This window comes from Salmo trutta, chromosome 9, assembly GCF_901001165.1.
Source record: "Salmo trutta chromosome 9, fSalTru1.1, whole genome shotgun sequence".
Lineage (NCBI taxonomy): Eukaryota > Metazoa > Chordata > Actinopteri > Salmoniformes > Salmonidae > Salmo > Salmo trutta.
Genome location: NC_042965.1, coordinates 13,767,435 through 13,837,501, shown reverse-complemented (window position 1 = coordinate 13,837,501; position 70,067 = coordinate 13,767,435). Strand labels below are relative to the sequence as shown.

The 70,067-nt window shown below is 42.6% G+C and overlaps 3 protein-coding genes across 12 annotated transcripts in view; 2 read left to right on the top strand and 1 right to left on the bottom strand.

Moving 5' to 3' along the window:
- The first annotated feature begins 25,564 nt into the window (after nucleotides 1-25,564).
- LOC115199944 (phosphatidylinositol 4-phosphate 5-kinase-like protein 1) lies at nucleotides 25,565-46,196 on the top strand. 5 transcript variants are annotated; one of them, XM_029762509.1, is made up of 10 exons: nucleotides 25,565-25,618; nucleotides 43,077-43,304; nucleotides 43,518-43,568; nucleotides 43,697-43,851; nucleotides 43,963-44,087; nucleotides 44,618-44,652; nucleotides 44,732-44,787; nucleotides 44,890-45,002; nucleotides 45,131-45,293; nucleotides 45,492-46,196. In XM_029762509.1, the coding sequence occupies exons 2-10, from the start codon at nucleotides 43,077-43,079 to the stop codon at nucleotides 45,913-45,915; spliced, it is 1,350 nt and encodes a 449-aa protein (XP_029618369.1). In that variant the 5' UTR covers nucleotides 25,565-25,618; the 3' UTR covers nucleotides 45,916-46,196. The 5 variants fall into 5 exon arrangements, with proteins under 5 accessions (XP_029618369.1, XP_029618372.1, XP_029618370.1 ...); XM_029762510.1 differs by lacking the exon at nucleotides 25,565-25,618 and adding an exon at nucleotides 41,826-42,490 and having other exon boundaries at nucleotides 44,735-44,787; XM_029762508.1 differs by lacking the exon at nucleotides 25,565-25,618 and adding an exon at nucleotides 41,829-42,490.
- A 25-nt stretch (nucleotides 46,197-46,221) lies between these two features.
- Nucleotides 46,222-62,007, top strand: sh3glb2a (SH3-domain GRB2-like endophilin B2a). Of its 6 annotated transcripts, XM_029762513.1 has the most exons (13): nucleotides 46,291-46,422; nucleotides 47,376-47,517; nucleotides 47,725-47,736; nucleotides 48,297-48,425; nucleotides 51,818-51,951; nucleotides 52,171-52,263; nucleotides 52,400-52,411; nucleotides 55,245-55,307; nucleotides 56,949-56,972; nucleotides 60,801-60,890; nucleotides 61,070-61,170; nucleotides 61,498-61,720; nucleotides 61,880-62,007. In XM_029762513.1, exons 1-13 carry the CDS (start codon nucleotides 46,360-46,362, stop codon nucleotides 61,985-61,987), a joined length of 1,194 nt encoding a protein of 397 aa, XP_029618373.1. In that variant the 5' UTR covers nucleotides 46,291-46,359; the 3' UTR covers nucleotides 61,988-62,007. The 6 variants fall into 6 exon arrangements, with proteins under 6 accessions (XP_029618374.1, XP_029618376.1, XP_029618377.1 ...); XM_029762514.1 differs by lacking the exon at nucleotides 47,725-47,736 and having other exon boundaries at nucleotides 46,222-46,422; XM_029762516.1 differs by lacking the exon at nucleotides 52,400-52,411 and having other exon boundaries at nucleotides 46,222-46,422.
- Nucleotides 62,008-66,383: 4,376 nt separating this feature from the next.
- prrt1b (proline rich transmembrane protein 1B) overlaps nucleotides 66,384-70,067 on the bottom strand; it is a 4,006-nt gene continuing 322 nt past the window's right edge. The window contains exons 2-4 of the mRNA XM_029762507.1: nucleotides 67,454-67,974; nucleotides 66,948-67,076; nucleotides 66,384-66,629 (exon numbers count right to left, since the gene is read on the bottom strand). Of these exons, the coding sequence (XP_029618367.1) occupies nucleotides 66,483-66,629; nucleotides 66,948-67,076; nucleotides 67,454-67,974 (797 nt within the window). The 3' untranslated portion in view covers nucleotides 66,384-66,482. The remainder of the gene's footprint in view (nucleotides 66,630-66,947; nucleotides 67,077-67,453; nucleotides 67,975-70,067) is intronic.

Genomic DNA, 70,067 nt, shown 5'->3' with positions numbered 1-70,067 from the left:
TAGGCTCGCGTCACTGGGCAGCTCGCGTCTGGGTTTCCCTATGTAGTCCGTAATAGTTTTCAAGCCCTGCCACATCCGACTAGCGTCAGAGCCGGTGTAGTAGGATTCAATCTTAATCCTGTATTGACGCAATACTTGTTTGATGGTTCGTCTGAGGGCATAACGGGATATTTTATAAGCGTCCGGATTAGTCTCCTGCTCCTTGAAAGCGGCAGCTCTAGCCTTTAGCTCAATGCGATTGTTGCCTGTAATCCATGGCTTCTGGTTGGGATATGTACGTACAGTCACTGTGGGGATGACGTCATTGATGCACTTTGTCATCGGCTTCATCAATGAGGTGGTGTATTCCTCAATGCCATTGGATGAATCCCGGAACATATTCCAGTCTGTGCTAGTATAACAGTCCTGTAGCGTAGCATCCGTGTCATCTGACCACTTCCGTATTGAGCGAGTCACTGGTACTTCCTGCTTTTAGTTTTTGCTTGTAAGCAGGAATCAGGAGGATGGAATTGTCAGATTTGCCATATGGAGGGAGGGGGAGAGCTTTATATGCATCTCTGTGTGTGGAGTAAAGGTGGTCTAGGATTCCCCCCCCCCCCCCCTGGATGCACATGTGACATGCTGGTAAAAATGTTGTAAAACTGATTGAAGTTTGACTGCATTAAACTTATCATAAGGTACTCTACCTAAGGCGAGCAATACCTCGGGACTTATTTTAATATTAGACATCGTGCACCAGCTGTTATTCACAAAAAGACACACACCCCCACCCCTCGTCTTACCAGACGTACAGTTGAAGTCGGAAGTTTACATACACTTAGGTTGGAGTCATTAAAACTCGTTTTTCAACCACTTCACAAATTTCTTGTAACCAAACTATAGTTTTGGCAAGTCTGTTTAGGATATCTACTTTGCGCATGACACAAGTAATTTTTCCAACAATTGTTGACAGACAGATAATTCACTGTATCACAATTCCAGTGGGTCAGAAGTTTTCATACATTAAGTTGACTGTGCCTTTTAAACAGCTTGGAATATTCCAGAAAATGATGTCATTTAGAAGCTTCTGATAGGTGAATTGACATCATTTGAGTCAATTGGAGGTGTACCTGTGGAAGCATTTCAAGGCCTACCTTCAAACTCAGTGCAAGGAGGCCTACAAGCCTGAGTCAGTTACACCAGCTCTGTCAGGAGGAAAGGGCCAAAATTCACCCAACTTATTGTGGGAAGTTTGTGGAAGCCTACCCGAAACGTTTGACCCAAGTTAAACAATTTAAAGGCAATGCTACCAAATACTAATTAACTTCTGTCCCACTGGGAATGTGATGTAAGAAATAAAAGCTGAAAAATGATTCTCTCTATTCTGACATTTCACATTCTTAAAATAAAGCGGTGATCCTAATTGACCTAAAACTGAATTTTTACTGGGATTAAATGTCAGGAATTGTGAAAAACTGAGTTTAAATGTATTTGGCTAAGGTGTATGTAAACTTCCGACTTCAACTCTGTTTTGCCAGTGCATGGAAAATCCCACCAGCTCTATATTGTCCATTTCTTCGTTCAGCCACGTCTCGGTGAAACATAACATGTTAGTTTTTAATGTCCCGTTGGTAGGATAATATTAATAATAGGTCATACATTTTATTTTCTAAAGATTGCGCTTTAGCAAGTAGAATGGAAGGCATTGGAAGTTTAGTCACTCGTCTCTGGCTTCTCAGAAGGATCCCCGATCTGCGTTCCCTTTTCCGGCGTCTTTTCTTCACGCAAAAGGCGTGGATCTGGGCCTGTTCCAGTGAAGCAGGATATCCTTCTCGTCGGATTTGTTAAAGGAAAAAGTTTCTTCCAGTCTGATATCCAGAAGTTATTTTCGAAAATAAAGACGGTAGCAGCAACATTATGTACACAAGTTACACAAAATGCAAAGAAATTTACAAAATTGCACAATTGGGAGAATGAAAAACATCAGCCATGTTCTTCAGCGCCATCTCTTCCTCCGACACATTGGTGCTTCTGGGTTAAACGAGCAGTGTGTCAAGAAGCAGTGCGGCTTGGCATGGTCGCGTTTCGTAGGACGCATGGCTCTCGACCGTCGCCTCTCCAGAGTCCGTACGGGAGTTGCAGCAATGGGACAAGACTGTAACTACCAATTGGACGTCACGAAATTGGGGAGAAAGTACAAAATATATATACACACACACACACACTACCAGTCAAAAGTATGGACACACCTACTCATTCAAGGGTTTTTCTTTATTTTCACTATTTTCTACATATTACAATAATAGTGAAGAAATCAACACTATGAAATAACACATATGGAATCATGTAGTAACCAAAAAAATAGTTAAACAAATCAAAATATATTTTATATTTGAGATTCTTCAAAGTAGTCACCCTTTGCCTTGACAGCTTTGCACACTCTTGGCATTCTCTCAACCAGCTTCATGAGGTAGTCACCTGGAATGCATTTCAATTAACAGGTGTGCCTTGTCAGAAGTTAATTTGTGGAAATAATTTCCTTCTTAATGCGTTTGACCCAATCAGTTGTTGTGACAAGGTAGGGTTGGTATACAGAAGAGAGCCCTATTTGGTATAAGACCAAGTCCATATTATGGCAAGAACAGCTCAAATAAGCAAAGAGAAATGACAGTCCATCATTACTTTAAGACATGAAGGACAGTCAATGCGGAACATTTCAAGAACTTTGAAAGTTTCTTCAAGTGCAGTCACAAAAACCATCAAGTGCTATGATGAAACTGGGTCTCATTGGAAAGGAAGACCCAGAGTTACCTCTGCTGCAGAGAATAAGTTAGAGTTACCAGCCTCAGAAATTGCAGTCCAAATAAATGCTTCACAGAGTTCAAGTAACAGACACATCTCAACTGTTCAGAGGAGACTGCGTGAATCAGGCCTTCATGGTCGAATTGCTGCAAAGAAAAACACAAGCAATGGACATTAGACCAGAGGAAATCTGTCCTTTTTTTGTCTGATGAGTCCAAATTTGAAATGTATGGTTCCAACCGCTGTGTCTTTGTAAGACGCAGAGTAGGTGAACGGATGATCCCCGCTTGTGTGATTCCCACCATGGAGGAGGAGGTGTGGGGGTGCTTTGCTGGTGACACTGTCAGTGATTTATTTAGAATTCAAGGCACACTTAACCAGCATGGCTACCACAGCATTCTGCAGCAATACGCCATACCATCTGGTTTGCGCTTAGTGAGACTAATATGTTTTTCATCACGACAATGACCCAACACACCTTCAGGCTGTCTAAGGGCTATTTTACCAAGAAGGAGAGTGATAGAGTGCTGCATCAGATGACCAGGACTCAACAATTGAGATGGTTTGGCATTAGTTGGACCGCAGAGTGAAGGAAAAGCAGCCAACAAGTGCTCAGCATATGTGGGAACTCCTTCAAGACTGTTGGAAAAGCATTACAGGTGAAGCTGGTTGAGAGAATGTCAAGTGTGCAAAGCTGTCATCAAGGCAAAGGGTGGTTACTTTTAAGAATCTAAAATATATTTGGATTTGTTTAACTTTTTTGGTTACTACATTTTGGTTACGACAACACTTTTTCCCCTGTAAAATGTTGTCATTGATCCCCAGATCCTCAAAACGTTCTCCAGCTGCACCATCGAGAGCATCCTGACCGGTTGCATCACCACCTGGTATGGGAACTGCTTGGCATCCGACCGTTATGGCGCTACAGAGGATAGTGCGTACAGCCCAGTACATCACTTGGGCCAAGCTTCGCCGTGTGACAAATTAAATTTGATTTGATTTGAACCACTGATCATGACAATGGGGTGAAACTCCTGGACAACATTTGTAATTGTCCATTTTACTTTGACCTGTCCTCTTTTTAGGATATGTTGTTTGTTAACATGACAGCTCATTTTTTAATTTGATTGAGCACCATCCAGGTTAGGCTATTTGATGGGAGAAACCTGCATGATGTAAAAAGTGTCTCATTACATTGTTATACATTTTATCTCCTGCTTGTAAGCTACAGAAAGGCCACCTACTCTTTCTACCATATCCTATATCTGCTACATGATTTATGTTACATTATTTGTTTGACAGAACATTGTTGGAACGCTACAGAGATGAGTCTCCAACAGCATGCTGGAGAGGCGTGCTGGGAATGGACAAGCTAAATATTTTGCACCCCTGCCTTTGACAAAGTGGGCACTGCTTATCAAAGGGCGGCATCCTCCCCTAAAAAGCCCATATGCCCCTGGATGAGAGAAATTTTCATAATTTTTTGGCAGAATTAGGTGAGGTTTTATGTGTTGTTGGATGTGTGTCTTGGGCAGTTTAGCTCAGAAAATGCCTCCCTCGTCAATCTGCTGCCATGGGTGGCCACCTAACCCAGCCTAATGAGTGGGCCACCATGATGGAATTAAGTAAAACTAGAAGTCCAAACCCCTATCTCCATCTATAGATAATTTATGAAAGGGCCAACTTTAGCTAGCTAGCTAGCTAGCCACCTGAGGACAACAACACAACGAGATGCATCAACTAAAAAAAAAATGACTGTCAAAAGCGTCTGGCTCGATGTGATGTGATTGGAGTGAAGCCAAATACAAACTGGCTTCCCTTGACACTTTTTTTTGGTGAGCCAGGACCATTCACAGTTGAGCTCACTCAGTTTAGCTGAAGGCGGATTGGATTTTATTGTAGTTTTTTTTATCAAGGGAGGCCAAATGCTTGCTGACTTCCCTTGCATTCAATAGTACGGGCGGCAACAATATTATACTCTTTTTTACCAGACAGCATCAGAAATCATCCATGTTTTGTGCTGCTACCATGTTGTGTTGCTACCATGTTGTTGTCATGCTATGTTGCTACAGTACCATGCTGCATTTTCATGTGTTGCTGCCATGCTATGTTGTCGTCTTAGGTCTCTCTTTATGTAGTGTTGTGGTGTCTCTCTTGTCCTGATATGTATTTTGTCCTATTTTTATTTTATTTTGTATTTTTAATCCCAGCCCCCATCCCTGCAGGAGGCCTTTTGCCTTCTGGTAGGCATCATTGGCAGTAAGAATTTGTTCTTAACTGACTTGCCTAGTTAAATAAAGGTAAGAAAAAGAAAGAAAGATGGGTTACATGTACAGAGACAGAGGGGTGCTGTTTCGCTCACTCGGATGCTTTCTCTGGTGAGATACATTCAGCCTCTTGTGAATTGAAAGAAAATTATGAAACACAGAGAGAGGAAAGCAACATGATTTAGTTTTTTGTGCTGCTACATGCTGTTCAGACATCTTTTCAGGTCCAGGATGTGGTTCCGGAGGATCTGCTTCTCCCATGAAACCGTTAGGGTTGGGTGCACCTCTAGGGGCGTCAGTTGGGTATGGCAGTCACCATACACTAGCTCAAGACCAAAACATTTAACTCGGCAACAAAAACGTACACTAAAATCATTCCAATCCCGATTTAAAATGCAACGGTTGTTTAGCGTATCAGCTGGCAGGCTTTAGGACCCTGCGCAGAACAGAATTGCTCGGAGAGCAGGTGCCCACTGGGCACAGATGTCAGTTCAACATCTATTTTTGATTTACATTTGCTTGAGTTGTCAATTAACCTCTTACATCTACACGTTCCGCTAGCGGAACGTCTGCTCCAATATCCAATGATGGGCGGGGCGCGAAATTCAAACTCCTCTAAATCCGAAAACTTACACTTTTCAAACATATGACTATGTTACAGCTATTTAAAGACAAGACTCTCCTTTATCTAACCAAACTGTCCGATTTCAAAAAGGCTTTACAGCGAAAGCAAAACATTAGATTATGTCAGCAGAGTACCCAGCCAGGAATAATCACACAGCCATTTTTCAAGCTAGCATATCATGTCACATAAACCCAAACCATATCTAAATGCAGCACTAACCTTTGATGATCTTCATCAGATGACACACCTAGGACATTGTGTTATACAATACATGCATGTCTGTTCAATCAAGTTCATATTTATATCAAAAACCAGCTTTTTACATTAGCATGTGACGTTCAGAACTAGCATTCCCACCGAACACTTCCGGTGATTTTACTAAATTACTCACGATAAACGTTCACAAAAAGCATAACAATTATTTTAAGAATTATAGATACAGAACTCCTCTATGCACTCGATATGTCCGATTTTAAAATAGCTTTTCGGATGAAGCACATTTTGCAATAATGTAAGTACATAGCCCGGCGTTACAGGGCTAGCTATTTAGACACCCACCCAGTGTAGCCTTCACCAAAATCACATTTCCTATAAGAAAAATGTTCTTACCTTGCTTGTTCTTCATCAGAATACACTGCCAGGACTTCTACTTCAATAACAAATGTAGGTTTGGTCCCAAATAATCCATCGTTATATCCAAACAGCGACGTTTTGTTCGTGCGTTCTAGACACTATCCCAACGCTAAATCTCGGCCACGAGCATGACGCAAAATATGACAAAAAATTTCGAAATATTCCATTACCGTACTTCGAAGCATGTCAACCGCTGTTTAAAACCAATATTTATGCAATTTATCTCGTAGAGAAGCGATAATATTCCGACCGGGAATCTGCCTGTCTGTAAACTGAGGAAAAAACCGAAAGCCGGGGGCGGGGCGTGTCACGCGCCTAAGGCTTAGTCCATTGACTGACCACTCAGCTTTTGCTCTCGTGTGCTTCAGCCAGGGCTTTGAATGACATCATTCCTGTTTTTCCCGGGCTGTGAGACTCCATTGTTGACGTGAGAAGTGTCACGTAAGAGCAGAGATCCTTTGTAAACGATAGAGAGAATCAAGAAGGGCAAGAAATGTTCAGACAGGGTACTTCCTGAACAGAAGCATCTCAGGTTTTTGCCTGCCATAGGAGTTCTGTTATACTCACAGACACCATTCAAACAGTTTCAGAAACTTTGGAGTGTTTTCTCTCCAAAGCTAATAATTATATGCATATTCCAGTTTCTGGGCAGGACTAATAATCAGATTAAATCGGGTACGTTTTTTATCCAGCCGTGAAATTACTGCCCCCTAGATGTCGGGAATTCAAAGTGAAATCAACTAAAAATGTCACAATGACATTGGATTTAGGTTGAAAGATAGGTGAAAAAAGATGTAATTCCATTGCGTTGATGACTTTTTGCAAATCCTGTAAGTTTTCCTTGTTGATTCAATGTCATTAAAATATTTTTTGTTGAAATTATGTGGAAACAATGTTGATTCAACCAGTTTCTGCCTAGTGGGTGGCTATCAGCTTTTATGTCAGTTACAACAGTTAGCCATGTCTGAGTGTAATGAATATAATTGCTGGCCCATGTTGACTGCAATGCTTCCCACAGCTGTGTCAAGTTGGCTGGATGTCCTTTGGGTGGTGAACCATTCTTGATACACACAAGAAACTGTTGATCGTGAAAAACTCAGCAAACCGCTGCGTCTGGCACCTACTTCCGTACCCCGTTCAAAGGCACTTAAATATTTTGTCTTGCCCATTCACCCTCTGAACGGCACACATACACAATCCATGTGTCAATTGTCTCCACTTAAAAATCCTTCTCCCCCCTCTCCTCCCCATTATCTACACTGATTTGAAGTGGATTTAACAAGTGACATCAATAAGGGATCATAGCTTTCACCTGGTCAGTCTGTCATGGAAAGAGCAGGTGTTCATAATGTTTTGTACACTGAGTGTAGATCCACCTGTGTTTGCTGTGTCTTGGTTTGTGTGTTTCCTTTGTGGTGACTGTGAGGTGAGTTTGTGTGTGCGTCAGATGGAGAAGAGGAGGGGCCTGCCTCACTCTGGGACAGCCAGGTGGAGGCATTGGTGGGGTCTGAGGAGGTACAGGAGGATGCTAGGACTGTTTGAGATCAACCAGGAACATGACTTCTACAGCCTCCCCTGTCTGATGAAAGAGGGCCTCCATGCTGCCCAACAGACCAGCAGCAACACACCAGCATCTGTAAGGAAAACTATAGACTACACAACATTATACACACTTTAAACTGCCACTCAGAATACATTTAATTGCCATTGGAACTTACGGCATTGACCCACCTCTGAGAAAAGTACACCTTACAGTACTTGCACTGTACATACCAGGAGTTTTTCCTTATTTGGTATGCCCTATATCTGCCAGCACCTGAGGGAATGGATACATTCATATTTATTTGTATTGTGTTGTTTCCTTGTCTATTAGGACTTTGTTGTGACAGAATTGGGGTGAGCTGTTGTAACTTCTCAAGGGTTATGCTCTGTTCTGTGTTGGCCTGTGATGTTATGTTCATAGACTCCTGTTATGCCTGCACCCTAACACAAGGCCATTGTGTTCTGGAACTGTTACTATAAAATAACTGTTGTGTAACAGTGATTGTTTTATCACCTCCCACTATATGAAACCATTTACTCTTCCAGCTCCTTCCCTGACTTAGATCAGAGAGGAATCTACCTATCAGCTGCTTGTAGTAAAGATTCACCATTATATAATTAAATTAGTCTCTGCCTAATCTTTGAATGGAATTTTCCACTACATTTGGTGCCATAACCCGGATGAGAGCGACCTGATTTTTTTGATCAATTTCTCTTGGCTTGGAACCAGACAACCCTCTGGCCACAAAAAAAGGTAAGAGACCTTATTAAAAAATCTCTGTGAACGACTGTTTTCTAGCCAAGCCTTAATGTTAAAAGATCTCTTCCATGAAATCCATGACATTTTGGGGTTCAATTTGGCAGAACTATTTCCCTATAAATAATGAATCTGGCCAGTGAACAGTATAACCTAAGGAAATTGGTTAAGAGGATCCAAGGAAATGTATTCAGAGTAGAACCTAAGGAAATGGATCCAGAGTTAACACTGATCAATGGGAGCACTGTAAAACTGATTTAGAGAACCTAAGGTAATAGGTTCAGAGGATCTAAGAAAATTGTTTCAGAGAGTAAATCTAACGAAACTGATATACATTAAGTGTCTCCAATAGTCAAATCAAATCAAAGTTTTATTTGTCACGTGCGCCAAATACAACAGGTGAAGACCTTACAGTGATATGCAGGCTCTAACCAATAGTGCAAAAAAAGGTATTAGGTGAACTAAAGTAAGTAAAGAAATAAAAACAACCGTAAAAAGGCAGTGAAAAACAGTAGCGAGGCTATATACAGTAGCGAGGCTACATACAGACACCGGTTAGTCAGGCTGATTGAGGTAGTATGTACATGTAGATATGGTTAAAGTGACTATGCATATATGATGAACAGAGAGTAGCAGTAGCGTAAAGAGGGGTTGGCGGGTGGTGGGTGGCGGGACACAATGCAGATAGCTCGGTTAGCCAATGTGCGGGAGCACTGGTTGGTCGGGCCAATTGAGGTAGTATGCACATATGTACAGTTAAAGTGACTGTGCATATATGATAAACAGAGAGTAGCAGCAGTGTAAAAGAGGGGTTGGATGGGGGGGGGGGCACACAATCCAAATAGTCCGGGTAGCCATTTGATTACCTGTTCAGGAGTCTTATGGCTTGGGGGTAAAACTGTTGAAGCCTTTTTGTCCTAGACTTGGCACTCCGGTACTGCTTGCCATGCGGTAGTAGAAAGAACAGTCTGACTAGGGTGGCTGGGGTCTTTGAACATTTTTAGGGCCTTCCTCTGACACCGCCTGGTGTAGAGGTCCTGGATGGCAGGCAGCTTAGCCCCAGTGATGTACTGGGCCGTATGCACTACCCTCTGAAGTGCCTTGCGGTCGGAGGCCGAGAAATTGCCGTACCAGGCAGTGATGCAACCAATCAGGATGCTCTCAATGTTGCAGCTGTAGAACCTTTTGAGGATCTCAGGACACATGACAAATCTTTTTAGTTTCCTGAGGGGGAATGGGCGTTGTCGTGCCCTCTTCACAACTGTCGTGGTGTGTTTGGACCATTCTAGTTTGTTAGTGATGTGGACACCAAGGAACCTGAAGCTCTCAACCTGCTCCACTACAGCCCCGTCGATGAGAATGGGGGTGTACTCTGTCCTCCTTTTCCTGTAGTCCACAATCATCTCCTTAGTCTTGGTTACGTTGAGGGATAGGTTGTTATTCTGGCACCACCTGGCCAGGTCTCTGACCTCCTCCCTATAGGCTGTCTCGTCGTTGTCGGTAATCAGGCCTACCACTGTTGTGTCGTCTGCAAACTTAATGATGGTGTTGGAGTCGTGCCTGGCCATGCAGTCGTGTGTGATTAGGGAGTACAGGAGGGGACTGAGCACGCACCCATGCGGTGCTCCAGTGTTCAGGATCAGCGTGGCAGATGTGTTGTTGCCTACCCTTACCACCTGGGGGTGACCCGTCAGGAAGTCCAGGATCCAGTTGCAGAGGGAGGTGTTTAGTCCCAGGATCCTTAGCTTAGTGATGAGCTTTGAGGGCACTATGGTGTTGAACGCTGAGCTGTAGTCAATGTATAGCATTCTTACATAAGAGTTCCTTTAGTCCAGGTGGGAAAGGGCAGTGTGGAGTGCAATAGAGTTTGCATCATCTGTGGATCTGTTTGGGCGGTATGCAAATTGGAGTGGGTCTAGGGTTTCTGGGATAATGGTGTTGATGTGAGCCATTACCAGCCTTTCAAAGCACTTCATGGCTACGGACATGAGTGCTACGGTTCTGTAGTCATTTAGGCAGGTTGCCTTTGTGTTCTTGGGCACAGGGACTATGGTGTTCTGCCTGAAACATGTTAGTATTACAGACTCAATCAAGGACATGTTGAAAATGTCAGTGAAGACACCTGCCAGTTGGTCAGCACATGCCCGGAGCACACATCCTGGTAATCTGTCTGGCCCCACAGCCTTGTGTATGTTGACCTGTTTAAAGGTCTTACTCACGTCGGCTACAGAGAGCGTGATCACACAGTCGTCCAGAACAGCTGATGCTCTCATGCATGCCTCAGTGTTGCTTGCCTCAAAGCGAGCATAGAAGTGATTTAGCTCATCTGGTAGGCTCACGTCACTGGGCAGCTCGCGGCTGTCCTTCTCTTTGTAGTCTGTAATAGTTTGCAAGCCCTGCCACATAAGACGAGCGTCGGAGCTGGTGTAGTATGATTCAATCTTAGCCCTGTATTGACGCTTTGCCTGTTTGATGGTTCGTCGCAGGGCATAGCAGGATTTCTTGTAAGCTTCCGGGATAGTCCCGCACCTTGAAAGCGGCAGCTCTGCCCTTTAGCTCAGTGAGAATGTTGCCTGTAATCCATGGCTTCTGGTTGAGATATGTACGTACAGTCACTGTGGGGACGACGTCCTCGATGCACTTATTGATAAAGCCAGTGACTGATGTGGTGTACTCCTCAATGCCATCGGAAGAATCCCGGAACATGTTCCAGTCTGTGATAGCAAAACAGTCCTGTAGTTTAGCATCTGCTTCATCTGACCACTTTTTTATAGACAGAGTGCTTCCTGCTTTAATTTTTGCTTGTAAGCAGGAATCGGGAGGATAGAGTTGTGGTCGGATTCCCCAAATGGAGGGTGAGGGCTTTGTACGCGTCTCTGTGTGTGGAGAAGAGGTGATCTAGAATTTGTTTCCCTCTGGTTGCACATTTAACATGTTGATAGAAATTTGCTAGAACTGATGGGTAGGGATGGGTTTACCTACAATGACTTGAAAAATACTATTGGAACAGTATATTATCAGGCCTGCAAGTAGGAATTGGATTCCCTACAATTAAATACAAATATAATCAATACAGTGTATTCAGACCCATTGACTTTTTGAACATTTTGTTACGTTATAGCCTTACTATAAAATGGATTAAATAAAACAAATCTTCAGCAATCTACACACAATACCCATAGTGACAAAGAGAAAACCGGTTTTTATAATTTTTTGCTAATTTATACAAATTTTTTAAAAACATACCTTATTTACATAAGTATTCAGACCGTTTGCTATGAGACACACAATTGAGCTCAGGTGTATCCTGTTGCCATTGATCATCCTTGAGATGTTTCTACAACTTGATTGGAGTCCACCTGTGGTAAATTCAATTGATTGGACATGATTTGGAAAGGTACACACTTGTCCACAGTTGAAGTCGGAAGTTTACATACACCTTAGCCAAATACATTTAAACTCAGTTTTTCACAATTCCTGACATTTAATCCAAGTAAAAATTCCCTGTCTTAGGTCAGTTAGGATGACCACTTTATTTTAAGAATGTGAAAGGTCAGAATAATAGTAGAGAGAATTATTTATTTCAGCTTTTATTTCTTTCATCACATTCCCAGTGGATCAGAAGTTTACATACACTTAATTAGTATTTGGTAGCATTGCCTTTAAATTGTTTAATTTGGGTCAAACGTTTCAGGTAGCCTTCCACAAGCTTCCCACAATAAGTTGGGTGAATTTTGGCCCATTCCTCCTGACAGAGCTGGTGTAAATGAGTCAGGTTTGTAGGCCTCCTTGCTCGCACACGCTTTTTCGGTTCTGCCCACAAATTTGCTATGGGATTGAGGTCAAGGCTTTGTGATGGCCACTCCAATACCATGAATTTGTTGTCCTTAAGCCATTTTGCCACAACTTTGGAAGTATGCTTGGGGTCATTGTCCATTTGGAAGACCCATTTGCGACCAAGCTTTAACTTCCTGACTGATGTCTTGAGATGTCGCTTCAATATAGCCACATCATTTTCCTCCCTCATGATGCCATCTATTTTGTGAAGTGCACCAGTCCCTCCTGCAGCAAAGCACCCCACAACATGATGCTGCTACCCCCGTGCTTCACGGTTGGGATGGTGTTCTTCGGCTTGCAAGCCTCCCCCTTTTCCCTCCAAACATAACGATGGTCATTATGGCCAAACAGTTCTATTTTTGTTTCATCAGACCAGATTGCATTTCTCCATAAAGTACGATCTTTGTCCCCATGTGCAGTTGCAAACCATAGTCTGACTTTTGTATGGCAGTTTTGGAGCAGTGGCTTCTTCCTTGCTGAGCGGCCTTCCAGGTTATGTCGATATAGGACTCGTTTTACTGTGGATATAGATACTTTTGTACCTGTTTCCTCCAGCATCTTCACAAGGTCCTTTGCTGTTGTTCTGGGATTGATTTGCATCCCTGACTCTTCCATCCTTGCCTCTGGTCCTGAGAGCTACCTTGAAAAACAAGCTCCCTCCAAAGTTTATCTATTCCCTTCTGAATTGGCTGATGAATTTTATAATTTGGGCACATTGAATATTACTCTCAAAATAAAGTGAATATCTAACGGAAATTGATAATAAATATAATATTGTTAGGGTAGACTAATATACAAACAATGCCTTCCAATAAGGAGAATGTTAAAGGGGAAAGTGGCATCCCGGTGAACAGAAGAAATCATATCTGTTTTGCAGAACATTGTTTGAGAGTGATCCGTATGTATTAGTAGTAGTGATTGAGAGGATTTTCCTATTGGAAAGAGTAGAAGGGTCCTAGTTGAAGGAAACAGACATGGAGACTAGTGAGGGTAAAGACAATGATAATGGAAAGATTCATGGTCTATCAAATGTAATGAGTGTTGACAGTATGGTGAATGGTAATATGTTATTAGTTGCTTTCAGATAGCACTCTATTAATGCAATATTTTAGTAATTTGAAGAGCTACGGTTTCACTACAAGGTCACATGAAAAATATGAGTGTGAACAGCATTTGGTTGACATTGCGAACAGAGGGATTGAGCCTTGGGACTGATATTGAATTAGAGGCTGCCATCTGGTGTTTGGGTTAAACATAAGCTTCCTGTGGCCGGATAGATAAGCAGCCAGTAACAGTGAGTGAACTCAAACAGGCTGTAAGGGACACAGTGGAAAAAATTTGGAACAGAGGTATAAATAATAGAAAGGATACGTTTTTGACAATTCCAATTATTTCTCAATTCGATAGTTTGAATAACACCAGTGATTTAAGTAAGAAGGTAACGTCATCTAAAAACAATCTGTATTACGTGGAACACCAAAATTGAAGTGAGTAGATACAAATCCATTTTTTAGTATGAAAGAGCTGATAAACCAGCACCAACTTTTTGAAGGCCCTAGCAGATTGGTTAAACAACAGGTTTCATATTTTGACTAGTTGATGTCCCAGGGACAGAAAGTACAGAACACAAGCCATACGTCAATTCAACAGGTCTAGATGATAAGATTACAAGAAAGGGGCTCTGGGATTGTTTACTTAGAAGGTGCCTATTTCACTTATTGGGACCCTGTATCATCTGGGTCTCCAGTATGATTATATGTACGCATGTTTTTATCGAGGCTTCCTCCCCAAAATGCAGTGAGCTCGATTGAAAATGAGAGGGAGGTAGATAGGCATAGTAGTACCAAAAATTGCATTTTTAGGATTGATTAAGATGTAGAATAGTGAAAATTAAGTACATGTTTATTTTCTCTTTCTAGACTGATGGAATGTCGACTACCAAGTTTTCTGCTGAGTTTAAAAATGATTCTGTATTTCTTCCTTTGAAGTGTTTCCTGAAGCAGGTGCCTTGGGAGAGCAGTTAGTGAAATTCTGCAGTACTATAAAGTATAAAGGTACCTGGATCCGGCTGTTAAGGGAGCTCGCAAATTAAGTAAGGCCTGGCCATTTGTTTGTTTTTGCCCTACGTTTTACCGCACACACACACCTGCATACACACAACCCAACCGTCTATACTTAGGAATATTTGTTAGTGCTGTTAATACTGTGTCTGATTTATTGTGTGGGGTTTTCTATTTGGTTTTAGTAGGATGCACCTTTCTAACCCGATATGTAAAACATGTACTTAATACAGAATGACTATGTTTCATGTTCTGTGTGGACCCCAGGAAGAGATGCTGATGCTTTTTCAACAGCTAATGGGGATCCTAATAAAATACCAAAATACCTTAAAGGGCACACAAATGACATTTTCTGAAGTATCTATTGTCTGAATTTTGGTTGCACACATTTAAGTTCTCCTGATGAGAAATGTGCTGATACACCCAATGTAAACCTGGTATAGATAATGTTTAACATGTTTTAAAACAATACGTCTGAAGTACAGGGAAAGAACAGACTCACTTAAAGGTTTTGAATGACCTCTGTTCTGACGAGGTCTTATCACCCTCACTAGAAAGATCAGTGACATTATATTTAACTATAAACCAATATGTAAACGCTGATAAGTATTTATTTTTGACCATAAGTATTTATTTATTTAACCAGGTAGGCTAGTTGAGAACAAGTTCTCATTTGCAACTGCGACCTGGCCAACATAAAGCATAGCAATTCGACGCATACAACAACACAGAGTTACACATGGAATAAACAAACCATACAGTCAATAATACAGTAGAACAAAAGAAAACAAAAAGTCTATATACAGTGAGTGCAAATGAGGTAAGTTAAGGCAATAAATAGGCCATGGTGGCGAAAGTAATTACAATATAGCAATTAAACACAGGAATGGTAGATGTGCAGAAGATGAATGTGCAAGTAGATACTGAGGTGCAAAGGAGCAAGATAAATAAATAAATACAGTTTGGGGATGAGGTAGGTAGATGGGCTGTTTACAGATGGGCTATGTACAGGTGCAGTGATCTGTGAGCTGCTCTGACAGCTGGTGCTTAAAGCTAGTGAGGGAGATATGAGTCTCCAGCTTCAGAGATTTTTGCAGTTCGTTCCAGTCATTGGCAGCAGAGAACTGGAAGGAAAGGCAGCCAAAGGAGGAATTGGCTTTGGGGGTGACCAGTGAGATATACCTGCTGGAGCGTGTGCTACGAGTGGGTGCTGCTATGGTGACCAGTGAGCTGAGATAAGGCGGGGCTTTACCTAGCAGAGACTTGTAGATAACCTGTAGCCAGTGGGTTTGGCGATGAGTATGAAGCGAGGGCCAACCAACGAGAGCGTACAGGTCGCAATGGTGGGTAGTGTATGGGGCTTTGGTGACAAAATGGATGGCACTGTGATAGACTGCATCCAGTTTGTTGAGTAGAGAGTTGGAGGCTATTTTATAGATGACATCACCAAAGTCGAGGATCGGTAGGATGGTCAGTTTTACGAGGGTATGTTTGGCAGCATGAGTGAAGGATGCTTTTTGCGATATAGGAAGCCGATTCTTCTAGATTTAATTTTGGATTGGATATGCTTAATGTGAGTCTGGAAGGAGAGTTTACAGTCTAACCAGACACCTAGGTATTTGTAGTTGTCCACATATTCTAAGTCAGAGTCGTCCAGAGTAGAGATGCTGGACGGGCGAGCAGGTGCGGGCAGTGATCGATTGAATAGCATACATTTAGTTTTACTTGCGTTTAAGAGCAGTTGGAGGCCACGGAAGGAGAGTTGTATGGCATTGAAGCTCGTCTGGAGGTTAGTTAACACAGTGTCCAAAGAGGGGCCAGAAGTATACAGAATCGTGTCGTCTGCGTAGAGGTGGATCAGAGAATCACCAGCAGCAAGAGCAACATCATTGATGTATACAGAGAAGAGAGTCGCAGACGTTGTGGCTGTGGGCATCCTCTGGGTGGTAGCAGATTTCGAGCCAGAGGTGGGTTAACTTCCTTTATCCTCTCCTGACCTCTCCGCTCCAAAGAGGCCCGGCTTCCACAGGGTTAAACCCAGAAGTAGATGACCCCGCTGACTTGGACCTGGACTCTGATGACCCTGCAGACCTGAAGAGAAGAAGAGGACATGAACGTTATGGGGTTTCCCCCGGGTCAAACACTTTCTTACAATTAGCTAGTAATGTCTCTGTACTACAGAATGTATCAGATTGTTGGGGTTGTGGATGGTTACCAGACAGTGCTGAGACTATGCCATTACTAGCTATACCCCTCGGTGTTTATGAAATATTAATGTGGACCAAAGCAGTTACCTTACATACCGAGAGCTTAATTGGGTGAAGGATAAGGTGTTTTATATGAGAAGGTTTTAATAATCCCACCTCTGCCCAAGCAACCCATCACCCTGGCCTACTCTTCCCCAGGTTATTTGTGTTATATAGCAAATGGAACCGGTCTCCAGTTAGGGGAATGTCATTGTAAGTATAACCTTTGTCTACAATAACATAATACTGCCCTTACTGTTGAGAAATGGATCGGAACCCTAACGTCATTGGGAATGCTTAACCTACTTCCTCAGTAAGTACAACTACTGTATGTATGTATGTGTGTGGGGGGAAAGCCTACTATTATCTGCCTACAAAATGGTCAGGATCCTGCTATGCTGCTTATGTTGTTCCTGTTGTGTGTGCTATCCCAGTATCCCCAAATCACCCTTTTCTCCCGGCCCTGCAAAACTGTTTTTCTCTGCATTAATTCCCAATTATGGCATGACAACTGTGCTTGATTCCTTTAGAGAACTAGCAAATGTAGAAAGAATGGGTAATGCTGCTGCTATTGAATAATTAACTGCTGAACTTGTATAAGGGAGGGGTTTGTGCATTGGTGGGTCAAGAATGCTGAGTCAGTTGCCACTATCAAACAGGTGGTTTCTATTGCAAACAAGCAAGATAAGTTGGGTTGGGATGTGTTTGCACGGGTGAAAACTAGCCTGTGGAACTTTTGCTGCAATGTCTCCTGGTACTAGTTGGAGTCCTTTTGCTATCTTTTCTCAAGCCGGGCGACCTTGGTGAGGAGATTGTGTGAAACAGCAGTATCTCCTCCCCACCAGATCGTCATGACCACAGAAGTTAACTTAAATGACCTGACAGACCTCGTCACCGTTTCAACCTTCATTGGGTGTCCAGATGGCCCTATTGGGGACGATAAAGCCTACTGTCATCGAAATGACCCCGAACCCTATGAACCTCCCTTTCCCCCAGATTATTATTATTTAGTTACCTTTCAGGAGTTCCATTCAGACCACCCCTTTCTGTGTAAAATACCAATTTCCCAGAAACCAGAAGGTTTTAAATAATGTCTGACAACAGCTCGGGTATATAATGTAGGGTGATGCTAATGTTTCCCGTAGCATCAAAGGGGGAATTGTGGTGTTCAGAATTGGGGTGAGCTCTGTTCTGTGTTGGACTTTGACGCTATGCATTTCATAGACTCCTGTTATGCCTGCACCCTAACACAAGGCCATTGTGTTCTGGAACTGTTGTTTCTATAAAATAACTGTTGTGTAACAGTGATTGTTTTATTACCTCCCACTATATGAAACCATTTACTCTTCCAGCTCCTTCCCTGACTGAGATCAGAGAGGAATCTACCTATCAGCTGCTTGTATTAAAGATTCACCATTATATCATTAAATTAGTCTCTGCCTAATCTTTGGATCGAATTAACCACAACAATTTGAACAGAAAGTGAAATTAAGTGGCATTCACGTATTAACAGATCAGCAGCAGTCCTGGCTTGTAGCTTACATTGAACTAGACTGTGCCTCCCTCCGCAGTCTCAATGTGCTTGACTATAGTATCCTGCAGGCCCATCAACCCTTGCACCAAGACAAGCTGGACAGGAAGCACTCAGACTGTCAAATGAATAATCAAACGGCATTTTGTTCTGTTTGTGTCAGTGAACATGCTGTCTGTATAACTACTTTATAACACGTCTACATTCTCTGTAAAACAAGATTGATTAAGAACAGTAGGTGGCATCACATATAGCTTCTGCTGCAGTGGTAGCCTATAGATATTTACTGTACATACACTTTTTGTCATTTAACTAATGTTATTCCATTTGTTCACAATATGGTATTTTGTGTGTTTTATGATTTAATAAATATTCTCAGGAATTTGACTGAAGAGACATTTCACCTGGCATAGTTCTCATAAAAGAAATCATGCATGAATGCTTTTTGGGGGGGAATAAGTTGTTAATAGAGAATCAATAATCAAACAAATCACAGAGCGAGTGTAATGGGTATTGAAAACACAGCTGGGACAGGGACTGGGTAGAGTAAAACTATTCAACACACTTAAAATAGATTCTGAAAATAATAGTACAGAAGACAGACTTCTATGTTCAGCTTTAGTTGTGTAGCTTAGGTTCATAAATCCTGTAAGAGATCAATGGCAAACAGTATAATTTTAGTCTGTATACAGAGGTTATTGTCACGCTCGTAGAAAAGGTCGGACCAAGGCGCAGCGTGATTTGAGTTCCACATCTTTTATTATTGTGAAACTTAAACAAAACTATAAACTACTACAAACGTGAAAGCCTTAGTGCACAAAACACTAACACAAACAATATCCCACAAATGCAGGTGGGAGAAAGGGCTTCCTAAATATGATCCCCAATTAGAGGCAACGATTACCAGACGCCTTTAATTGGGAACCATACAAACCACCAACATAGAAAAAGAATGACTAGAACAACCCCCTAGTCACGCTCTGACCTAAACACCATAGAGAACCAAGGGCTCTCTATGGTCAGGGCTTGACAGTTATGCACGGATCAAATCAATTTGTCAGTGTCAAAGGAGGAACCTTCTATTGATGTTTATATTGCCAGAAAGATTCAATTCTCAGCTTTCAGCTACAAATATGTATTTATGTCTGTGTATGTATAAACTTTTCAGTGTATTCTGACACACACATACAAAAAAACAACCCTGATTGGCAGGGATGTTAACATATCTGCATAGGGAGTGTTAGCTAGCTGAGAGTCTGACGGAGTTTGGAGCCGCTCTGATTGTTCCCTCAGTAATCTATGGAAGAGTATTAGGGCCAAGTGAAGAGAAAAAACAGCAACAGGTGGTGGTACTTTGACCGTTGAGCATTTTTGCGATGCTCTGGATCAACATGTACAACAGCATGTTCCAGTTTCTGCCAATATCCAGCAACTTCGCACCGCCATTGATGAGGAGTGGGACAACATTCCACAGGCCACAATCAACAACCTGATCAACTGAAAAGGAGAAGTCAAGTTGCATGAGGCAAATAGAGGTCACACCAGATACTGACTGGTTTTCTGATCCAAGGCCCTACCTTATTTTTTTTTAAGGTATCTGTGACCAACAGTCATGTGAAATTGGTTCCCCTTTGCTGTTATAACAGCCTCCACTCTTCTGGGAAGGCTTTCCACTAGATGTTGGAACATTGCTGCGGGGACTTGCTTCAATTCAGCCACAAAAGCATTAGTGAGGTCGGGCACTGATGTTGGGCGATTAGGCCTGGCTCGCAGTCGGCATTCCAATTCATCCCAAAGGTGATCGATGGGGTTAAAATCAAGGCTCTGTGCAGGCCAGTCAAGTTCCTCCACACCGATCTTGACAAACTATTTCTGTATGGACCTCACTTTGTGCACAGGGGCATTGTCATGCTGAAACAAAAAAGGGCCTTCCCCAAACTGTTGCCAGAAAGTTGGAAGCACAGACTCATCTAGAATGTCATTGTATGCTGTAGCGTTAAGATTTCCCTTCACTGGAACTAAGGGACCTAGCCCGAACCATGAAAAACAGCCCCACACCATTATTCCTCCTCCACCAAACTTTACAGTTGGCACTATGCATTCAGGCAGGTAGCATTCTCCTGGCATCCGCCAAACCCAGATTAGTCCGTCGGACTGCCAGGTGGTGAAGCGTGATTCATCACTCTAGAGAACACGTTTCCACTGCTCCAGAGTCCAATGGCGGCGTCTTTACACCTCTCCAGCCGACGCTTGGCATTGCTCATGGTGATCTTAGGCTTGTGGGCGGCTGCTCAGCCATGGAAACCCATTTCATGAAACTCCAGACTAACAGTTAGTGTGCTGACATTGTTTCCAGAGGCAGTTTGGAACTTGGTACTCAGTGTTGCCACCGATGCTTCAGCCCTTGGCGGTCCCGTTCTGTGAGCTTCTGTGGTCTACCACTTCGCGGCTGAGCTATTGTTGCTCCTAGAGGTTTCCACTTTACAATAACAGCACTTACAGTTGACCAGGGTAGCTCCCACAGGGCAGAAATTTGACTTGTTGGAAAAGTAGCAACTTATGAAGGTGCCACGTTGAAAGTCACTGAGCTCTTCTACTGCCAATGTTTGTCTATGGAGATTGTATGGCTGTGTGCTCGATTTTATACACCTATCAGCAACGGGGGTGGCTGAAATAGCTGAATCCACTCATTTTAAGGGGTGTTGACATACGTTTGTATATATAGTGTATATTGACTATTGGTTGAGACGCAGGGCCCGTTCTAGCTTTGTTGGGTGGGAAATTGGAAATGTGAACTGGGCCAAGTTGGAGGTTATAGTTTATTGAGATGCATGAATATACCACACTAAAATCTTGATTTTATGGCTATTTTAAAACAAATTCCCTGCAATTCTACATAGTAATGATTTATGTTCACTACTTGGTCAATTGATTTGATGATTAAATCTATGCAAATAAATGTGGCTATATAAATTGATAGTTCACCCCTCTGTTTTATTTTATTCTATTGGGTATATTGTAACCATGTGTTCAAGCCAATCAAATCAAAGTTTATTCAGGGCTGTCCTTTTAGAACCACGAAAGGTGCTCAAATTGTTTAAAAGAACACATCAAGATCTGTTGCCTATGCCCAGTGGCAACCTGTCATTCAGGGCAGTTCAGAGCCCCACCTGTTTAGCAAAAAAAAAAGAAAAACATTCGGTTTTTTGTTGCCTGTTTTGCATGTTATTTTGCCATTAATACGTGTCACAAATCAGTTTGCAAACAATGTAAAAAAACATGTTTTATTGAGTTAATAAAGCTGCATACAAACATGGTCTGTTTTTTGCTTTCTTGAGTAAGGCAGCTCCAAAATGCTGGTGTTTCAGCCTTTCTGTTGGTGGGGCAGCCAATGGAAAATACGGAGCACAGGGGTTGGTGTTCTGTCAGTCATGGGGACACTACTACACCACAAAATATACAGGGAGAGCTCAAAAATTCAAGCCCCTTGGGTGCTGCCATAGAGTTACATTAGAAGTGCCAGTCCAAGAAGGTTCAAGGTCATTGGCCACAGATAAAATTACATCAAATCACATTATGTCTACCGGAGCTTTGATTGGACTGAGCATATCAACATCATACTTTCAAAATCTTAGCTAGCAAGCTAGCAGTCATCATCATGAATCATGTCGACAATCTAACTTCAAATCATTTTCCATCCTTGTGATATGAAGAGAAATGACAGATAAAACGCATCGGTGCTCATCGGCCATTGGACATAAACATTACACAACAAGTTGGAAGTCGCAAATTGACCAATGAGGGGTTTGGAAGGAATCAGTGGCTAACTGCAAGCGTTGCAAAGCAATCACTAGCCTGCTATTCAGTGGATGTGGGTGTGTGGTCCAAGTCTGGGTTTAAGGGTCTCTTTTCACAGCTTAAAAGGATAAACATTCAACACCATGGGCCAGAAAAGGTTGAATACATTGGCCATGCTGTCAATCCAGCATAACTTCTGCTGCGTTCAAAACAACTGGAAATCTCAGACTTCAGTCAGTTCAAGACAACTGGGAACTCTGAAGAAAACGAGCTCCGACTGGAAAAATACATTTTGACTGGTCATCCAACTCGGAATTCCAACTCGGGAACTCAGGCCTCTTTTTAGAGCTCCGACCTGAAGATCACTGATGTCATGATTCAACCTTGTTTTTCCAAGTTCCCAGTTGTCTTGAAAGCACCATAAATCCATAGAATGCCAGACTTTGATGACAAAGTTTGATGAAATAATTTGTCCACAAAGACCGCCACGCTACCTTCCTGTTCAAGTGAGCACAGCACAACAAAATGTCTTGTATACTGCTGCATAAATGATGTAGTATGCCAGGGAGATATGTATACTGTAGTTAAAAAAGTAATACTAAGTGTATGTTGTGTAGTAAGCTGTTAGTAGCCCATGTGCCTCACCCTAATAATTTGGTAACTTTCCCACTCATAACTTAGCCTACTGTTCGGATTTAGTGGTGCACACGTAGCCTATTGCCTGTTTCAGAGAAATGTAATCATCAAATATTGTAAGAGCTTTTATTGTCTGTATACCACATCAGTCACCGGCTTCATCATCAAGTGCATCAATGATGTCATCCCCACAATGACCGTACGTACATACCCCAACCAGAAGCCATGGATTACAGGCAACATCCGCACTTAGCTAAAGGATAGAGCTGCCGCTTTCAAAGAGCAGGACTCTAACCTGTACGCTTATAAAAAATCCCGCTATGCCTTCCGACGAACCATCAAACAGGCAAAGCGTCAATACAGGACTAAGACTGAATCCTACTATACCGGCTATGACGTTCATCGGATGTGGCAGGGCTTGCAAACTATTACGGACTACAAAAAGGAAGCCCAGCCGTGAGCTGCCCAGTGACACGAGGATATCAGACGAGCTAAATTACTTATATGCGTGCCTAAGAGGCAAGCAACACTGAAGCATGCATGAGAGCACCAGCAGTTCCAGACGACTGTGTGATCACGCTCGCCATAGCCAATGTGAGTAAGACCTTTAAACAGGTCAATATTCACAAGACCGCAGGACGTATTCTCTAAGAATGCACTTACCAACTAGCAAGTGTCTTCAATGACATTTTCAACCTGTCCCTGGCCGAGTCTGTAATACCTGCATGTTTCAAGCAGACCACCATAGTCCCTGTGCCCAAGAACATCAAAATAATCTGCCTAAATGACTACCGACTGTAGTATTCACGTCTGTAGCCATGAAATGCTTGAAAGGCTGGTAATGGCTCACATCAACACCATCATCCCAGAAACCCTAGACCCACTCCAATATGCATACTGCCCCAACAGATCCACATACGGCGCAATCTCTATTGCACTCAACATTTGCCCTTTCACACCTGGACAAAAGGAACACCTACGTGAGAATGCTGTTCATTGACTACAGCTCAGCGTTCAACACCATAGTGCCCTCAAAGCCCATCACTAAGCTAAGGACCCTGGGACTAAACACCTCCCTCTGCAACTGGATGCAGGACTTCCTGATGGGCCGCCCCCAGGTGGTAAAGGTAGGCAACAACACATCTGCCACACTGATCCTCAACACAGGGGCCCCTCAGGGGGGCATGCTTAGTCCCCTCCTGTTCTCCCTGTTTACCCATGACTGCGTGGCCAAGCACGACTCCAACAGCATCATTAAGTTTGCCGACGACACAACAGTGGTAGGCCTGATCGCCAACAATGATGAGACAGCCTATAGGGAGGAGGTCAGAGACCTGGCCAGGTGGTTCCAGGACAACAACCCCTCCCTCAACGTGATCAAGACAAAGGAGATTATTGTGGACTACAGGAAAAGGAGGGCCAAGCACGCCCCCATTCGCATCGACGGGGCTGCAGTGGAGCAGGTTGAGAGCTTCAAGTTCCTTGGTGTCCACATCACCAACAAACTATCATGGTCCAAACACACCAAGACTTTCGTGAAGAGGGCATGACAACGCCTATTCCCCCTCAGGAGACTAAAAATATTTGGCATGGGTTCTCAGATCCTCAAATAGCTCTACAGCTGCACCATCGAGAGCATCCTGACTGGTTGCATCACCGCCTGGTATGGCAACTGCTCGGCCTCCGACCGCAAGGCGCTACAGAGGATAGTGCGTATGTCCCAGTACATCACTGGTGTCAAGCTTCCTGCCAACCAGGACCTCTACACCAGGCAGTGTCAGAGGAAGGCCCTAAAAATTGGTATAGACTCCAGCCACCCTAGTCATAGACTGTTTTCTCTGCTACTGCACGGCAAGCAGCACCGGAGTGCCAAGTCTAGGTCCAAAAATCTTGTTAACAGCTACCCTCAAGCCATAAGACTGCTGAATAGCTAATTCAAAAGGGCTACCCAGACTATTTGCATTGACCCCCCACACTACTCGCGGTTTATTAGCTGTGCATTGTCACTTTACCCCTACTCAGATGTACATATTACATCAGTTACCTCTACTAACATGTACCCCCGCACATTGACTTGGTACCGGTACCCCCTGTATATAGCCTTGTTATTGTTATTTTATTGTTGCTCTTTTATTTTTTTTACTTTAGTTTATTTAGTAAATATTTTCATAACTCTTATTTTTCTTAAAACTGCATTGTTGGTTAAGGGCTTGGAAGTAAGCATTTCACGGTAAGGTGAAACCTGTTGTATTCAGCGCAAGTGACATACATTTTTATTTTATTTGATATGCCCCCTTTATTTATCCTATGATTCTGACTTGGTGTACAGCGGTGTTGGCTCCTCAGAGGAGGAAGGGGAGGACTATCCTCCCCAGTGGATTTCAGTATTTATTTTTATTGTAAAACATTTAGAAAGTTATACTTTTAGATAACACTATACTAAATATAATCATGTCACCAAATAAACTGATTAAAACATACTATTATGCAAAGAAGGTCTACAGTAGCCTCAACAGCACTGTAGGGTAGAATTATGGTGTCGCCTATCAGAGCTCTTGCAACATGTTGTCCACCCAATCAAAGGATCAGAGAATTAATCTAGTACTGAAAGCATAAGATACAGATATCTTCTAGCACTGCAGTGTATAAAATGTGGTCAGTAGTTGACTCAGAGAGAGAAAGAATAGTTTAACAGTTTTGAACAAATTAATTTGTTCCAAAATTAAGGAGAAGGAAGAGACAAATAGAGAGAGTATTTTTTTTTCACTTTCAGTTTCACTTACTTAGCTAGCAAATGCAACTAGCTAGTTTAGCCTACTGAAACACCCTGCTCAAACAGAGGGATGCTATTTTAGCTAGCTGGCTATGACTTTCCAACACAACACTGGAGCTCTTCCAAGTCAAGGTAAGCTTTTGGTATTACTAATGTATTGCCGGTGTAACTTCTTACTGACTACAATGCTGTAGGCTGTGTGTAGCGGTTTGGTTTGGAAAGGTTATTTTGCCACATACAGCTGATGTGTTGTGCATTGAAGTCCACAATCGAAGGGAAGAGGTGAGAGGAGGAGAGTTCATGGATGCGAGAAGGAATACAACGTGGCTGCTATGAAAGTGAACTGTGTTTACGCGTGATCAGAGGTGCGATTCTGTTGAAAAAGTTTCTTAAAAGGAAGCAAACGGAACAAAACGTGGATAAACATACCTGAATTTGTCCAATAGAAACTCCTGTTTGCAACTGTTGGACTAATGATCCCCCCCATATCAGCTAGATGCAGGCAAGAGTGCAAGACCGTACTGAATGTCGTTGTCTTTCACCTCAAATTTGTCTCTCGACCTGTGTGCACCTATGTTGTAAACTTTTATTCAGAGGCTAGGTTGTAGCAACCTCATGATGGGTAAAAGGAAAATTTGAGTATCATGTAGTAGCCTAAACCTATCGCTGTTACATTGAACTGGGTGAATGGAATAATATAACGTCATCCAATATGCTGTAATAGAAATAAGGCCATGCTCATGAAAACGAATCATCCTCCCTCACCAGTATACCGTATTTTATTATATACCGGTATTGACGCAGGGACCGGTTTGGGTTTTTTACTTTACCATCTATATAGGTATTTGAATGTTTGGTTTGTTAAATGTGATACGACATGTGTAATGTCCATTTTTTAAGTTTACTTCGCTACTTGATTCATCTCTCTCCGCGCCACTTTCCACACAGACCTAGCCACGCCCCCTGTCACTCAAGGACCGCATTTGATGTTCAACCATGAGACCCTTTCGTTCGGTCTGCATGGTCAATACAGCACATGCAACAATGTTGATAACAATGCTGTTTTCACTTTGCTTCTTAATATAAATCCACTAACGTTCAATAATGACACTATTAGTTTGTGTTTCTTACATCAGCAAACAAGCTAGTTTGTTTTTTCTTAGCAAGTTGCCCTAAATCTTGAGAGAGGCTAATTGTTAGCCGCTAATGCTAAAGCTAGCTAATAAATGTACTGGGTAAGAGCAAACGTAGCTAGCTAATGCAGCCTGATAATACCAGTGATGGTGTAGACCTAAATCAATTGTTTGTGCAACAGTATCTTCTAAATCAAAGGAAAATGCAAAGAAAGAATATGTTAGCTACATGAAGTAGCCAAAGCTTATAGGGTCCCCTAGGAAACACCTAACAATACTTTAGTTCCTACCCTGTCACAATAACTCCTCCCTGGCATTTTAATTCGTTGTCATCTCAAACAACACTGTATTCAAAGTGCTCACTATTATATTCTAACTATAGAATTAGAATAGTCATTATATTTCCATCATTCCAACAGTTTTTTGCAAATCATTGGTTAAAAATAAGATAGATTATTTGCCCATATCGTGCAGCCCTACGTGGCAGTGTGGAAATTATCTCAATTGAGCAGTGGTGTAAAGTATTTAAGAAAAAATACTTTCAAGTACTACTTAAGTCGTTTTTTTTTGGTATCTGTACTTTACTATTTTTATTTTTGACAACTTTTACTTCACTACATTCCTAAAGAAAATACTGTACTTTTTACTCCATACATTATCCCTGACACCTAAAAGTACTTGTTACATTTTGAAAGCTTAGCAGGACAGGAAAATGGTCCAATTCACGCACTTGTCGAGAACCTCCCTGGTCATCTACTGCCTCTGATCTGGAGGACTCTCTAAACACAAATGCTTTGTTTGTAAATTATGTCTGAGTGTTGGAGTGTGCCCCTGGCTATCCGTAAATAAAAAATAAACAAGAAAATGGTGCCATCTGGTTTGCTTAATATACAGAATTTGAAATTATTTATACTTTTACTTTTGATACTTAAGTACATTTGATCAATTACATTTACTTTGATACTTAAGTATATTTAAAACCAAATACTTTTAGACTTTTACTCAAGTAGTATTTTACTGGGTGACATATAAAGTCCAAAGAAGAATCCTGAAGGAGGAGAGATTACTAGAAACAAACTCAGTTTAACCTTTTATCTGTTGATTAATTGTTGGAGTAGAGGACCTTGTGCAATTCAGGTAAAATAATAACCCAAAGTTTATAACCCAGGACAAATTAGCTTGCAATAGCAAGCCAGCTAGCTAAATATATATATATATACAGTGGGGGAAAAAAGTATTTGATCCCCTGCTGATTTTGTACGTTTGCCCACTGAAAAAGAAATGATCAGTCTATAATTTTAATGGTAGGTTTATTTGAACAGTGCGAGACAGAATAACAACAAAAAAATCCTGAAAAACGCATGTCAAAAATGTTATAAAATGATTTGCATTTTAATGAGGGAAATAAGTTTTGACCCCTCTGCAAAACATGACTTAGTACTTGGTGGAAAAACCCTTGTTGGCAATCACAGAGGTCAGACGTTTCTTGTAGTTGGCCAGCAGGTTTGCACACATCTCAGGAGGGATTTTGTCCCACTCCTCTTTGCAGATCTTCTCCAAGTCATTAAGGTTTCGAGGCTGACATTTGACAACTCGAACCTTCAGCTCCCTCCACAGATTTTCTATGGGATTAAGGTCTGGAGACTGGCTAGGCCACTCCTGGACCTTAACAGGAAGAATATAGCGATACTAATAGCCCTAAGTTTTTTTTAGCCCTAACCATCTTCTGGTAGTTTTTAGCCTATTCCGGGCCCCCAGCCACTGTTGTTTGGTTAGTTGTGTTTCTGCAGTGCACATGAGGTGGAGTTTGCAAAACAATTGGCCACTGGATTGATGCAAATAATCATGATATCCGTCTTCCAGGTAGGCATAGGCTACTTTTTAGCATTACCATTTAATTGAGAAGAAAAGGCTTTCTCAAAAAAAACTACCAGAAGATGATTAGGGCTATTAGTATCGCTATATTCTTCCTGTTACTTAATTGTTTGAAACCATATTATGATGCATGTCTAAGCTTGCTTCAAAGTAGCCTATAGCCAAAATCCCACCATAGAAATGTGGAGGCAATTATTTTATAAACACTGCCTCATATTGCCCTCCTGTTCTATTGGTTTTCAAATCAACGTTATTTCATTGTCTAGCAGCCAAAGGTATTATTGTAGTCATATTAGCAACCCATGATAGTTGTGATAGCCACAGGAAGTAGGGATGCTGGCAGTGCTACAGGACCATCTGGTAGTTTTTATTTAAATTCTCATTTACCTACCCCAGTCAAACGCTAACCCGGACGACGCTGGGCCAATTGTGCGCCGCCCTATGGGACTCCCAATCCCGGCCAGTTGTGATACAGCCTGGAATTGAACCAGGGTCTGTAGTGACACCTCTAGCACTGAGATGCAGTGCCATTGACCGCTGCGCCACTCGGGTGAGACGTTAAAACTGCAAATAATGTGTAGTTGCAATAAAAAAATGATGAAACCATTTTTTCCATTGCATTATTGATATAAATGATAATGGGACTGGGGTAGGTGAGAGAAAAAAACATGGGCTATTTATATACAGTGCCTTCGGAAATTATTCAGACCCCTTGACTTTTTCCACATTTTGTTAGGTTACAGCCTTATTCTAAAATTGATAAAACTGTTTTTTTCCCCCTCATCAATATACACACACTACCCCATAATGACAAAGCAAAAACTTGATTTGACATTTTTGCTAGCAAAAACTTGATATGACATTTTTGCTAATTTATAACAAATAAATAAATTAAATATAATATTTACATAAGCACTCATACCCTTTACTCAGTACTTCAAAGCACCTTTGGCAGCGATTACAACCTCGAGTCTCCTTGGGTATGACGTTACAAGCTTGGCACACCTGTATTTGGGGAGTTTCTCCTATTCTTCTCTGCAGATCCTCTCAAGCTCTGTCAGGTTGGATGGGGAGCGTAGCTACACAGCTATTTTCAGGTCTCTTCAGAGATGTTTGATTGGGTTCAAGTCTGGGCCCTGGCTGGGCCACTCAAGGACATTCAGAAACTTGTCCTGAAGCCACTCCTGTGTTGTCTTGGCTGTCTGCTTAGGGTCATTGTCCTGTTAGAAGTCTGAGGTCCTGAGTGCTCTGGAGCAAGTTTTCATCAAGGATCTCTCTGTACTTTGCTCCGTTCATCTTTGCCTTGATCCTGACTAGTCTCCCAGTCCCTGCCACTGAAAAACATCCCCACAGCATGATGCTGCCACCACCATGCTTCACCGTAGGGATGGTGCCAGGTTTCCTCCAGATGTGACGCTTGGCATTCAGGCCAAAGAGTACAATCTTGGTTTCATCAGACCAGAGAATCTTGTTTCTCATGGTCTGAGTGTCACGTCCTGACCATTGAGTGCTCTTATTTTCTATGGTAGAGTAGGTCAGGGCGTGACTGGGGGGGTTTATCTAGTTTCTTTTTTCTATGTTGGGGGTTTTGTATGATTCCCAATATGAGGCAGCTGGTCATCGTTGTCTCTAATTGGGGATCATATTTAAGTAGTTGTTTTTCCCACCTGTGTTTGTGGGAGATTATTTTGAGTTAGTGCATGTTGCACCTCTGTCGTCACGGTTTGTTGTTTGTTTATAGTTTATTGTTTGTTTGGCTAAGTTTCACAATATAATAAAGATGTGGAACGATACGCACGCTGCGCCTTGGTCTGTTCCTACACACACGCGTGACACTGAGAATCTTTAGGTGCCTTTTGGCAAACTCCAAGCAGGCTGTCATGTGCCTTTTACTGAGGAGTGGCTTCGGTCTGGCCATTCTACCATAAAGGCCTGATTGGTGGAGTGCTGAAGAGATGGTTGTCCTTCTGGAAGGTTCTCCCATCTCCACAGAGGAACTCTAGAGCTCTGTCAGAGTGACCATCGGGTTCTTGGTCACCTCCCTGACCAAGGTTCTTCTCCCCCGATTGCTCAGTTTAGCCCGGATGGCCAGCTCTAGGAAGAGTCTTGGTGGTTCCAAAGATCTTCCATTTAAAAATGATGGAAGCCAGATCTGTGCCTCGACACAATCCTGTCTCAGAGCTCTACAGACAATTCCTTCGACCACATGGCTTGGTTTTTGCTCTGACAGGTACTATCACTTGTGGGACCTTATATAGACAGGTGTGTGCCTTTCCAAATCATGTCCAATTAATTGAATTGACCACACGTGGACTCCAAGTTGATCAAGGATGATCAATGGAAACAGTAAAGTGTCAGCAAAGGGTCTGAATACTTATGTAAATAAGGTATTTCTGTTTTTTGGTTTTTAATACATTTGCAAAAATGTCTAAACCTGTTTTTTTTGCTTTGTCATTATGGGGTATTGTGTGTAAATTGCTGAGGAAATTGTTTTATTTAATCCATTTTAGAATAAGGCTAACGTAGCAAAATGTGGAAAAAGTCAAGGTTTGAATACTTTCCGAAGGCACTGTATTGTCCCAATTCTGCATGGAGAGCTCTCCCGTACACTCTGCTGTATGATAGACAGTTTAGTTTGAGTTGTCGGGTCTCTCTCTCTCTCTCTCTGCCTCGTCTCTTCTCTCCCCCTTGTGGTGGAGATCAAGTGATCTGGAGCAATAATCTTCTATTTTTATTTTCTATTAGTTTACCATTCTAAACTTGGCGAAAAAAGAATGGGAACAATATCAAATAAAGGAACATGGCATTCTCTCGCCCTTGGTTGAAAGGCCTGCTCCTGCCCATGTCAAACACGTAGGCGTACTAACCTACTAGTCTACCAAGCGACACAGTTCTGGCCGCGGCCCATTGAGTGGCGCTTTTCACCCACTGGTGAACGATGGCTCGCATAGCTGTCCATTTGCGCTCAGTTTTAATAGATACAATCTTAGTTACAACACCACTTTCTTTATCTCTCTCTCTCTCACACACACAGACACACCCTTTGTAATTATGTAGTACAAATAAATGTGCACTCTGTTCACAACGCGTGAGTTTCAAGTGAGTTTCAAGTTTGAGTTTCAAGTTTGGGGAAGCTTACAATTTATCCAACCATTTAACTACCGGTCTGCGTGCCAGTTTTGATTTTCATATGCACATTTTTGAGAACAGTTTAATTTCAATAATAACATTTTCATTTTTCAGAATTATTGTAATGTGGTTAATAACACAAATTGGATGTTAAAATGATAAAAGTCTAAAAGTAAAAATTCCATGCACACATTGATTCACTGTAAGCCATTGTCGGCTAAATAAATTAGTGCATGGAACTAAGATATACCCTATATAGGCCAATGTAGCAGTAGGCCTATAACTTCCATTGTCAACTAAGTAAAAATACATCAAGCCGACAAAAATATATATATATATCCTGATGAAAATGCTGATTCTTTCAATTGCATTCATCTCTCTACTCCATCTGCCCGCCTCCCTTTCTATTTGTCATGACTTGAGCTATCGCTAGTGAAGTGCAACATTGTATCAAATCAATCAACTGTGTCCACCCAATGACTGTATATATGAAGGTCTGGCCGGAAGCTGTCACTAGCAAACTTACCACATTGTATCAACTAGCCTATTCCGGCCCCCCAGAGTTTCCTGCACCTGTGAGCTCGGGACAGACACAGCTGTTTTTGTGCAAAGGGAAATGTGTTCAGGTATTTTATGACGTTTCCACTGGATATATAGTATCCCAAGAGCATGATATTTTGCTCTTTCACAACGAGGCCTGGTGATAATCAGGATTGTTCAGATAATGTGAGGAACTATTATCATTCACAATGGATGTAATAAAAAAATACTTGACTTACTGTGTGAGGTATAAACAAATAATGAGAAGCTCCGCTGATTAGTGGTGGTGAGTTAAGACAATCAGAAATCAGACATCCCCAAATGGGCACTTTCCTACTTTTGCGCACAGCAGGCCAGTTAGCCTACTTCTATGCTTGCTCAGGTGCGCGAGCTCCCGTCACATTTCGAGGACAGAGAAACCAGACACACTCATTGCTCACATGGAGCGCTCCAAACAAAATACAATGACAAAATTGAAAAAGCTCGTAAATGATGGTATGAAATAAATCCCAAATTGTTTCCCACAAGAAAGAGTAGCAGGTTGTGAACTCTGCAAATAATGTTTCCACTCTGAGAATTAGAACGGTAAATGACCTAATTAATCCATGCATTAACAGAAATGAATGTAACCAAATTAATGGTAAATGTTTTACTAGTGACATATGCAATAGGGAAATGATCAAAATAAACAAAGGGCAAACATCTAACACACTAAAACAATGCATGCGCAAGAATTGGTGTGAGACAGCTCAGCGCATTCTAGAGAGAGACACGGCAATATCTTCGCCACTATCTTGCCCGACTCAAGCCTCTCCTTGAGATGAAACCCTACTTCAGGTTTATTGCCTACGGGTGTTGCCGTTCCAGCCCAGTCCCGACCGTAGAGACCTGCTGATACCAACGGCGGCACCGGCTTCCAACTCGGCTGCCGACTGCTGGGGTGGTAGTAACCTTTATTAAAAACCACTCAGCCAGACGTCTAGATCAGGGGCTGGGTGACCCATAGTTCACCAGGCTCTCCTGGGAATTATAAGACAAGGAGAATTCGAGTGGTGAGTATACTTTCTCAGCTCGGCAATTTACGTTAAATAAATATTAGTTTTACACCCACGCGTGCGCGTCACAAACCCTTCAGTTGTGGACCTGGAGTTACTCACCGTAATGGGACCTAGTCTCCCACAAGACAAAGAGGTATAGTCACCAATACGAAGAGGTATAGACATTTCTATACACACACACAAGGCATGGACCCCATCGGTAGCAAGAAAGAGGAGACTCGGCTCTATTTCGGGTCAGTGGCCCCAGTCGGGAAAATCCATTAAAAGAAAGCCCTTTCCAATGACTCTAATTATCCCCCAAAATATCCTGTATCTCATTTTTTTTATATGAACTAAAACATGGACCTATTAAAAACAGTACTGTAGTAATGATGTTTGTGTAGTAGGCTATAGGCCCAAAACATTATCACAGCATATTGACTTTGCTTGAATTCCCCTCCCAATGCATTGTTGTTCTTCTCAGACCATAAAAAAATGATCAACATTTGAGGTAGGCTATATGGTCACACCGGTAATAGATCAGTTGTTGTATTACTTGTGAGGCACAGCTGAGTGAGAATATATTTGAATAATTCGCTTTTTAAATTTTTATTTTACTGGGCTGATGGAGCCTGCATCTGATGGTCAGTCTCAGCGGAGGGAGAGGGCAGCAGACTGGTTCCACCTCTCAATGTCCCTCTGCTCTCCCTTTCCTCCGCTGACACTGACCAAAAAGGGACACCGGCTTCGAGCTGCTGGTGAAACTCAAGTCACACTGCATTATTTCTACCTCATGCACAAATTCATGTTGTTACGCCTATGACCAGAGAAAGTGAAATATTCCTAGATATAAAAAAATACCCAAGCTGCTGATAATACCAACGCAAGCCAATGGATCCACTTTCCTACTCATTCATTGAAGCTGCAGTGCTGATTGTAGCGTGAGTGGAAGTAAGGAGAACACACATTTTATGGCTTATAAAAGTGTTGAATACAAAGTGTTGACAGTGCTGAGTAAGAACTTAAACATGAACTCACTCATATAAACAGCAGCTCTTTGCTGTTTTCGTTGACAGTCTCTAGTCATGGTTCTAAAACCTCACAGTGTCAACTTTGCTGAAGCTTTCTTTTAAGCCTGCTGCGTTACTGCAGACACGGTAATGTGAGTCATCTGATTGGCCAGTGGTAGGCCTATAGTGCACTTGATTTCCTCCCCCCGGCCATGCCGGGAAGGCAGTTGTACCTTCAGAGATATGAAATGGTTGAAAATGGGAACACGGCCCCTATCCCGTGCGCAAGGCATTTGAATCGGGTGCACCTACCGGCAACAGAGCGAGACTAATATAAAAAAATAGGAATGTAAGGCTTATCGTTGTTTTTTTACAGAAATGTTTGGCAATCGACTAGGAATGCCTTGGTTATCGACCGGTTGGTGACCACTGCCTTAAACCATGACTTACATACGGTCATATTCTCCCGACACAACTCCTCCTTCAAAACTGGTTACATCAGATTCATACAACACTATAATTTCCCCTTATTCATTCACTCCCTTAAAACCGGTTACATCTGGTTCATACTGGACTCCCCCTCCCCAAACTCCCAGCCCTTGTTGCTTGTCATCTACCAGAAGGACGTCAAAGAAGGGGTTTGTGGAAGTTCATGTTGCATCACACTTCCCTCTGCCTCCCGTTCTGGTAATTCCCCCGGCTCTACCTTTGGCTCGGCTGATGCTGGTCTCGTTGGCAAAGTTGCTGACGACAACAGTAAGCCTTGTCCTTCCTGTTTTTCTTCTTTTCACAACAAGTTCAAGTCTTTTTAGCCTCCTGTTCCCTCCGACACAGAATTAGCTGTATCGAAGGCAGGAGGGAGACCTACATCCAACCCCCAGGTCCCGACACCCGCTCCATGGATTAACTCTCTCTCCTGGTAGAAAACCTTTCCATCCGCCAAGTGAATGGTACGGATTCTGCCCCACCTGGACTTCCCCATGACTTCACCATCCCCTCATGAATATATCCCAACCTTACCCCTCGAGCTCCCTCAGGCACCGGGAGGTAGGCTCCTCTCCACAGCATATTCCATCCTTGCGTGACGTTCCTACTATGCCCTGTTGCTGCACATTCTTGTTGCCCATATTCACACACACACACCACCAGGTATAGTCCTATGTGCACCCCCACCCCCGCAGGAGGTCTTTTGCCTTTTGATAGGCTGTCATTGTAAATATGAATATGTTCTTAACTGACTTGCCTAGTTAAATAAAGGTTAAATAAAAACATCTAAATGCCTCTAGTACCCACAATAGTGGCCTCAGGGCACCATACAACTCCACCCCAGCATCCATAGCTTGCCAAGCAATTAAGGCCCCCCATTTATAGTACTTGCCCCTACCTGGTTTCAATGGGATTCTCTCCAATAGGTAAACCATAAGCCAACCACAGGGGTACCTCCAGGACGCTCCCAACCAAATCCGCCAACCTAGTAAAATAGGTTATCCTAGTAAAACCCTCCACTACGACGTGCCCCCATATCTCTAACGATAAATCCTGTGCAGGCCCTCGCTTCTTCACAGGTGGCATTAGTATAAATCCTGTTAGAACCAACCCAGTCCAGCCTTTCCAACACCCTACCGTCACATAGTTCCTGTCTCCACTGGTGAACGCGGTGGCCATAGAGCAGGGGGTTTGCAACGTGTAAAGCCGGGTGCTTATATCTCCATTTTCGCCTAACCTCCCAGCCCCAGCTATTCAGCCACTCATTCATCCATTCCTGTGTGAACGTCTGACCAATCAGACCTCCACTCACATAGCCGCGGCTTGAAAGTTTCCTTATTACAATTCAAACCCTACCTCCACCGGCTAACCTCTTCCACCTGGTTTCCTCGGATGCCCTTTTTTTTTTTTTTTTTTTTTTTTTTTTTACAAGTTTCCCTCTAACGTCCTTTAGTCTGAAACAATCCAGCTTGGCTCATGCTATAACGGTCACATCCTTCTCCTTAGTTAACACTCAGGGGGATGGTCCTACACTCAGAGCATAGGGTACCTTAATCACTTGGGTGTCCTATGTGTCTCCTGCTGAATAAACCATGGCCAGATACTGGTATCTATCTATCCAGTAATTGTTTCTCCAATCCAGTTTATTCAGGCATGGTTTCACATAGTTCAGCACCTCCCTGGTTTGCAGACCGCACCATACACACGCCTTATCAATGGCAAACACCTGGGTATACGATTTCAGCGCATCGTGCCCGATCCCCGTAGCCTTGTGCAATTATACCCTTCTCCCAGGCTCCACCTGGTGTAAAGAGCACCTAGAAGTTCCCCAGGAATTCCTGTCTACATCCAAGGTGAAGTCCTTGCCTTACTCACACACTTATCCAGTTCCGCAAAGTGAGTTCAATTCACCCACTCCAAATCCCCGGGGGTAGGTTGGGACTGTACCCACATTTCTATTCCCACCTCTCCAGGGGGTCGTTCACACCTAATATGTACAGTGTAACAGGCTTCTTCCATACCCAAGGCAAGGTTTCATTAATCTCTCTATCGACCCCCACCTCTGTTATAGTGCCGCAGGGCCATTTTACACATGAGCCACTACCCGAGTCATAACTTTGGACATGACCTCCCATCCACACATGAGCCTGGGTCCATTTCCAGTATGTTCATCACACACTGTTCATGGTATCTATAGAGCCTGAGGTATTTACTAACCTGCCTATGGGCCTGTAACCTTGGGTCTCCCTCAGGCCTTACAGCTGAGGTGGCCTCTCTTGACCCGGGGCATGTCAACTCGGCTGACATTAGCAGGCCTGCCCTTTTTAGATCACTGCATTCCTCACATCTCCCCAGCTGGGCCTCATCCCACTGACAGGAGCAGTCCTGGGGTCCTTTCTCCAGTCCCTCATTGCCACCCCGTCCTACCCACTGGGTGTACAACCTAAGCTGTAGAAGAAACTGGAGGCGGCAATAATGACAATATATGATCCATCACCTTTACTGGGCCTCATAAATTCCCGTCTAGATCATCATATCAAATCAAATGTTATTTGTCACATGGGCCGAATACAACAGGTGTAGACCTTAACGTCAAATGCTTACTTACAAGCCCTTAACCAACAATGCAGTTTTAAGAAAATAGAGTTAAGAAAATATTTACTAAATAAACTAAAGTGATGACCGCTTTGCACACTCTTGGCATTCTCTCAACCAGCTTCATGATGTAGTCACCTGGAATGCATTTAAATTAATTTGTGTGCCTTGTTAAAAGTTAATTTGTAGAATTTCTTTCCTTAATGCATTTGAGCCAGTCAGATGTGTTGTGACAAGGTAGGGGTGGTATACAGAAATTGACCTATTTGGTAAAAGACCAAGTCCATATTATGGCAAGAACAGCTCAAATAAGCAAAGAGAAACGACAGTCCATCATTACTTTAATCCATGAAGGTCAGTCAATCCGGAAAATTCCAAGAACTTTGAAAGTTTCTTCAAGTGCAGTCGCAAAAACCATCAAGTGCTATGATGAAACTGGCTCTCATGAGGACCGCCACAGGAAAGGAAGACCCAGAGTTACCGCTGATGCAGAGGATAAGTTCATTAGAGTTAACTGCACCTCAGATTGCAGCCCAAATAAATGCTTCATAGAGTTCAAGTAACAGACACATCTCAACATCAACTGTTCAGAGGTGACTGCGTGAATCAGGCCTTCATGGTCGAATTGCTGCAAAGAAACCACTTCTAAAGGACACCAATAAGAAGAAGAGACTTGCTTGGGCCAAGAAACACAAGCAATGGATATTAGACCGGTGGAAATCGGTCCTTTGGTCTGATGAGTCCAAATTTGAGATTTTTGGTTCCAACCGCTGTGGCTTTTTGAGACGCAGAGTAGGTGAACAGATGATCTACGCATGTGTGGTTCCCACCGTGAAGCATGGAGGACGAGGTGTGATGGTGCTTGGCTGGTGACACTGTCGGTTATTTATTTAGAATTCAAGGCACACTTAACCAGCATGGCTACCATAGCATTCTGCAGCGATACGCCAACCCATTATGTTTGCGCTTAGTGGGACTATCATTTGTTTTTCAACAGGACAAGGACCCAACACACCTCCAGGCTGTGTAAGGGCTATTTGACCAAGAAGGTGAGTGAGGCTATATACAGGGGGTACCGGTACCGAGTCAATGTGCGTGGGTACAGGTGAGTTGAGGTAATTTGTACATGTAGGCAAGGTTAAAGTGACTATGCATAGATAATACACAGTGAGTAGCAGCAGTGTAAAAACCAAGGGGGGGGGGGCAATGCAAATAGTCTGGGTGGCCATTTGATTAATTGTTCAGCAGTCTATGTCTTGGGTTACTGGAGTCTTTGACAAGGTTTTGGGCCTTCCTCTGACACCGCCTAGTATATAGGTCCTGGATGGCAGGAAGCTTGGCCCCAGTGATGCGGACTTTACGCACTACCCTCTGTAGCGCCTTGCGGTCGGATGCCCGAGCAGTTGCCATACCAGGCAGGGATAGAACCGGTCAGGATACTCTCGACGGTGCAGCTGTAGAACTTTTTAGGATCTGGGGACCCGTGCCAAATTTTTTCAGTCTCCTGAAAAGGTGTTGAAAAGGTGTTGTCGTGCCCTCTTCATGACTTTCTTGGTGTGTTTTGACCATGATAGTTTGTTGATGATGTGGACACCAAGGAACTTCAAACTCTCGAACTGCTCCACTACAGCCCCATCGATGTGAATGGGGACGTGTTCAGCCCTCCTTTCCTGTAGTCCACGATCATCTCCTTTGTCTTGATCACGTTGAGGAAGAGGTTGTTGTCCTGGCACCACACTGCCAGGTCTCTGACCTCCCTATAGGCTGTCTCATCATTGTCGGTGATCAGGCCTAACACTGTTGTGTCATCAGAAACGTAATGATGGTGTTGGAGTTGTGCTTGGCCACTCAGTCGTGGGTGAACAGGGAGTACAAGAGTGGACTAAGCACGCACCCATGAGGGGCACCCGTGTTGAGGATCAGTATGGCAGATGTGTTGTTACCTACCCTTACCACCTGGGGGCGGCCCGTCACAAAGTCCAGGATCCAGTTGCAGAGAGAGGTGTTTAGTCCCAGGGTCCTTAGCTTAGTGATGAGCTTTGTAGGCACTATGGTGTTGAACATTGAGCTGTAGTCAATGAACAGCATTCTCACAACCTAAGCCCTAGAAAAAACTGGAGGCGGCAATAATGACAGAATATGTGATCCATCACCTTTATTGGGCCTCATAAATTCCTGTCTATCCCATAGGCCACGTCCCTTTCTACACCAGGCATGACTGCAGGCCTTTTATTTCCTGGTCCTTCACATACCTTGGGCAGGGCATATCCCAGGCAAACTGAGCATACTCCCCCAGCCAAAGGACCCCACCTAATTACTTCCTTCTCCCTGGATATCAATCCATTATTTACATTTACATTTAAGTCATTTAGCAGATGCTCTTATTCAGAAACCCCAACCCTCTACCGATCTATGCTTGGGTATACCCTCATCTCAACACTATGATCCCCTGTACAGTGGCCGCCCCGGCCCAGAGGGGGTAGTGCTACAGTTTTCGCTGCCATATGCAGGGCCATTGCCAGAACAAATCCGTTAGACGCCCATTTGATTTCCATAGAGCGGCAAAAAAATACAATAATTACGGGACCTCCTATGTGGATATATATTAGTAACCTATATATTAAAGGGGTTAAGTGCAGTGCCTTTGCTACCACTATGAAACAGAAAGGATTGGTGTTTGAACCCGGTATAAGCTTATTTTTATCACAACAAAATAAAAATAAATACCCCAACCACCAAGACACACGGTCAGCAAGATGCATGGTTGAATTGCAAAAACATCAGTAGCCTAATCATCACTACAAGTGTCAAGTGTGCTTGAAAATAGTGAAAATCATCACAAAAGCAATAATGGCATTATAAATGTAAGTGTGATATGACAGCAGTCAAAAAGTCAATGATCAGTTGGAGCATTTCCATGTCACATAGCCTAAACAAGGACAGCTGTTGAGTGCGTTGCTGATTTAGTTTCTTACTTGAGATGTAGGGCCTGCTCCCTCAGTGATGACATTTTCTACTGATAATAGCCTGTAGAATTCTCACCGGCTTGTTCTATTCCAAATGGTGCCTTCTTTTTCCGGTCTCACGGTTTCATTTGGTGGTGGTGTGAGCACTTGCTCAGTGCGCACAGTTCTGGCTTTTTTGCGGTTAGGCCATGGAGGTTTAGGTTCAGGTTGAGGCTCAGAATCAGAAGAATACTCGTCAGAGATGCCATCATGATTCATGTCTTCCTCACCATTGGAGTAAAAATATGAATGAAAATTACTCCAATGGTGAGGAAGACATGAATCATGATGGCATCTCTGACGAGTATTCTTCTGATTCTGAGCCTCATATATATATTAGGCTTAATCACTATCGGAAACGGGGCACTGCAAAATTAGCAAGCAAGAATTTTACTGTAGGCCTACAGTGTACTTGATCAATAAACTTTGGTTTAAATAGGAAACTAATAAGTTAGATCTCAATGGGGACATACCATAGAGATAGAGGACTCATCATGGATATAACCTGTTTTAGCATGGACATTGCCATTCAGGGCTTCCACCATTTTAAAGTAGTCAACTGGGTGGGGAATCCTATTGGTTGGGAGCAATCAGCTAATGATCAGAGCATTGTCTTCTTATTCAAATTGGGTGTAATGGTTTGTAAATGGCTTTAACCTATATAACCGCCATCGAGTGGCCACAATATTGAATGACACAAGATTTGGTTCAGGACTCCAGCACTGCAGGTGGCAGCAAATAACCAATATTAGCTTTACACTTTTTTAAAACACAAAAGAAGAAAACTGACTACTTTAAAATGGAGATAGCCTAAATACCTATGACTGTATATATGAATAGACAAAGCCATCGATCACGTGACACCATTCATTCCTATGTGAATACTCAATAGCATATTGAAGCCAAATTAAGTCGGTTAAGATGGCATCTGGAGACATAGTAACCGAAAGGTTGCAAGATCGAATCCCCGAGCTGACAAGGTAAAAATCTGTCGTTCTGCCCCTGTTCCTAGGCCTTCATTGAAAATAAGAATTTGTTCTTAACTGACTTGCCTAGTTAAATAAAATAAAAATAAACATAACATACACAGTTTGAGCTACTCCAAGAAGTCATGTTGCAGTCTTGGTCAGTGCGGCCCCATCTCATTGAGTAACTCAAATTTAAGGGAAACCGGGGTACTGCAGGCTGCAATTAGTAACTAAATTATCCTTAACTTCTTCTGTGTGCGATGTTAAAATAATCTGTTCAAGGACATAAATCTGGTGTATTAGAAGCAATTATTGCTACCATGACTGTCTTCTAAAAACATTTTTATTTACACAAAGATTCACCACAAAGATTGTTCCATTCACTATAGTGTGGGATGCTGTTTTACGCTAACAATGCCTGCAGTATCGCGGTCGGCCTTGAATATTCATTGCTTCAATGAGAGGAGGCACTCATTCCCCCTGGGCGCTGCCCAAGCGGTCACAGACGCTAGTAGTCTATAGTTGCACAGATAGATACAAGTCCTCTATCTATATCTATGGGACAAGCACCGAAGAATGGACAGCGTTCCTGAGATTCCAATCTTTACGGAGCAAATTTTAACAGAAATCAGACATTCATAAGTCAGATAAATAACATAGTAAAATCACAACCAGTACAGTTTAGTTCCCGAATTCGGGCCTTTGTCATGATGACGACAACGTAGCAGTCTACTAGCCTGCAGTGGCAGATTCAAAAACCATAAGTCATTACGACACACGTTTTACGCCTGCAGGGGTGTAATCATTAGTGCACACCTGAGGAAACAGTTGCCAATACAAAACGTTTTCCATAGAAAACAAGAGTTTCTATTGGGCAAATTCAGGCAGGTCACTACCAATGATGTGCGTCATTGTTCAGTTCCGTTCGCTTTTGTTGGCTGTTTGGTTTCCAGCTAGTAAAGACAGCCCAGGTGTAACACACCCTGAAGATCTCGCCATGGTATGCGGCACTAGGCCCGCTCTTGCCTGAAAAAGGAAGCCTATCGCTGTCATGAAAATGTGTATGTTTTTATCTTTACGGTCCAAATTGCTCTCCACACGCATATGAAAATGGTAAAAGCATAGGCTTCAAATATCTCCAATGATTTTCACTGAATTCAGATACTTCCCTTGTACAGCAAGGCATCAAAGCATAAAGGACAACACGAGGAAAGTAGGCTGGTAAGGTAAGAACGACGTGGTTGTCAGCTTTCATGACAGTTACAACAAATAACAATGTCTGAGTAGCGTCTCACATTCGATCAATGGATGTAATTATGTTGGTCAACTGTTGTTTTAATGTTATGTTGTCTACGACATGAGACGTAATTCCCATTTCTTAAAAAAAAAAAAAAATGTTAAGGGGAAATCTGCAGTTGCTACATCCATTTTTGGAGTTGACTGTCACAACTCTATCAGAACCCAAAATATATAAGCTTGTTTTACTCCAATGTTTGTAAACAAAGTACATGTAGACAAACACTGTATAGCCCCAAAACATGGTTAAAACTATCATTTAGAAATCATGGAAGGTTTATTCTTGCATCTATAGCTCTGTCTATGAATTTGAGTGGTTACATTTCTCCAACCACATCTGTCAGCTTCTTATGGAAACAGTGGCAGGTGTGTTCTTTGTTATTGTTTTAACTGCACATTTTTAGCTATACAATGTAGATCCAGAGGTGTGTGTGTGTGTACACAGTCTATGTGTGTGGTACCCTCCTGGTGAGCCTCTGGTGACTGTGAGTTGTTTGTGGTGTGTGTGATTGTCAGATGGATAAGAGGAGCGATCTGCGCCTGTGTCACTTTGGGACAGCCAGGCGAAGGCGATGGTGGGGTCTGAGGAGAAGATGGATTTACATTTACATCACATTTACATTTACATGGAGGATGCTAGGGGTGTTTAAGACCAACCAGGAACATGACTTGTGCAGCCTCACCTGTCTTATGAAAGAGGGCCTGCATGCTGTCCTACAGACCAGCAACAACACAACAGTACCTGTGAGCAAACCTATAGACTACACAACAATATACACTATTTCAACTGTCACATAGAATACAGTTTTATACCATTGGAACTTACGGCATTGACCCACCTCTGAGAAAATGACTCTACATACAGTACCTGCATTGTACATAGCTTTCCCTTAGTTACTTCTATGACAAGAAACCTTTAATTGTGGTTTTATAATGAGTTGATCTTGTTTCAATCAGGATAAACTTTCTGCTGAACATTACAAATCGGCGGAGACTCAAGTCCACAAGGTGCTATTTAATCACTATTCAAACAAATATGTTAAACCAATCCCAACAGCTTACTGCCTATTTGAATACATGTTTTTTGGGACACGTTTCAGTTTCGAACCACGGTCCTCTGTTACCTCCCCCTGCAGGACTTGGAGATGCAGACGTTTGCAGGGCCTGTGTTTGCCGGCCTGCGACGGTCCCTGGATATAACAGAGGAGGAGTACCAGAGGTCCCTCTCTTCAGATGGCTGCTATCTACAGTTCATCAGCAACTCCAAGAGCAAGGCTGACTTCTTCCTCACGTGAGTCCTGCTGGAGGACATCATAAACCTCATAAATGTACACACAACACACCTAATCTGTCAACTCTACATAGTAGCATATGTAGTAAATGTCCTTTTTTTCCTCCTTAGGAATGACAAGAGGTTCTTCCTAAAGACACAGAATACGCGGGAGGTTGCATTTTTTCTATCCAACCTGAAGGCGTATATGGATCATTTGGAGAAATACCCCCACTCACTGATGGTCAGGTTCCTGGGTGAGAGAGAAGTCCAACAGCTTAAGATCAAAATATCAAATGACAGGGCCTCCCGAGTGGTGCCGCTAGAGGCGTCACCACAGACCCAGGTTCGATCTCGGGCTGTATCACAACCGGCCGTGATCTGAAGTCCCATAGGGAGGCGCACAATTGGCCCAGCGTCGTCCGGGTTAGGGGAGGGTTTGGCTGGGGGGGGCTTTATTTGGCTCATTGCGCTCTAGCGACTCCTTGTGGCGGGCCGGGCGCCTGCAGGTGGACCTCAGTCATCAGTTGAACAGTGTTTCCTCTGACACATTGGTGCGGCTGGCTTCCGGGTTAAGCAGGTGGGTGTTAAGAAGCATGGTTTGGCGGGTCATGTTTCGGAGGACGCATGACTCAAACTTTGCCTCCCAGGCCCATTGGGGAGTTGCAGCGATGAGACAAAATCAAAATTAGGGAGAAAAAGGGGTTCAAATAAAAAAATACTAAATATCACCACAGATGGACTGTCACCTTTGTCAGATGTTCATATTCTTATTTTCTTATTCCAGGTCTCTATAGCATCCAAATTCCAAATAAAACAAAGGTAATTTTAATGAAACACAACATTTCACAAACAGTCTTTTTTTTACTCTGTAAGTAACTTTTCTCTCACTCTCCCCCAGAAGTATTTCATTGTGATGCAGAATGTGTTTTACCCGGACGAGAGGATTAATACCAGGTAAACATTGTTTGTATTGTAGTTATGAAAGATGATTACAGATGACATTTTTTTTAATCTCTTTCTGGATTGTTTGTTGCCAATTTTGGCTTTGTCTCTTAGATATGACATCAAGGGCTGTGAGGTGGGTAGGTGGACTGACCCTGCATCTACGGGAAACCCAGTTACTAAGATTCTGAAGGATAACAACTTTGAAGGAAAGCACATCATTCTGGGTAAGAGTCTTGTATGTCCTATATCTGTCAGTACCTGAGGGGATGTTCTTTCTTTGTGTCTATTATCAATTGAAAGGTAAAATCACATACGTTCCCCTAAGAAGTCAACATTTATCATGTGTTGACAGATAAGCAGCGCTCCTGGCTTGTGGATCAGGTTGAAATAGACTCAGCCTTCCTCCGTAGCCTCAATGTGCTTGACTACAGTATCCTGCTGGCCCATCAACCCTTGCACCAAGATGAGCTGGACAGGAAGCACTCCTTTAGTAACCTGAGCATGCATACTGTAAAGTAAGTGTTCAGTGGAGAACAATGATCTACTGTATGAAAAAAAAGTAAGACACTAGTTTTCTTTTGTGGACCATCCAGACATGCAGCTAATGTAAAGTAACACAGTGAGAAGATAATTGGAAATAAATCAGGTATTTTACTCTTAAGCTGATTGTTCTCTCTTTGTTATTCAGTTCTTGAATGGTCTTTCCTCTGCAGGCCCATGGACCAAGACAGTCCCGCAGAGGAAGATCCCCCCACTATTCCATTGTTGGAGGGGTACTCTGCTCGACTGGCATCAGATACAATAGACAGTGGGTTAGACCACGTCCAGAATACAGGGGAACACTCTGGCCATGGAATCCCCCTCCAGGAGGTAAACCGTACAGATGCAGAACTCCTGGAGTTCCAAGCTCATCACCGTAGGCTGCTGCCTAATTTAAAAAACTCGGTGCATGTCATAGACGGACCAAAGCTGCGCTACTTTGTGGGTATTGTAGACTTTTTCACTGTGTACGGTGTGAAGAAAAGGCAGGAGAACCTGTGGAAGAGTCTGCGCTTCCCTGGCAGAGCCTTCTCCACTGTCAGCCCAGCTACCTACTCCCAGAGGTTCTGCCAGTGGGTAAAGGACCACACCAAGTAAAACAGGGACACTGAAGCCCATTGAGACACAGAAGAGACTATCAAGTGAATAATCAAACTTGTTTTGTGAACAGCATGAACAGTAGGTGGCACCAAATAGCTTCTGTTGCAGTGGTAGCCTATTATATATAAAAAAAAATATCTAGAGGAATTTTACATTAGTTATATTTCCCCCCCAAACAACTGTGACAGGTTCCTCAAAAATCATGTATGAATGTGTATAAAAATGTATTGGAATAAGTCGTGAATAGAGAATCAATAATAAAACCTGTCACTGCATAAGAAACCATGAACTCCATAAATTGGAAAATGGGTAGACGATCACTGATAGAATAATGATTCCAGGATGATGTGTAGATACCAGAGACAGTGACAGATACCGCTGACTGAATAACGTCTCCCTGGACATAGCTAGATGTGTGTTTAGCCAGATACTTCCTACATAATGGATTTCAACGTGAAGAAATTAGCTTCGGATGCTGGAGTGTTTTTCACACGAGCTGTACAGGTAGGGTAATTTATGTCGTGTCTCCTATAAATTGACTAACGTTAAATGCTAGCTAGCTAATGTTCGCGAAATAGCTAGTAGCGTTTGGCTTCAATAAAAACTGGAAACGGCATGAGTTGGCATCATTGCCAAATCCTTTAGCTTACGTTACTGACAGAATACCCTCTATATCCTACACAAAACATTGGTTCAGCTGACGTTATCCTCCCTTCTTCATAGTAGCCTTCGTACAGTACTGCTAGCTAGTTTTCTTGGCTTGTAACAGACCGATATATTGAAGGAAGGGTTCTATGCCGTCTGTGATAGCCACTGCTAGCTTGATGCTATAGCTGACGTTCGCTAGTTGTGTTTTCGCAGAGGTCTTTCTTTGCTTTTCAGGTACGGTGTAGCTGTGGGCTCAGAGGTGACCTTTCGTGCCCCCTTTGCCCAACTCCCAAGCGTTCCAACGCAAGATACATTTTTCATTATTGTGACAGTGTAACAGGTCATGATGAAAATGTCACGAGGGAATGACAGTGTGACTGATTTCCCAATGACTGTCTGACAATGGATGTCTGTTCAGCCCATAGAAATTCCATTCAGTTTGATTTCTCAGATTTTGTATCTAAACCCCTTGGCAGAGTATACTGGCAATGGGAAAAGACTGGTGAAACATTTATTAGACAGGGACTGGGAGACGAGCAGGTGTAGTGTTTCATGGCTTATGAGGGCGTGGTATTTAGTAAGATGGTTTCCAGTAGCCTATGAGGAGACACATGACGTGAAGAGCATCCCTAAACCAGTGATAATGTTGAAGCTTCAAGTGACATGGCATAGGGCAGCTCCATGGACACTATAGAAAAGTACCATGATACACAGAAACAGTGGAAATGCACTATTGATGTTGAGTCACTGCAATAGGCCTTGTTCACAGAGAAGTGAAAGTGATTATTTCATTGTCTATTTTGGCAAAGTTCACAGGAGAAAAGTTCGGACAGGTAGAGAAGACTGAGCTGGATGCCCATTTTGAGAATCTGCTCAGCCGTGCCGATTCCACAAAAAACTGGACAGAGAAAATCTTCAGGCAGACAGAGGTTCTGCTGCAGCCCAACCCAAGTAAGGCCCGGCATACACACTGAACTGATCAGGACAGAGGCCTCCACAACTCCCAACCCTACTTAATGCAGACACACACAGGATAGAAGGACCAAAAACACATTAGATGAAAACCAATGAGTTTTTTTTAATGTGAAACATGGCGGTAGCATGGTGATAGAGAGCATTGTGCTCTAACCTGTGACTCTCTGATTCTCCATGCTACAGTTGACCACACTGGTGAGTATCCCTCCCTCCCATAGTGCCCTGTTGTGGAATCTTTTCATCCGTCTGGCCTGTAGTGCAGCAGACAAATGCTCTATGCAGTATTGGCTGTTTTCAAGCACCAGTCTGTTCTAGCGCTTGTTCTGCGGGTATGAATACCTGTTGATTATCCTCTATTGCAAGCGGTAGCCTACTTATCAGTGAGCAGCTCAACAGCTCTGTGTGTTATGCACACCCGACACTGACTCAGGCTTGTGGGTAACATGCAGCAATTCATTCCTCAGAAACATGCATTTACCGTGTGTGGGATAAATATGTTAGTCTCTCTACAGAGGCATTATCTGAGCGAAATAACATTTATCTCCACGACATCTTCATTCTACACCTCATTCCCACCATGTTGAATTACAATACTCTACATTGTCATATTGGGCATTTTCTTTCTTTTCTTTGGCATTCTTCTCTCCCACGAATTTCCATTCTCAGACTAGTTTTCATAGTGTCCATCTGTGACAACTGTTTTTGGCAAGTCCTCTCTTGAAGCAGGACATCCCCCCCCCTCTTTGTATCGGCAGGTGCCAGGATTGAGGAGTTCCTGTATGAGAAGCTTGACAGAACGGTTCCATCCAGACCAAATAATGGAGAACTACTGGGTCATTACATGCAGGATGCGGCTAAAGACTTTGGACCTGGAACTCCATATGGTGTGTACTCAGGCTTTGTGTATACTTATTCTTCCCAGGTGGTCAAAATCTGGTTTGTTTGAGAGGATTGGCCAGTGATCATTTCATTTATTGAGAGAGGAAACCGAGACCGTGCCTTGAGCCCCAGTCAAATCCATGAACGATATTTTCTGGAAAATGCATTTTCACACTTACCCAATACATCTTCACCCTGTGCCCTCAACCTTGTGCTATAAGAAGGGCTCAAACCATTTGTGGTATATCCCTGTGAGAAAAGATCTCCATAGTTGATACAGGATATTGATTTTAAATGACAGCCGTTTAATGTACAGGGTTGCAGGTGTAATTACAGGGTACAGTGAACATCTTAACTTCTGCGCTTCAACATATGATCATCTTCCAATAGTTTATAGTGTAGAACTCTTCCCAAAGCCTTTGTTTCTACTGATGATTTCACCCTAAGGTGAGTGAGCAGTGAGATTGGTGACGATAGCTGTTGTGAGCGTTAGTGAATTGGTCTCCTCCCGCCCCTGCCCTCCGGCTGTCTCATGTCTGTCAGGCCAATAAATCGGCCTCTCTCCTTCACTGGCAGTCCTGAGGATCAATAGTTCGCGTTCGCTCTCTCTCTCCTATGTGAATGTTGTTGAGAGCTGCAGGCTTGGCTCTGATACGCAGAATGTTTATGCAGAAATGAGTTTATTAGGCTGCCTGTCTGGTGCTTTTCTCCTTCAGTTGAAATGGAGCTCAGTCCCAGAGACCTGAGTGCTGGGCCATGTACAGCTTAATGTAGAGCTCTGCAGTACTGCTGCTTAGCAAGGATTTGTTTAATACATTCATTCCATTATTTTAGAATGGCAAGCTGATGCCAATAAGTCACCTTTTTGTTTTTTCAAAGAATAAAATTGCACACACAGTAACCTATACTAAGCAAGAACAGGCATGTTTTAGTGGTTTTAAAATAATTTGATTTCTAATTAATTCATTTGTACACCATGTCACAAAGCAGACAGCTGTGTGGCGCAGTAGAAACCCATGTGGAAACCCCTTATTGGCATACAGATCGATACATCAGTCATCAATCCCATTATTTCCTCTCCTGCAATAGTAACTAGATGGGCACTCGGCTGCTCTAATCAGGTCATTAGTGGCCTGTTTCTCAGTTGTGGGTTTTAGTGATGTAACTTTCTGTGTGTGGGGGTAGAAACTCTGCTGTAGTAGTGTGTCCTCACAGCAATGACGTGTCGAGAAACATCATTTCCTCAGTATACCAATGCGGTCTGTCCATGCCTTCCAACAAGTAACCTACACAGGTATGCATACTTCAAATTCCGCAAGTAGTTGGCCTATTTAATGATATAATCCTTGCTGTGTGGTGTTATTCATCAGGTATTCCTGTACTCCTTTTGTCTGTTTCACATCTGGAGAAACCCCTACATTCAAAGGGGAAATTTGAGTTTCTGCCATGTCAAGAATGTTGCTACTCTAGAGGTTCCCTCTCTGTTTCCGTTTCTCTTTCTTCGCGGGTATAAAGTAGTTGGGCACGTAAAAAAAGACGCAAAAATGAAACTTAAGAAGGGGAAGCATAGAAAAATTGCATATAGAACAGATCTACCGCTTCTTAGACTTGCTTTCAATGAGAATGACAGACTAATAACTCACATGTCTATGTGAATTCGGTTGGGTCACCCAAAAAGTTACATATTGCAGCTTTAAGGTTTGAGATCCTAAACCGGTTGTGTTGCACTACCAAGTCCTATTGGTCTCGACTTAATTATATAATTATAGAGAGAAACTCAAAATACCAACATGTGAGAAATGCTGTACTTTATTCATTTTTCAATGGAACCCAACAAAATCATTTATTGATTTAATAAAAAATCAATGTCCCCAAAAATCAAGGTTTCACAATTAATGGCACTCTTAAAGATTATTGAAAATAACATCAACCAAAATTAAACCAGGAATTAAATTCCACTTTACCTATGTCTTAAGGAACTATATTGAGCCGTTACATCACTTCCTGTTTCACTAGGGTATAAAAATGAGGTAACACGTGCAATATCCCTTTGTCATCCAACACCATGAAGAAAACAAAAGAACTGGCAGTTCAAACGAGACAGGTGGTCGTAGACCTTCATAAATCTGGTAATGGCTACAAGAAGATCCACAAACGATTGAATATACCACTGAGCTCTGTATTATTATATTATACCACTGAGCTCTGTCAGGGCAATTATTTAAACATTCAGAAGATATGGAACAGTTGAAAACCTCACGGGTTGAGGACGCAAGTGCATTTTTTTCCCCCCAGGATAGGGAGGAGGATGGTGAGAAGCAACAAAATCCCCAAGAATCGCTGTGAAAGAATTGCAGGCCTTGGTGGTGTCTTGGGGTCACCAGGTTTCAAAATGCACCATCAGACGCCACAACCACAGGCTCTTTGAAAGGGTTGCCAGAATAAAGCCCTTTCTGACCCCAAGACATGCAAGGGCTTGGAGTTTGTCAAATATCATTTACATTATGACTGGGTGAAGGTGTTCTGGTCAGATGAGACCAAAATGAACGTTTTGGTCAGATACAGCATCTGCACATTTGGTGTCGAAACAGAGATGCATACAAGGAGAGGCACTTCATACCCACAGTGAAATATGGTGGTGGGTCAGTGATGTTTTGGGGCTGTTTTAATTCCAGAGGTCCAGGGGCACTGGTTAAGATTGATGGCATAATGAATTCTACCAAGTATCAGGCAATTTTGGCTGACAATCTGGTTGCCTCTGCCAGAAGGCTGGGACTTGGCCGTAGGTGGACTTTCCAACAATACAATGATCCAAAACATACCTCAAGATCCACACAGAAATGGTTCTGTGACAAAATCAATGTTCTGCCGTGGCTATCTATCGCCAGACCTCAATCCATTCGAAAACCTGTGGCTGAGTTGAAGAGGGCAGTTGATAAGCGCAAACCCAAGAATGTGAAGGATCTTGAAAGGATCTGCATAGAGGAATGGTCCAAAATCCCTCCAAATGTGTTCCTTAACCTTGTCAAACATTACAGGAAGAGACTCCATGCTGTTATCCTTGCCAGAGGTGGTTGCACTAAGTACTAAATGAGGAGTGACAATAATTATGAAACCCTTGATTTTGATGAACTTTTATTTTGTATTAAATAATTGCATGATTTTGGTTGGTTCCATTGAAACATTAATAAAGTACAGTATTTCTCACATGTTGGTATTTTGAGTTTATCTGTAATTATATTGTTTATATTTTTTTTAAGTATTGTTTGTGCATTGCCAGTCAGGGGTGGCAGTAATTTTGGAGCCCACTGTGTATTTCACATATTGTCTGTGGGTTCATCATATGGTGTGTGTGTGTGTGTGTGTGTGTGTGTGTGTGTGTCTGTGTGTTCTGTAGGTAGCACCCTGATCAAGGTAGGTGACTGTGAGAGGAGACTAGGCGGTGCACAGAGAGAGTTCCTACAGACCTCTGCTATCAGCTTCCTTGCCCCACTCAGGAACTTTCTGGAAGGAGACTGGAGGACCATCTCAGTGAGTCTGGCTTTCTGGCCTCAGAGGGACATTGTGAGATTGCATGCAGACCAGTGTATAGACCAGGATTTAATACAATGCTAATCATCACCTTGGGTTTTACTCTACTTCTTATGTGTGGATGTAGCAGGGCATTAGGGCCTAGCCAAGTTAAACGTAGCCTGTATGTGTGGGGTCATGCCGTGCAGAGAGGTGCTGATCTTCTCCTCTCTGTCTCAGAAAGAGAGGCGTCTCCTGGAGAACCGCAGACTGGACCTGGACTCCAGTAAAGCACGGCTGAAGAAAGCCAAACTAGCAGAGTCCAAGGCCGCGGTGAGTCCCCCCTCTACCCTCTGCCCTCCACCACCTCTCCCTGTGCACCTTCAGCTGCATCATGTAACCAGGCTCCAGTTCAGAGTGAACTGCTACTGCTAACTAACATCTTTCTCTGTTCTAATTATGTTCACAGTGTGAGGGAGAAGTGAGTATTAGTGTAAAATATTGTCCACTTTTAGTTCTTTTATTTTCCCTTTTTCTTTCTGACATGCTCATTGCCACCATGAAATCCAGTTGAGTGCATGTTTGTCTTCCAAGCTCAATAAGAAGCCAAGAGAGAAAGAGAAAAAACAGACTAGAGTTCTCTTGAAAGTGAGTGAAATTAACTTGTGGCATGGTAACAATTTTAAGCTTGTAAGTAAGCATTTAACGGTAAGGTAGGCACGTGTATTCGGCACGTGACAAATAAACTTTGATTTGATTTACACTGGAGCAAACCCGTATATGACTCTAGAGTCAACAAAACTGAGTAGTACACAAAAGTATTTGGAAAATGGTGAAACAAAAGTGTCTTTTTAAATTACTCATTTGAGTCCAACGTGACAAACTGTGTCCAATTACCAAAAGTATCCCCTCATTAAATCACAAAGGCCTATTTGATAGCAGTAGTGAGAGGAGAGGCCCTGTTCCATGTGAGTGCAGATGATTGGAGTTGAGTCCTGATTGCTAACCTGCTTGCCCTGTTATACCATGACCAACGTCTAGCTTCACTTCACATTCCCTGCTCCCATTCTGTCAGAGCATTTCAAATGTTTAGATTTTTGGCAGAGTTTTTCCTTCAGGGCAAAGATCTGATTTGATAAGCCATTGTATTAGCCATTTGATTAGATTTATATTTTTTGTAATAACATGAGTAAATAAACAGATGTACGGAGAAAATGTATGTTCTTGCAGTTGTAGACTTAATATCAAATCAGATATTTGAAACCTGTATGCATGGTGATTGCCACATGAAGGCATGCTAATTTTGAAATATTTATGTATTTGTTTAGCCTACTTACACTATATATACTAAAGTATGTGGACACTCCTTCAAATTAGTAGATTTAGCTATATCAGCTACACCCGTTGCCTACACATGTATAAAATCGAGCACTCAGCCATGCAATCCCATTGAAACATTGGCAGTAGAATGGCCTTACTGAAGAGCTCAGTGACATATAACGTGGCACCGTTATAGGATGCCACCTTAACAAGTCAGTTCGTCAAATTTCTGCCCTGCTAGAGTTACCCCGGTCAACTATAAGTCCTGTTATTGTGAAGTGAAAACGTCTAGGAGCAGCAACGGCTGATCCACAAAGTGGTCGGCCACACAAACTCACAGAACGGGACCACCGAGTGCTGAGGCGCGTAGCATGTAAAAATCGTCTCTCCTCAGTTGCAACAATCACTACCAAGTTCCAAACTGCCTCTGGAGCAACGCCGGCACAATAACTGTTCGTTGGGAGCTTCATGAAATGGGTTTCCGTGGCCGCGCAGCTGCACACAAGCCTAAGATCACCATGCACAATGCCAAGTGTCGGCTGGAGTGATGTAAAGCTCGCCGCCATTGGACTCTGGAGCAGTGGAAAAGCGTTTTCTGGAGTGATAAATCGCGCTTCACCATCTGGCAGTCCGATGGCCAAATCTGTGTTTGGCGGATGTCAGGAGAACGCTACCTGCCCAAATGCTAGTGCCAACTGTAAAGTTTGGTGGAGGGGGAATAATGGTCTGGGGCTGATTTTCATTGTTCGGGCTAGGCCCCTTAGTTCCAGTGAAGGGAAATCTTAACGATGCAGCATACAATGACATTCTAGATGATTCTGTTCTTCAAACTTTGTGGCAACAGTTTGGGTAAGGCCCTTTCTTGTTTCAGCATAACACTGCCTCTGTGCACAAAGCGAGGTCCATACAGAAATGGTTTGTTGAGATCAGTGTGGAAGAACTTGACTGGCCTGCACAGAGTCTTGACCTCAACCCCATCAAATACCTTTAGGATGAATTGGATCGCCGACTGCGAGCTAGGCCTAATCGCCCAACCTCACTAACTTCCTTTCAGCCAATGTTCCAACATCAAGTGAAAATCCTTCCCAGAAGAGTGGAGGCTGTTATAGCAGCAAAGGGGGGGGGGGGGACCAACTCCATATTAATGCACATGATTTTGGAATGAGATGTTTGACTACCAGGTGTCCACATACTTTTGGTCATGTAGTGTATTTCCTAAAGTACAGCAATTTAATTACTTTGGGATTTGGCCAGTCCAATGTAAAGATTAAGAAGTCAATTGCAAGTAATTTTATTATATTAGATCGGTGTGTCCCAAACTCAGTCCTGGGGACCCCAAGTGGTGCAAGTTGAGTTTTTTTCCCCCTAGCACTACACAACTGTTTCCATTAATCAATTCATCTTTGAATATTAGAATTAGCTGAATTAGCAAAACGAGTTCGGGAAACACTTTCATTCGATTTATTGTCCTCAGAAGAATAAATCATTTTCCACGTGCTCATACATTTACATAAAATATACATTAAAGATCAAACCAACAACAACTCATCACCCAGTATATAACATTCCAGTTACTCCATTATATTATAGCTTAGCCTCTGACAGGAACTATTGTTTAGGTATACTTTGCAGGCTACACATAGTATAAGCTAGTTTGAGGCTAGAGTGGCGTAATGTTTGAAGGTCGGCTTTTTGTTTTTTTTATGGGCAATGACACATGACAGGCTGTGTACACACAATGATCTCACATCCTGCTGTGTTTATATACACATGCTGTATAGTCATTAACCTTCTAGTCTAACACGCCTTGGGAATCACCAGGAGATATGCAGGTGTAGAAAGATATTTGGACCGGTCTCAGATTTGTCTGTACATCAAAGAACAAAGGGTTTCGTTTTTGCTGTGTTATACTTTTTTTTTGTTTTGTTTGATTTTGTTTCTTTGGTTTGGTGCACGCCATACTGTATGTGTAAACTGCTCTGCCATGTCTGTAGGCTGTGCCTGATTTTCAGGAGACCAGACCCAGGAATTATGTCCTCTCTGCCAGTGCATCTGCGGTAAGGAGCTTAAACAGCCAGTCCACGCTACACTAACACTACTTGTAGCCTACTCTCGCTGACCCTCAGTGTGGTCATAACCTCGATCGGCCTCTCCATACAGTGTCCACATGCGTCATGTTGCAGGCAGGTAGAGACTACAGCCAAGTGTTGAGAGCTCCGCTCCCCCTAGAGGTCCTAGAGCAGTGTTTCCTGGTCCTGCGGTTGCCTCGCGAGCCACCCTGATCTCACGACCCATTCGCGTAAACTTGTGAGAGATTCTCTACACAGATATTTGTGTAACGAACCATTTATGTAAGCTGGCTGAGATCAGGGTGGCTGGTGAGGCTAGTCCTGGGGGGTCCAAAGGGGTGCACATTGTTGTTTTTTAACACACTTGATTCAGCTGATCAACTCATCAAGACTTTGATTATTTGAGTCTGGTGTATTAGTGCTAGGGCAATGGCAACAATATGCACTGTCCCAGAGAGACTATTAAGAATTAACTTCATAGCCATTGAATATTTCTGTGTATTATAGGGAAATAATGCCTGCTCTAGAATGTGCTTCTAGCCAATCAGAATTGAGTATTCAACAATTCCATGGTATAATCCCAGTTTTAATTAAATAGAACGTTGTGGCCCCACCAACAACACAAATGGACTATACCGCTGCTACTAGTGGGTGGCGTTTCAAATTGACTATACTAAACAAGTTAAATGTATTACCTGTGATTTAAATGTTTTCCACACACATCGCTACGTTTAGCCTACTTGGACACCGGGACCCATATTTCACATGATGAATAGCCTGAAGCCACAGGGCTCTTGCAGGTTCTATTTCCCTACATGGGAGCATTGCGAACTGTAGGTCGGGATTTTTGACCTGGTTACATGTACATTTGAACAATACAGCAGCTTTTCGGTAAGTTTTGTTATTTTTGTATAACAAAAAATCTATTACAAAGTTGGCTCTTTTACAATGGGGTCAATGGGAAAGAATGTTTTGTTTTGCCCAATTTGTGGGCGTGGTCCTTATGACGTGAATATCGACTTGGAGTATAAATCACTATAATGTTAATCATGTCTAACTTTGTGTTGTCACCCATGACAACCAGGGTTGGTATACAAGACACCCTATGAGACGTATTTTTTTTATTCTAGACAATTCTGTGCTTCGGCATTTGTAGCAACATTTTATTTATTTAACTATACAAGTCAGTTAAGAACAAATTCTTATTTACATGGACGGCCTATTGGGGAACAGTGGGTTAACTTCCTTGTTCAGGGGCAGAACAACAGATTTTTACCTTGACGGGGTTTCGATCCAGCAACCTTTCGGCTACTGGCCCAACGCTCTAACCACTTTATCAGCAGATTGCGTGATAAAGTCCATTATCTATCTATGTGACACTTTTCGGACACACCCACAAAAGTAGTGTGAAGATCTTCACAGGTGTTTCACTTCAAATGATCCAGATCAAATTTACTCTGAGCACAGAATATTTGTCAAATCTGCTGTCTTGAATGCACCCCTGGGTTGAAAATGTATGTTTGTTAAATGTCATGTCATCAGTCTCAATCTAAGAATGTGTGTCTCCCCTGTGATGTCATCAGAATGTGTGTCTCTCTCCCCCTCTCTTGTTGTCCTGCGGCTTTTCAGCTCTGGAGTGAGGAAGTGGACAAAGTGAGTACGACATGTTTGGATACCGTCCTCACATACTGTCTAAATAAATTATATCTTTACTCTATCTTTGTTTCTAGATAGTGTCTCTTTCCGCAAGTTATATCCCCCAGAGTACACACTGGTGGACACAAACAAAACAGCTGATAAAGGAGACAATGCGGTGAAGTAATATTACATGTAGGTATTACCGCCACACCAGCGGTCACGAGTCATGAATGCAGCCAAATTCCACGTGACTGTTTTAGTCATGGTAACTAGGCTTCTCCAAGCCTACCAACCTTCTAACTGCCTGGTACTCTGCACTCTATTGTCCCTCTAATCACTCTGACTTCAATGCAAATGTAATCGAAGATCTAATCAAATACTTCATGAGAGCTCATGTTGCACAACATTTCTATAGGCTATGCAATTATGTGAGAAAACAGAGTGATGGCCTCTATTAAAAAGAGGAGGTTCCCATCAGCTTTCTATAGGCTGATGATATATTTATTTCTCAACTTTCCTAATATTAAGCACATTACTTATCTTTACAAAAGGAGTATAGCCTACCTGGGTTGCATGAAAATGAACCTTATGAAAAGTGTCCTCCAATCGCTATTTAAGTGCATAGATGACATGTATTTTTTTTCTCCCTGCCCCTTTTTCGAGACAGGTGCATGATAATGGTTCATTCTAATTCAAAGCAAATTTCACCCACACACTATTTAATATATAGTACCAGTCAAAAGTTTGGACACACCTACTCTATTAAGGGTTTTTCTTTATTTTTTAATTATTGTAATTATAAATAATATTTGTGAAGACATCAAAACGATGAAATAACACATATGGAATAATGTAGTAACCGGAAAAGTGTTAAACAAATCAAAATATATTTTATATATTCTTCAAAGTAGCCACCATTTGACTTGATGACAGCTTTGCACACACTTGGCATTCTCTCAACCAGCTTCATGATGTAGTCACCTGGAATGCATTTAAATTAATTTGTGTGCCTTGTTAATTTGTAGAATTTCTTTCCTTAATGCGTTTGAGCCAGTCAGATGTGTTGTGACAAGGTAGGTGGTATACAGAAATGGACCTATTTGGTGAAAGACCAAGTCCATATTATGGCAAGAACAGCTCAAATAAGCAAAGAGAAACGACAGGCCATCATTACTTCGAGACATGAAGATCAGTCAATCAGGAACATTTCAAGAACTTTGAACGTTTCTTCAAGTGCAGTCGCAAAAACCACCAAGCGCTATGATGAAACTGGCTCTCATGAGGACCGCCACAGGAAAGGAAGACCCACAGTGACCGCTGCTGCAGAGGATAAGTTCATTAGAGTTAACTGCACCTCAGATTGCAGCCCAAATAAATGCTTCACACAGTTCAAGTAACAGACACATCTCAACATCAACTGTTCAGAGGAGACTGCGTGAATGGTCAAATTGCTGAAAAGAAACCACTTCTAAAGGACACCAATAATAAGAGACTTGCTTGGGCCAAGAAACACAAGCAATGGATATTAGACCGGTGGAAATCGGTCCTTTGGTCTGATGAGTCCAAATTTGAGATTTTTGGTTCCAATCACCGTGGCTTTGTGAGACGCAGAGTAGGTGAACAGATGATCTACGCATGTGTGGTTCCCACCGTGAAGCATGGAGGACGAGGTGTGATGGTGCTTGGCTGGTGACACTGTCGGTTATTTATTTAGAATTCAAGGCACACTTAACCAGCATGGCTACCATAGCATTCTGCAGCGATACGCCAACCCATTATGTTTGCGCTTAGTGGGACTATCATTTGTTTTTCAACAGGACAAGGACCCAACACACCTCCAGGCTGTGTAAGGGCTATTTGACCAAGAAGGAGAGTGACGGAGTGCTGCATCAGATGACCTGGCCTCCCCAATCACCCAACCTCAACCCAATTGAGATGATTTGGGATAAGTTGGACCACAGAGTGAAGGAAAAGCAGCCAACAAGCGCTCAGCAGATTGAGAGAGTGCAAATCTGTCATCAAGGCAAAGGGTGGCTATTTGAAGATTCTAAAATATACCTTTTTGATATACATGATTCCATATGTGTTATTTCATAGTTTTGATGTCTTCTGTTATTCTACAATGTAGAAAATAGTAACAACAAAGGAAAACCCTTGAATGAGTAGGTATGTCCAAACTTTTGATAGTACTGTATGTAAAGACAATATTAAATCAAGAATAGTCTGATGGGTGACAATATTAGACTATCACTAATTAATTATAGATAATCACTTGTAAATGATGCCCAGCATAAGGCAAAATGTTTTTTATTATTTCTTGCCGACTTTTTCTAATCATAGTCACACACCTCATGTAGCCTGGCCTATATGTTTTGATAAGGTTTGTATCACAACTAAAGTGGCCAAATAACTTCTGAAAATGAAGCACATTAATCTGCTTTACAAGGGGTGTAGAGCCTAACTGGCATACATAATCAGTGTGTGAGTTTCAAGTTTGGGGAAGATCATTTTCACCATAAAATGCACCTATTATAGAAGCATTACATGCATAATCACATTTGTGGTCACTTTTGACAAGGGTGTTTTCCCGCTCATGGAACATTTGTGCTTTTAGCCTACTGCCGTGTGCGCGTTGGTGCACTTATAATATGAAGAAATAGCCTAATAGTCTATCAACATTTCAAGCTAAACGTTCTGATCTGTTACGTCAGCCACATTTTTACGCAACATCCCACAACTGTCCCAGACTATGTTTGGAATATTTATTTCTCGCACAGAATAGAATAGGTCAACTTTTATACTATGGGGGTAGTAGATTGACGTAGGCTAGTGCTTTTGCTGTTCGTTAGACCTACTCATCTTGTTGGCTGTGGACAGTTCTTCCAGTATCTTCAATATGCACCTTGGAATTGGATAAGGACACGCGAGTTGCGTCCCCGATGTGTCTATCTTCACTTGTAGCCTATGAGAAAGATCCAATCAAGTGATGGAGAGCCATGTGAGTGAGAGGTTCATCGGCGCGCGCCGCACTCAGGGAGAAGGGCACAATGGCCGCTGGCCACAAAAGGCATGGATTTTTTTTGGGGGGGTGCGTTAAGGCCACACAAAGGGGATGCCGCCATGAAATTCGAGGCATTATCAAGTGCTGTCAAATTATGAAAATCGAGACTGATCGTGTGTACAGCCTGTCCAAAAAAAACAGCAGAGCTCAGGCTCTTCAAGCAAATTTTTTTCAAATCATTAGTCGCATCATGCAGCTTTACAATGCATTCAACGTTTGTAGAACAACTACATTTACATTAATAACTCTAAGCATATAGGTGTACCTATTTCTTTGTTAACCGCTCAACACAGAATACCAGCACTCCCTCAAATCATTTGGAGAAAATATCCTTTCTATTTTATTCAACTTTGTTCAATTGTATTCTTCAAACTATAAAGTAATGCCACGGAATTCTAAGCAAATCTTGTCTGCTAAATTAGTGTAGCTCGCAGATCAGGACCTAACAAGGACAATGCATAGTATGCTATTTTGATCTTCTGAAATAGACTACATTTTCTTCATAGCTTGCTTCTTTAGACCTTCAATAAATAATGGATTTATTGTGAAGGTGTAGGCTATATTACATGGATTTATTAGACTTTAAAATGTAGATGTTCCAAAAGTTCTGCATCTGTGGCTTGTAGATGATGTGTGGAAACCAGGAGATGCTAAATATGTTTGTTAATTAACGTCAATTACCGTGAGACCGACAGTTATTTGCTTGACAGTCACCGGCTGACCTAATTTCGTGACCGCCACAGTCCTAATTACATGTTATCTCATTCTGTGTTGTTCTGTAGGCAGCGCATGAACTTCGAGTGGCCCAGACAGAGTTTGACAGACAGGCAGAGGTCACACGACTCCTGCTGGAGGGCATCAGCAGTACACACGTGAGTCATGAGGTCACACATGTATAGAGAGGACAAACATGACCACTACACATAACCGTTCTCTTTAGCATATGTACTGTATTGTGCTGTTTTAACATGGTGGTAACAGGGTATGTTGAGGAGGAACAAGTATTTCTAACGGGGTTGTCTTGTCTGTGTTTTGGATATGTTGTCTGTAGGTGAACCACCTGCGATGCCTGCATGAGTTTGTGGAGGCACAGACAGCCTACTACAAGCAGTGTTACCTGCACATGCAAGACCTGCAGAAAGAGCTGGGCAGGTGAGGACTGGCTCTGGGTAGATGCACACATGTATATTGGGCATACTTAGCTGGGGTGTCTATGCCTGGCTTTCTTTTGCTGCAATGTTTTGCTCTATTCAAATGGGTGTATGCTGTTTATCAATGACCATCTCCACTGTTATCTCTTATGCTCTGTTCCAATGGAGATGTGTACGTAACATTTGATGACGATTACAGTTGGAAGTCACCTTTACTCAACATATTTATGTTAACCGCTTTTCTAAGTCAAACATGGTGGAGTCTTATTAATCCTTAGGGAATGTGCTGTGTACCTTATGACTGTCTTCTCCCCCTAAACCTCTGCAGGTTTCCTAACGCGTTTGCTGGTAACCCGGGTCTCTCCATGGCCTCCGGTGGCTCCTCTCCCCAGGGGAATGCCACCCTACCCCAGGACGCTGCCAGCGCTGTGGAGACAGACACACTGAAAATCGAAGAGGTACAGGCCCCCGCCACAGGCACACGCAAGGCCAAGGTCCTGTACGACTATGACGCTGCCGACACCAGTGAGCTCTCCCTACTGGCTGACGAGGTGAGCACACGCACACAATCCTTTCTTTGTGCACGCCAGTGATTAGTTTCATCAGGCTAGAATATGTGGACTGATTGCTGGCTCATGTACAGTTTACTTGTATTAACACTGCTAAATAACTATTTATACACTACTGTATGTTGTTTTGTCTTTTCCCAGCTAATCACAGTTTACACAGTGCCAGGCATGGACTCTGACTGGCTCGTTGGCGAGAGAGGGAACCAGAAAGGGAGAGTGCCTGTCACATACCTGGAGCTGCTCAGCTAAAGAAACTACACTCAAAGAAATACATGGACACACACAATTGCACTCACATGCCTTCAAACGTGCAGACGTTGACGAATTCAAACAAGCAAACACACCCACTGTACATTCTGTACGCACCAGGACTGCATGAAATCATTGGTAATTATGAAGGCAAATGCGCTACATTGAATATGGAGGAATGGTTACCATGACAACTTGGCTGAAAATTCTGAATTGTGAAATGTTTATAGATTTTAATTTCACCCTGCTTCTCACAGCAGGACAATAATCCTGCAGCTACAAGACATGTAAATGATTATGTGGATTATAATTAAGGGACATGTTTGTAGGGGCTGATACATTTTTCATTAGGGCAAATCAAGTCTGACATTTTTTTTAAGTGGAAATTAAAAACTTTAGAAGCCTTTTTAAACCTTGAATACACTACAATTTGCATTTTCTGCTGCGCTGGATAATTGTCTGCGACAACGGAGTGGCCAAATTAAGATAGCAGATCTGTACATACTGAAATCCCCTGTATTATTCAGGCTTTTGAGTTTTATTTTATGTGTCCTTTCACAGCAGATGTGAAGCTTCATACAGCCTGCCCACTCACTATCACCTGTTTAAACTATATGCACCAATGCACCAATCTTTTCCATTCCATACACCCAGTGGTTAGTCCACATTCCTTTAATGTAATTTTCCTCTACCACTACCTGGAACTGAAACATTTCATGGTCGTATGCCCTGCTTGACGAACTGGGAATGTAATCACTCTTGCAGCAAATATTTGAAGCACTCCTAGTCGTTTACTTGCTGCCTTACTATGATGAGAGAGAGCTGTTTCCATCTGCTATAAATAATAGAATGTATTGTACACACCACAATGTCCACACACTCCTGTTTGCTTGGACACTTCCTTTGAAGAAGACAAGCCAGATCTAACACAGAACATACATTTTGGCATGCAAGACCATAACTTGTTATCATTTAAGTATCTGATTAGCTATATTCCCATTTGTCCCTTTTTTTTGTTTGCTCTTTTGCTCTTCTGTTTCTTAAACATGTTACTGTTCCTTCAGTTGTCTTTGTTTCTTTTTAGTAAAATGTTTGTTTGAGCTGATGTATTTTCTGTGATCAAGTCTGTGTCTTCAGACAGGACCTAGGCTGCTGCATGTGATACTGGCAGGAGTTGGTCACAGTATTCTGTCCACTGAAAAGCCTCTTTAAAAAAAAAATGTAATCCAAAGTTTTAATGGCTGTATGTATATTTATTTATTTATTTTAGTACCAAAGCAAACAAGTATATGCATGCAATTCTGAATTGAGCCCAACCCTGGTTTGTACCATTGCTGCTGTGGCATGTCTTGTTTTGACCCTTTTCTGCCTTTTACTGTCGATGTATTTATTGCCTGTTTACAAGCCATGCTGAATGAATGAAAATATGTAGGATGTAATAAAAAATTTAAAAAGTATGCTTTATTTGGACACAATCTGGTCATGTGGTTGTCAGCTCAAGTTGTTCTTAAGCTAATATTCTGGTGTAGCAGTCAGATTGAAAGTAATCATTCTCTTCTAAATCCATTTCATTTCAAATTCGAACTTTATGTCCAACATCCTGTAACACATCAAATCAAAGTTTATTGGTCTATTTGCAGGTGTTCCTGCAGGTGCAGTGAAATGCATATGTTACTAGCTCCTACAGTGCAGTAGAATGTCTAGCAAATACACAAATAAGCAGAAGATCTAAACAAGAATCAAATGTCAGAATTAGTCCAATTAACTATCCAAAGTATATTAGTGAACAGTGTCAGAATCCAGAATATAAATATGTGGTGTATGTATAGACAGTATAATATGGTATGTACAGTAGTATGTATATTAGGATGAGCTATGTTGAGGATACAGTATACATACACAGTAAGTAAACAATATAATATATGCCACGCAGTCATGGGTGTATAGGGAGTACAGGAGGGGACTGAACACACCCCTGGAGGGCCCCTGTGTTGAGGATCAGTGTGGCAGAGGTGTTGTTGCCTACCCTCATCACTGAGGGTCAGCCCATCAGGAAGTCTAGTACCCAGTTGCAGAGGGAGGAGTTCAGACCCAGGGTCCTTAGCTTAGTGCTCTCCAAGCTCATCACTATGGTGTTGAAATCTGAGCTGTAGTCAATGAACAGCATTCTCACATAGGTATTCCTCTTGTCCAGGTGGGATAGGGCAGTGTGCAGTGCGACAGCGATTGTGTCGTCCGTGGATCTGTTGGGGCGGTATGCAAATTGAAGTGGGTCTCAGGAGTCAGGTAAGTTGGAGGTGATATGATCCTTAACTAGCCTCTCAAAGCACTTAATGATGACAGAGGTGAGTACTACGGGGTGATAGTCATTTGGTTCAGTTAGCTTTCCTGGGTACAGGAACAATGGTGGACATCTTGAAGCAAGTGGGGAAAACAGACTGGGATAGGGATGACGTTGAATGTGTCTTTAAACACTGCTCTGAGGATGCTGCTTGGGATGACATCTAGGCCGGCATACTGGTAATTCACTGTTTGACACAACATACTCTCCTATTTCTAATCTTTTTATGAGTACGGCATCAACATGTTCATGTGTATAAAGTATTGCAAAATCATTTTAATGCTTGGCATTAAAATTATGATTTCATTTCAAATAAACAAAGAAAAATAGCTTCAATCCACATTTCAAATAAGTGCTGTAGGTAATTTCGGGGAATATACAGTATGTACATGTTTATATTTTAAATGTCATTATAGTTATGTTTATCTATAGTGCCTGTACATTCTAGAGGGTCCACCATGTTCTCTCCCTACTGGTGTCCCCCAGGGCTCGGTTCTAGGCCCTCTCCTCTTCTCTCTATACAACAAGTCACTTGGCTCCGTCATATCCTTACACGGTCTCTCCTATCATTGCAATGCGGATGACCTTCAAATACTTTTCTCCTTCCTCCCTTCTGACACCCATTTGGCGACATGCATCTCTGTAAGCCTGGCAGATACCTCAGCTTTAATGCTAGCCTAACACTCCAAGCTCAATTTCGACAAGACGGAGCTGCTCTTTCTCCCGGGGAAGGCATGCCTGCTCCAAGACCTCTCCATCATGGTTGACAACTCCATGGTGTCCCCCTCCCAGAGTGCAAAGAATCTTGGCGTGACCCTGGACAACACCCTGTCGTTCTCTGCAAACATCAGAGCAGTGACTCGCTCCAGCAGGTTCATGCTCTACAACATCCGTAGAGTAGGACCCTACCTCACACAGGAAGCGACGCAGGTCCTAATCCAGGCACTTGTCATCTCCCGTCTGGAATACTGCAGCTCGCTGTTGGCTGGGCTCCCCGCTTGTACCATCAATCCTCTGCAACTTATCCAGAACGCTGCAGCCCGCCTGGTGTTCAACCTTCCCAAGTTCTCCCATGTAACCCCGGTCCTCCGCACGCTCCACTGGGGGGGGGGGCACTCTAGCAAAAATCATCTGTCCTCAGTTGCAACACTCATTACCGAGTTCCAAACTGCCTCTGGAAGCAACGTCAGCACAATAACTATTCGTCAGGCGCCAAGCAGCTGCACACAAGCCTCAGATCACCCTGCTTGATGACAAGCGTCGGCTGGAGTGGTGTTAAGCTTGCCGCCGTTGGACTCCGAAGCAGTGAAAATGTGTTCTCTGGAGTGATGAACCCCGCTTCACCATCTGGCAGTTTGACGGATGAATCTGGGTTTGGCACCTCAATGCATAGTGCCAACTGTAAGGTTTGGTGGATGAGGGATAATGGGAGTATCTAGTTGGGACAACCACATACACTCCCCCCTTTGTTGGGCACTGGCTGTTTTTCATGTTTCGGGCTAGGCCCCTTAGTTCCAGTGAAGGAAAATCTTAACGCTACAGCATACAATGACATTCTAAGACGATTCTGTGCTTCGAAATTTGTAGCAACAGTTTATTTATTTAACTAGGCAAGTCAGTTAAGAACAATGATGGCCTACTGGGGAACAGTGGGTTAACTGCCTTGTTCAGGGGCAGAATGCCTGATTTTTACCTTGTCAGCTTGGAGATTTGATCCAGCAACCTTTCAGTTACTGGCCCAACGCTCTAACCATCGCCGTGCACAAAGAAAAGTCCATACAGAGATGGTTTGTTGAGATTGGTGTGGAAGAACTTGACCGGCCTGAACAAAGCCTTGACCTCAACCCCATCGAACACTTTTGGGATGAATTGGAATGCCAACTGTGTGCCAGGCCTAATCGCCCAACATTAGTGCCCAACCTCACTAATGCTCTTGTGGCTGAATGGAAGCAAATCCCAGCAGCAATGTTCCAACATCTAGTGGAAAGCCTTCCCAGAATAGTGGAGGCTGTTATAGCAACAAAGGGGGGAGTGTATGTGGTTGTCCCAACTAGCTATCTTAAGATGAATGCAATAACTGTAAGTCACTCTGGATAAGAGCATATGCTAAATTACTAAAATGTAAATGAGTAGACGTGTATCAGGTGCAAATCACTATGCACAGAGAGAAATCACTACATATATGATCCAGCCCACACAAACAAACACCCCAAACATCAGGCTGAACAGCACCAGCAAACGGGCCTTCTGGGAAGCCCTCTCTGCCTCCCTCATGTCCCCTCTGGCCAGAGCAGCACGGGTCTAGAGCAGAGTGGAGAGACAACCAGCTCAGTTAGGACTTGGTCTGTAGCCAACAAGCATATGTATTGTTTGAAGATGTTTGATAGAGTACAATAAAAGTCAAATGAATTGAACTTTCTGTAACTTTTCTTCTACTGTATGAGACATCTTGTTATGTCATCATTACCGAAAGGAAGGCCTCGGTAGTGTCACTGCATTCTTAGGATTCTACTACACCTACACTGAAACTCATGCCCACTCTCTGCCCTAATTCAATTCATAGCCTGGCCTTTGTTAGTGCACTAAGGATGTAGTGCCTCATATGAGTGGGCAATTTACCTCATATGAGTACAAAAGGGCGATGAGGCCACTCATAAGGCAGCAGAAGATGGTGACCAGCAGGGACTCCACCATGTAGTCCTTGGGCAGGGGAGGCCGCTCGTCCCCCAGTGGAGGGCTGCTCATGTACTGAAACACAACAGAGGCAAACATGCAGGGACACAATAACCTATTAAAACAGTGGACATTCTTGATTTTGAATAGAGATTTCAAATAGAAATGGCACACTGTCGTTACGTCACAGGACAATAGTTAGATCTATTAAATCCGGAAGTAGTCTCGCGTGGCCATAAGGGAATAGATTTTTGAACCGTACGGGAATCATGTTGTGTGATTCAATAAAGCTATGAGGAGTAATTGAATGTACAAATCCGTTGTAAACTTACTGTGTGTCTAATAAATCTCCCCCTGTCCACCACCACCACCACATGAGAAAGTATGTGCGTTTGGCAGCTCATTTACACTAGTTTTTTTTGCTCTATACTGATACTCTGATACTCTCTTACTATGGTGTAGGGAGGGTAGCTGGGTGAAGGCATGAACTGGGCCTGGTAGAAGGCTGGCTGGTTGGGTCCTGGCTGGCAGGCTATGACAGGGGGTCCTGGGTAGTGAGGTGGTTGTGGAGGATAGATAATATAGGCCATCTTGGGGTCAGGTGGGCTGTAGGGTGGGGGCTCTTCTGATGGGGTGGATGCTGTCATGTCTGGTTGGACCGAGGAGATCTGTGGTTGACACACAGTCGAGGGTGTCCCTCCTGCCAGGTCAGTCTGGCTTAGCAGCTCCTCCCTGGTTAACCTCCCATCACTGTCACTGTGAGCTCTTAATGGTCGACAGGCAGCAAAAGTACTGTCTGTCTTAGGCACTGGAGGACAGACAGTGTGGACATTGTCACTGTTGGATGACAGATGAGTGGTTTGGACAGGTAAGCTTGCACGTCCAACAAGGTCTTGGGTTCCTGAGTTTCCCTCCTGCACTGCTGTCCTCCCACCGGACAGGGCCTGGCTCTCAGGGCCGGGTGGTTGAATGACTAATGAGTGAAAGAGGAAGGATAGATATTATAATGGTTAGACTGCGACTCTTGGTCAACTGGCAATGAAAAAACATGTCTAAAAGCTGTTTATCTACAGCAATGATGTAGCCATGACTACATGACTAATATTATTAATGAATGGCATATTTTAGAGGAAGTGAAAGGCCCCTGTGACCTCTATTAAGTTAACAGAGAAACCCTCAAGTTTCTCCAGGGCAGTTGACTGACCCACTTTGGTTTCTACAGTGGAAAACAGTGCATCTGATTAATGAAAGGCTCAGGCAAAATGAGCGTGGTTATTCGGTGTCATTCTCCAGCTGCCGGTGTGGTTTTTCAAGGCTTATTGTGTTTCTGCTCTGGAGGGGGTGGAGCTTGCTGACTGACTGAGATCACAGCACAAACAGCAGGGCAGAGCCCGAGCCAAGGCATTCAGGCTGCTCTAGTGTTGCATGTCTGGGATAGAGAGGGTTTAGACTTCAGCCTGCAAAGATATGAAGCATGTAGATTTAAAACCAACTGTGATCCTGTAGAATACATTTTTACTTGTAGATTGGTCCAAGAATGTATAATGGACCTGTGCATCACTGAAAATTCTGCAGGACAAATAGAGCAATAATAGCAACCTAATGTATCTTCATAACACTGTCATGACCCATATATTTACACCTGTTGGGACATACATTGCATTATTTTATGGCTGGTTGTGACACCTACATAAGAGTATCAAAACCCACATTTATTCTAATTAGTTTTTTCCCTGCCAAGAAGTTTCCTTTTGCTTAGAATTTTGTTTATTAAATATTTTGTTGTTGTTGTAATCAGTCATGTTTTTTTTTCATCATATTTTAAATCATTTGTAGAAAATACACTTTATGACACTGTCAAGAAGCATTATGACCATCATAATCATATTAGGCAGATAGGCCTATCTCGTTTGTCCTGCTCCTGAAATCTGCTCCTGCATTCATCCCAGTCATCAGCAACAGCGCATTGGTTAGGTGCATGTCTGACATCGATGTGTGCAGAATTACAATGATAATATGGTCAATAAAAAAAAACAGTTATACAACATAAACATGCTGTTGACATGTAGGCTATGGTGTAATGAAATGTTATGTGGGTTTTGACACTGTCACGTCCTGATCAGTAAGGGGTATTTTTGTTATTGTAGTTTGGTCAGGACGTGGCAGGGGGTGTTTGTTTAGAGTGTCTCGGGGTTTGTTGGGCTATGTACTTATGTAAGAGGGGTGTTTGTTTTATGTGTTCCGGGGTTTTTTGGTCTATGTTCTATGTTAGTATATTTCTATGTTCAGTCTAGTCTATCTATTTCTATGTTTAGGGTTTGTTGATTGACCTTAAATTGGAGGCAGCTGTTCCTCGTTGCCTCTGATTGAAGGTCCTATGTATAGGGGTGTTTTGGTAATGGGATTTGTGGGTAGTTGTTTCCTGTTTTGTGTCTGTGCACCTGACAGGACTGTTTAGTAGTAGTAGTAGTAGTAGTAGTAGTAGTAGTAGTAGTAGTAGTAGTAGTAGTAGTAGTAGTAGTAGTAGTAGTAGTAGTAGTAGTAGTAGTAGTAGTAGTAGTAGTAGTAGTAGTAGTAGTAGTAGTAGTAGTAGTAGTAGTAGTAGTAGTAGTAGTAGTAGTAGTGTAGTAGTGGTAGTAGTGGTGGTAGTGGTGGTGGTGGTGGTGGTTTTGTATACGTGATTTGTTTGTTTTTTCCTTCTTATGATTTAATAAAGAAGATGAGTATACACGTTCCCGCTGCACCTTGGTCTAATCCTTACGACGCCCGTTACAGACACTCTTATGTAGGTGTCATAACCAGCCATAAAATAACTACCGTGGTATATTTTGTGGGTTTTTATAGTCGTATGTAGGTGTCATAACCAGCCATAAAATAATGCTATATATGTCACAACAGATCTAAATATATGTGTCATGACAGTGACGTGTTATGTGTTATGGCGCTTGGTGTCAAGTAAATTGTTGCCGAATATTGATTGTTTTACAACCCCATCTTCTTTGGTTTTACATCAACTCAATGCACACAGCTTATCTAATATTGTAATGTTTGTTTTTGTGTAATCCT

Coding starts and splice junctions, on each gene's coding strand:
- LOC115199944 (XM_029762509.1), top strand. CDS start 43,077: ATGGATAAGAGGAGCGATCTGCGCCTGTGTCACTTTGGGACAGCCAGG. Junction 43,305..43,517: donor GCAACAACACAACAGTACCT/GTGAGCAAACCT, acceptor TGTTTCAATCAG/GATAAACTTTCTGCTGAACA. Junction 44,653..44,731: donor AAATTCCAAATAAAACAAAG/GTAATTTTAATG, acceptor ACTCTCCCCCAG/AAGTATTTCATTGTGATGCA.
- sh3glb2a (XM_029762513.1), top strand. CDS start 46,360: ATGGATTTCAACGTGAAGAAATTAGCTTCGGATGCTGGAGTGTTTTTC. Junction 51,952..52,170: donor GAGACTGGAGGACCATCTCA/GTGAGTCTGGCT, acceptor TCTCTGTCTCAG/AAAGAGAGGCGTCTCCTGGA. Junction 61,721..61,879: donor TCTCCCTACTGGCTGACGAG/GTGAGCACACGC, acceptor GTCTTTTCCCAG/CTAATCACAGTTTACACAGT.